General features: G+C 33.7%; 3 protein-coding genes and 1 pseudogene across 6 annotated transcripts; all 4 read left to right on the top strand.

The window, feature by feature from the left end:
* The first annotated feature begins 13,775 nt into the window (after positions 1–13,775).
* On the top strand, positions 13,776–16,170 carry LOC107902986 (zingipain-2-like; annotated as a pseudogene).
* Positions 16,171–40,551: 24,381 nt separating this feature from the next.
* On the top strand, positions 40,552–41,237 carry LOC107902414 (senescence-specific cysteine protease SAG39-like). The gene is made up of 2 exons (XM_041092744.1): positions 40,552–40,864; positions 41,059–41,237. Exons 1-2 carry the CDS (start codon positions 40,552–40,554, stop codon positions 41,235–41,237), a joined length of 492 nt encoding a protein of 163 aa, XP_040948678.1.
* Positions 41,238–41,327: 90 nt separating this feature from the next.
* LOC121217217 (senescence-specific cysteine protease SAG12-like) lies at positions 41,328–41,645 on the top strand. Its single transcript, XM_041092743.1, has one exon. The coding sequence runs from the start codon at positions 41,328–41,330 to the stop codon at positions 41,643–41,645; it is 318 nt and encodes a 105-aa protein (XP_040948677.1).
* Positions 41,646–53,268: 11,623 nt separating this feature from the next.
* On the top strand, positions 53,269–55,958 carry LOC121216794 (uncharacterized). 4 transcript variants are annotated; one of them, XR_005913012.1, is made up of 4 exons: positions 53,269–53,491; positions 53,799–53,854; positions 54,860–55,080; positions 55,607–55,958. XR_005913012.1 is itself a non-coding variant. In XM_041092205.1 (4 exons), the coding sequence occupies exons 2-4, from the start codon at positions 53,822–53,824 to the stop codon at positions 55,658–55,660; spliced, it is 327 nt and encodes a 108-aa protein (XP_040948139.1). In that variant the 5' UTR covers positions 53,275–53,491; positions 53,799–53,821; the 3' UTR covers positions 55,661–55,958. The 4 variants fall into 4 exon arrangements, 2 of the variants coding, with proteins under 2 accessions (XP_040948139.1, XP_040948138.1); XR_005913013.1 differs by having other exon boundaries at positions 53,275–53,491; positions 53,789–53,854; XM_041092205.1 differs by having other exon boundaries at positions 53,275–53,491; positions 53,799–53,873.
* The last annotated feature ends 16,131 nt before the right edge of the window (positions 55,959–72,089 follow it).

Here is a 72,089-nt window from a genome sequence, read left to right as displayed (position 1 = left end):
CAGATCCTCGTTTGGGAAATTAAAATTCAAAGGCTTGTAATCTTCTAAAGCTCTATTGGCTAGAGAATCTTCTATTGCACTCCCTTTTATTACCTTCTGGTTCACATAGATTATATAAAATTCAAAAAGTAGAATCTGTCATTGGTCCATTCTTCCATTCAAAGCAGTGGACTCTATCATGTACTTTAAGGGGTCTATTTTTGAGATTAGCCAATTTGTATAGTACAACATTTATTGTCATAGTCTCTGGGTTGTCTAGATTAAGGCACAACAAAACTTCTCAATTGACAAATATCTTGTCTCACATTCAGTGAATTTCTTACTGAGGTAGTATATCGCTCTTTCTTTCCTTCTTGACTAATCGTGTTGGTCAAGCACGCATCCCATAGAATTCCCAAATAGTGCCAAGTATAGTATCAGTGGCTTATCTGGACTAGGTGGCATTAGCACTGGGGCATTGGACAAGTAATGTTTGACATTGTCTAAAGTCTTCTGGCATTCTTTTGGCATTCTTCATCCTATACACCTGAATTATGTTTCTTAAGGTGATGGAATATGGGGTCGCATTTCTCGGTCAGTTGTGAAATGAACTGGGTGATATAATTTAATCTTCCTAAGAAACCTCGAACCTCTTTTTAAGTGCGCAATAGAGGCAGCTCCTGTATAGCCCTGACTTTATCCGGGCCGATCTCGATCCCCTCTTCACTAATTTTCCCAACCTAGCCCTGTAGGTACATTTTGCTGGATTGAGCTATAGCTGGAATTTTTTCAACCTCAAAAATAATTTCCTCAAGACTTGTACATGCTCTTTTTTTATTAGGGATTTTGCAATCATATCATCGATATAAACCTCGATTTCTTTGTGCATCATATCATAAAAAAAGTTATCATGGCTCTTTGATATGTCGCTCCTGCATTTTTCAATCCGAATGGCATTACTTTGTAGCAAAATGTTCCCCACATGGTTACGAATGTGGTATTTTTCATGTCTTCAGGATGAATCTTTATCTAGCTGTATCTGGAGAAGCCATCCATGAAGGAGAACAGTGAATAACCTACTGTCTGCAAATTTGTTAATGTGAGGCAACGGGAAATTGTCCTTCGGGCTAGCTTTGTTTAAATCCATGTAGTCTACACATATTTATACTTTCCCATCTTTCTTAGGGACGGGGACTATATTGGCTACCCACTCCGAGTATTTCACCACTTGTAAGAAACCAAAGTCAAATTGTTTCCTAACCTCTTCTTTTATTTTCAACAGGACATAGGGCCTCATCCTTCGGAGTTTCTGTTGAACCGACTTGCAGTCTTCCCTTATGAAAAGCTGATGTACCACGATATCAATACTTAGATGTCTTGATACGACCATACGAAGACATCTTTAAATTATTGGAGTAACTCAATGAGGTCTCGTTTCGTCTCTGCAGTGATGCAAACTCTGATCTTTACCTTTTTCTTTTCTTGTTTGTCTCCCAAACTCACAATTTCTACTGATTCTTTGTAAAGTAGGATTTATTTCTCATCTTGTTCTATCATCCTTAATAAATTAGGAGATAGGTTACAATTTTAATCATCTTCAAAGTCCCGAAGTTCCTTTGGACAAATATCCTGCTTAAAAGGAGACTCTGAGTTAGTAGCAGCGTTGCTCATATCATTAATATCTAGATGCCTGTTATAGGAATAAAGGAGGACCTAAGTAACAAATGAATCTAAGAATAATTATTTGTGTGGTATGAGTATGAATGAAATGGAAAAAAAATAAGACAATATTTTCCAAAATAAGACACAAAGATGCATTTTATTGAAATAAAGATATTGGACATATGCCTTTTTCACAAAAGGATTCTTATTGCTCCCAGGCTTAGAGTAATTAGTGTGTTTTAAACATTACTCTGGATTCATTCTAAAATTTACAGAGATCTCTTCCGCAGTCTAATTGTTTAGAACACTTCCGAGGATATAAGGACAAATGCCTGATAAGTTTTCTTCCCCAATTCCTTCTTCGGATATGGCATTGATGCTCAGATTTCCCAACATTTCTTCTATAGTTTCTTTTCTTGACATCTTTTGTTACGGATAAATGATTTATCCTGACACGAACGTTTTAGATATATGGTGAAAGATCATGGGTTTGCACTTGACCTCTTTCCCAATTAGTCGCGCTCTTCTTCTTTCTTACTTCTTTTCGAACTCCTTTTTCTTTTGTCTCGCATCTGGGTTGTACTCTAAGCCAAAGCGATCTTGTTTGTCTGTCAGCATTAGTGCATTGACTATTCCTTAAATGTATTTTTTGAGTCCTTTTCGAGGTAAGGCTCCTTTCCCAACCGTCAACTGCAGGCTCATTCTCGTGGTTTTGGATATTTTTGGCACTGGGATCTTATTTGCTTCAACAATGAAAGTTTCATTAAAAAACTTCAGTGATCAAAAGGAACATTCTATTGCCTCTTCATCCGTTCCTATGTATGGTGCGTCACTAGTTACGGATGCAAAGATATCCTCTTCATTTTTTATGTTACAGTCAACCGTCCGTTATCAACATCAATTTTTAGTACAGAGGTGATGGCACTGCCCCAGCCAAATGCATTTAAGGCCTACCCAACAAGCAGTTATAAGAGGGTTTGATATCCATTACCAAAAAATCTACTTCACATGTACTCGAACCAATTAAGAGAGGTATTTTAATCCTCCCTATCACCTTCATTTTTGTACCATCGAATGCTCTCACTATATTTTGGCACGTCTTCATATGAGAGTTATCCACTGGCAACCTATTCAGTGTGGATAGAGGCAAAACATGCAGTGTGGATCCATTTTCGATTAACACTCCCGGTAATGTATATCCATTGCAGTGAGTAGTGATATGTAGGGCCTTCGTGGATCCTATGCCCCTTGGAGGTATTTCATCATTATTGAAAAAGATAAAATTTTCAGCACTCAGATTGTTAACCAAACGATCTAGCTTGTTTATAGAGATATCATCAGCGACATAAATTTCATTGAACACTTTTATCAACATGCTACGATGTGTCTTTGAGCTCAAGAGCAAAATTGGTACTAATATATGAGCAAGTTGTTTGTGTAGTTGTTCTACAACACTATAGTGACTATGCTTCAAGAACTTTAAGAATTCTTTAGCCTCATTCTCAGTTACAGGCTCATTAATAGGTGATTCACGTCTAGCCCTTTTTTCTTTCATATGCTCAACTACCAGGGTTTTTCCCTTAATAAGCTTGGTTCATGCACTTGCAGGGTCATAGTGCCTCCCACTGCCCGTGAAGAAACCAATATCCTAACCTTCTTCTGAAGTGCTAATTGAGTTCTCCTCTCTCGGGATCATCACGTTGCAATCATAATTCCATAGAACCCTTTTGCTATCCTTGTAGGGAAAAGCCACGGGTTTCTGAATTATGACTCTTGATACAACTTGTGCTTCCGTCTCAATACTTATTGGTCATGAAAGAATAACCACTAGGTGATTGACCTTGTAAACTTTATATGTTGATCCTTCCTCTAAGGCGCAAACATCTCCTCCTTCCAAGCTATTGACATCTTAAAAAAAATTGATTTCTTCTTTATCCATCAGACTTTGCACTAGAGCCCTGAACTCAACGCACTTTTAGACCTCATGACCTTCTATAACGTGAAACTCACAGTACTCCTCACACCTTTCGGCATCTCCTCTGAATCTTGAAGGATTAATCCTACGTCTATCATCTTTTGCCAAACCCATTTTAGTGGGGCTTTTACTTCTACAACATCGATTTTGGTCCCCTTTCCTCTACTCTCAATTATCACATTTATCCCTTGGTCTGAATGACTGGGTAACGGATTTCCTGCCACATTAGGTCCCAAGGGATCATTGAACCTTACTATCCCCATCTTGATGAACCTCTCAATCAACTTTTTGAATGTAGTGTAGTTCTCAATTGAGTGTCTCATTATTCCTGTGTGGTACTCACATTGAGCAATCGCATCATACCATTTTAGGAACGGAGGTTACGTGGGTTTTAAGTAAAATGGGGATACCACATGTACATCGAACAAATTCTGATATAACTCCCTATATGTCATCAAGATAGGTGTGAATTGGAGTTTTTTCATGTTTGGCCTTGAGTTAGATTCTTCCCTCGAAGGGCCTTGGGGGCTAGTTGTCACAATTCTTGGTTGGCCTACGGTGACCAGTTTTGAATAGCTTTTATTATACACACTTGCGGTGTTTACTTCATTTTCTTTCTTTCTCAGGGCAGATCTTTTAGCGTTTTTCCCCGCATTTTTCCCCTCGTCTATTTTCTCACTCCTTACTACATTTTCAATCATCTTTCTGGACATTACTATATCTAAGAAGCTCTTGGTAGCATTTCTCAACATGTGGTTAATGAACGGGGCTTTTAGAGTGTTTATGAAAAACATTGTTGTCTCCTTCTCCAAAAGAGGTGGCTGAACTTGCATTGCCACCTCTCTCCATCTCTAAGCGTATTGCCTAAAGCTTTCACTTGGCTTCTTCTTCATGTTTTGCAGTGTAATTCTATCGGGTGTCATGTCAGTCACATGGCTGTATTGTTTCATGAAAGCCTGTGCCAAGTTTTTCCATGAGTTGATTTTGGCAAGGCTTAACTAATTGTACCACTTGGCAGTCGACCCGATCAAACTATCTTAGAAGCAATGGATTAACAATTGGTCGTTATTAATGTATTCCATCATTCTTCGACTAAACATTGTGATATGGGCTTCAAGACAACTAGTCCCATTGTATTTTTCAAATTCTAGAGTCTTAAATTTTGATGGGAGTACTAGATCTGGAAGTAAGCTCAAATCCTTAGCATCAACCCCGCAAAGGTAATCAGCATTCTCTATAGCTCTGAATTTCTCCTTCAACCACTTGCACCGATCTTCTAGTTGTTTTGGCAATTCTACTTTTACTCTATCCATTTATGCCATGTCGTCCACAGATGGAACGACGGGGTTGGTCAGATTATCTCCGAGATTGGAATCTGAACCCGTTGGATAGTTTATCGATGCTGAGGTGCTGGCCTGGTATTGTTGTTGTCTTATGGTAACAAGTACCCTTCGTGATATGTATCTGGTTGGGCTTGGACATTCACCGGGGTAAAGCTTGGGGGTATGTAGGGTCTTCATTATCATCCCCAAAGTTAGTCACAATACTTTTCCCCTTTTTTGATCCCTCCAACCAGCAACTGGGTCAACTGGCTTATCATGCTTCGTTGGGACTCTTGTATTTGATCTCTCATGTCTCGTTGTACCTTAGGTAATTGTTCCTGCAACTGTGCTTACAACTAATCTTGCATGTCTTTCTAAGTTTGTTCCAATCTTTCTAACCTTTGATCCATGGCTTTGGTTTTACCGCGGGTACCGTAACGATATGGTTGGAAAATTTTTGTTGGTTTCCAGGGTAACTGTCATAATTTCGATTAATTATGGTCTTTTTTATTAAATTTAATGAATATGATGAAATGTAATTCTGAATGAAAAATAAATGTAAAAAGAGGCATTGATTCTAATTCAATTATAATAGAACAACTTTACTAGAAAACAAATCTCTTTACAAAAAGCGGATATATTTTACATATACGACCTCGCCCTATTACTCAAAGCCTTAACTTTTCTAAGGAGCCAAGCTAATTCTCAGCTTCGATCTGATTCTGACTCATATCTCAAGCTCAACATGCCAACCTGAACTTCTAGGGTTTGCAAATGGTCGGCTACTTTCCGTACTTGAATTAAAGCTTTGGCCATGATGTGATCTCTATCCCTGATCTGACCTTGAGAGCGTTAGAGTTGCTCTTTCCAATGTTCATTGTTCGTTTCAAAAAGCTCAACTTGAAGTTCACAATTTTATAGTGTGGCCTCGAGCTCTTCTATATTTATTCATGGAAAATTTTCAAAATTCCTCCATATTGAATGCCTATAAAAGCCTAAAAAAATTTAAGAATTTTTACACACACCGTAACGAAATTATTTTGCTCTCGAAAGTTCTTCTCTTTTCTCTCCATATTTTTATACGTTTCCATGATAGAGGAAGGCAAGATTTGTTCGTTGATCACTGCAGAGGTATTGTTGCTTCGATCATCTTGTTGTTGTATCTTGAGAGACAGCCTACCAACGTTTCCTCAAGTACCATAGGAGCAGCCGAATCTATCTTAAGAAAACAGTAATAACAGGCCTCAACATTTAGTACAACTCGATTCTTCTATTCAGTTTCTGGTTTTCATAATCTTGTTTATTTAATTAGTTTTTCGTATCTGATATTTTAAATATAAATATTTATTTAACTTGTTTTATTTAATTCTGTGTTTTTTTGCATAAATATAAACATCTGTTTATATTACTTGTTCAGATATTTTATTTAATATAATTATTTATATTTATATTTGTTCATTAACGTGTTTTGTCCAACAACTTTTGGGTGACCAAAACGAAAGTGTGAACATGGTATGACTTATACAAGTTAACTATCATTAGAGATTTAATGAGTGGATGACTAAAAAAAAAGCACCTTAAAAATTGAATAATAAAATTGCAAGACTTTATTTTGAATAACCAAAATAAAAGTGCCCTAAAAATTGAATCACCAAATAGATTGTAATGATTCAAAAATTAGTTCAAGTCTACATATGACTTTGACATTTGAGGGTTTTCTTTTTAAGTTGGGGTTTTTAATTGTTTTATGTAAACATATTAAAATAATATTTGATACATTATAGGTATTTTTTTAATTCTGTAAGTAGATTTTAAAAGATGACACATGTTTATTTTAGGGTTTAAAATATAAAAAATTATTTTAAAAAAAATTAAACACGTGGCCGTATTTGAAACTTACTTATAAAATTGAAATTTTCCATTAATAATGTACTAACTATTAACTCAAAAATAATAAATGAGAAAGACACCATTACAATAATATTTTTTATTTTATTAAAAATAATTTTTTAAGTAATTTCTCCGGATAAATTAATTGTGATTCGAGTTGGTATCAAGTAAATATGTGACACCAAATTTAATAAAAAAATTTATTATATTATAGATAACACAATATTAATTAATCAATATTTTTCCTCAATCAAAAGATTTTTATTATGAAAAAAATAATCATGCCTTGGATGATAAGCTACGAAATCTAATTTTAATGAAACCTTCAGAAAAAAAAATCACCCAACAATTAAAGGGTGAAAATTAATAATCAAAAGACATGATATGATGGTTGCTTATGTCATATTTTATTTATGTGATTGGGATTCGATTTTTAATTATAAAAATAAAGTATATTTCATAACCAATGATTTACCTCCACGTTAAACACTTATAGTAAGAGGATTAATTACTACTATTAATGATTTGCTCAATCCGTGCCTTCAATGAAGTATCGTGAGAGTCAAGACACTTGCGCTAAAGACCTTAGAGTTTAAATATAATAATTTTTTTAATTATTTTATGAATTTCCATTGGTTCAACATTTAATATAAATATATTTTTTAGATTCAAATTTAATGGTACTATTTTAATAATATCATACTGATTAAAATTTTAAAAATGAAAATCTGTAGCAGTAATTAGCATATTGCTTCAATTAAGATGGAATGAATTAAACTTACTAAATAATTAAGAGATTCAAATTACATTATTTTGATTCCTTTTTTTCTTTCTCAGCATGTTGTAGTAACCCAAATTTGCCCTGCCCACATACATTTAAAAAAAAACAAAATAATAAACCAAATCAGAAATTAAAAGTCCAAATGTCCAATTACATCAGCCCAAAACCTTCCCTAGACCCGGTCCTAAGCCCAGACGCTACAAACCCAATTTAGCCCGGATACCCCTGGCCCAAATCACCAAAGCCCTAAAGACCCAAAATCAGAAAACCCTAGCCTGCAGCAGCATTGGCTCCCAGCGCTGCAGCGGCCAAGCCTTCCCCCGCACATGTGTGTTTCCTAGCTGGCCTCCGTACACGCCACATCTAGCCCCCGTACAATCGCACCTGCAAACAAAATCAAAACAACATAGCAAAGAGGAACGAATGGGGGTTTTCTACTTTATCTTTTTTATTTTCAATTGTATTCGATTATTTTCGGCTTCTTGGAAGGAGAATATAAGAACTGAAAAGGATTTTGTACTACTTACTTACGCAAAAATACAGAGAAATCAAATTCAAAAAGAGGTGATTTTCTGGGTTTTCATTCCTCATTATTTTTTAAGAGGGAAATATCAGAAAAGAGTAAGGGACGTACCTGCTAGAACGGTCCTGGCCCTCTCTCCGTCGTCACCGAAATACGGGCTAGGATCGGCGATGGTTCGGATACTCAGCAAACAGAGCGGTGCAGAATTTTCTTTCTTTCGTTTTTAGCCTAGGTCTGTTTTAGCAAAGCTGATAGGTTCAATTTAGGGTTTATTTTGGTTTAAAAGGGGGCCATTAAAATGCCGTCGTTTAGAGTCAATCCAATGACTCCTAAACGGCACCGTTCTGAAAACCCAACCCAGCGGTGACCCGGTCCGGGAAGGATCCGCGCTTCACAGGTCATTTGGTTTATTTATTCTACGGGTCCCTCTATGTTTACTGCAATTGTGATTGGATTTCTTTAATTATTTGTAATCGGTACCATGCATTTGTTTCTGTGCTCATTTAGGTCCAGATTTGAACGGCACCGTTTTGTGGATGATTGAGACTATTTCGATGCTTGTGTTTAATTGCCTGATTAGTCCCTTAATTCTAAAATTGATTTCAATTTAATACAAATCAAATTTTCTTTTTCAACTTCAACAAATTTTAAAAAAAATAGAATCATTTTTACTTTCATTTATTATAAAACTTAACATATGTTTTGATATTTAATTCTTAATAATATTTTAAATGCATTGTTGCCATAGTTTTAAAATTTAGTAAATTATTATTTTGATTTATTATTATACTTTCAAATTCATTATACACTATTAGTTGGAACTTGTTATATTTATTTTATTTTATTTCATTTTTTATGTTCAAATTCTATTTAAACTCTACTTTTTGATGTTTTATTATAATTATTGTATCATTCTTAAAATTGTTGTATCATATTTAAATTCACCTTCAAAAAATATTTTTTAAGCAAATTAATTCTCATTTTAATCTTTTTAACATTATTTTGATATTTAGCTTAATATTGTTTTCAAAATTTTTTATTAGCACAATTTTTAGAAAATAATACACAAATCCTTTCAAATTATTATTTTGAAAATATTAAACTCATTAAACATTATTTCAAAATTTTTATTGTATACTTTATTTTCAGATTTAGTACTATAATTGTTTCCATAGTTTTTTTAATATATCTATTAGCTACTTTATCTCTTTAAATGAAGTATTTTAGAATAACTTAAATCTTATTTTCATTATAAAATTATATGATTCTTTTGTATATATATATATAATTTATATGCAAACATTTTTAGTATTCATATATATGTACGAAAACGTGGTATTAACTTTGAACCTTTTTCTGTTACATAGTTTTAAACATAATCATTTAGTTGTTTAAGCATTTTTATTTTATTGGATTTATTAGTCGCATATTTATTAGTATTCAAGTTTATATGATGTTGTTAAATTCAATGTTGGTATTTGCATAACACTTATTTAATTGTTTCTTAGTTTAAACGTAGATTGTATTTTTTTCTTTTACATCATATGTATCGTTATCCAATCATGTTCTTTTGGCGAGAATTGCATTCCATTAAAATATTATAATCGTTTCATTTCAAAATTCAAAAAAGGGCTTAGTGTTAAATAATTCTCGAGAGAATTCTGCCCTAACTTACTGGGCTTCAATTCTTCTCGATGAATTTATATCATCAAGTATCTATAAGGCGTACATTTTTAAAATAAAATTCTTTAGATTTCAAAATGTTGGATCCTAACTTACTGGATATGATATTTTGTTATCTCGTTTTTTAAATAAAGGAAATATTTGGTGTTTAGGAATTTTAAGAAAATTGAACCCTAACTTACTGGGTTTTGGTTTCTCGAATGATCTAAATAACCAAATATCCTTCTCAAAATGTATGATTTTTTTAGAAAAGATGAATCTAACTTCGAAGATTGAATCGTTGTGCTCTAACTCACTGAGTGTGACGATTTATTTCTTTAAAGTGGGTAAGTTTTATTTTCCAATTCAATTATTAAAATTTTCTTTTCAAAGGATCGCTTTCTAATTTTATTAAATTCTCGACACTAAGACATTAAACAACTGATACGGTACCTATTTTGGGCGTCAGGAGGGTGCTAACCCTTCCTCGTGCGTAAACGACTCCCGAACCTGTTTTCTCAACTTAGTAGACCAAAATCATTTTAATGGTGAATCGATCACACCTTAATAAAAGATCAGTGGCGACTCCCGTTTTCATTTTAAAAGTCGATCCCCATTTTTCCAAATTAAAAAGTGGTTTCGACACATGTGATTTTGAAAAATGTCAATTTTGGATTTTGCTAGCTATAAGTAAAACTTTCTTTAAAAAACTGACACTTTTTCTTATAGAAAAGTTTCAAATTTTACTTAAAAATTTGACTTCATTAGCATTTTATGCAGATATTTCATAAGATGGAAAAAAAACAATCATATATATACTCTCATGCATGTGCTAATTCTTCACAGTTTAGCAATTAGCAAAGAAAAATAAAAACCTTAAATTAGTACTGTGTCTCTGCATATACTGCAAAACGGTGATGAGTTTAATCCATGGCGTTTTGTTTTTAATTTTTTGGACATTTACATTATCTCTTGTCATGTCTCGAACAATTAATGAAAGCGCCATTGTTGACAAACATGAGCAATGGATAGTTGATTACAGTCGAAAATATGAGAGCAACTTAGAGAAGGAAAAACGTCTTAATATATTTAAGGACAACTTGAAATATATTGAGAGTTTTAACAATGACAAAAATAAAAGTTTTAAGTTAAGTCTCAATAAATTTGCAGATATGACGCATGATGAATTTATTGTAGCTCACACTGGATACAAGATGGGGGACAATTCCACTATGTCCCAATCAACATCATTTATGTATGAAAGCTTCTCAGACGTTCCAACGAGCATCGATTGGAGGAAGAAAGGTGCCGTCACGCCCATTAAGTCTCAGGGTAACTGTGGTAAGTCCCAGTTTACACACTTGCAAAATATTTATTATATTTTCTTAATTAGATCATCATATTTCAAATTCTGTGATTCAAATTTTGAGTATATTAAAATGTTAAACGCCCGTGTGGGGCATACACCTGTGTGGCCATTCATATGGTCACGAAACAACATCGAAACAGCCTGAAAATCATGCTTTTGATGCCGAAACGATCCCCAACCCTTGGTAACCCAGAATTATGGCAAAACATATAGAATTTCATGCAATTCAGTAAAAATACGATACTTCAAATAACCAATTTCTTAAACACACAAGACATTATCAAATTCCACCTCAATTCGATACCGAAGTTAAACCGTTTCAGAACACACACCTTAGAACGCAATATTAAGCACCAAGGATCAATCGATTCGCTCTCATCAAACTGTTCGGAAACCTCAATTTCACACATAAACTTAAAATATAAGAACTTCAATCAACAAATAATAGAAACAGAAGCAATTCTATCATAAACCCTCATGAACAAAACCTACCCGCTTCACCTCCGATAAAACAAAACACACGAGGACGATCAGTCTTGACAGACAACATGTAACGTGAGTGTAAAATGGAAGAAACAATAAATCAAAAGAACTGAAATTTGGGGAAAGAACCGAAAAATAACAGAGGGAACAAAAAAAAAGGGAAAAGGAAATGGAAAAGAATGTGAAACTAAAAAACCTCTCTTTCAAATTTTAAAAGTAAATCTTTAAAAATTAAAAAGCAAAACCAAAATAAATTAAATCCTCAAAACACACATAAGGATTTGAATCCAAAACCCAAAGGTAAACTAACACACTCACCACCACCAAACCAATAAGCTTATTCTAATATTAAAACGTGAAAACCCACTCAAGTGCTCGACCTATTCAATGACCCTAACCACAACCTCAAAACTTCTAACCCCAAATTCCGGGGTATTCCAAGAGGTATTGATACCTGATATGAAATTTTGAAAACTTTGCAATTTGGTCTTATTTCATACTCGGGTCAACAATTAAGCTGTCGTAAGTTTGATTAAACCTCGAATTTTATTATGTCTCGTATTGTAAATGTGTATCACATGTTTGTATGTTTGAATTATTATTTTACTGTATTATTAATTGTAGTTGCTCCGGTAATGAATGTAATATTCTATTGCTCGAACATGGCAATTGGATCGAGCAAGGAGTGTTAGAAAGGATCGAGCAATGGGTGTTACAAAGTGCATGAATTGCAAATTCTAGCTTCAAAATTTCTAATTCACTTCAAATTTTTACAAATTTATCCAAGAAAGATTGTAATCCACATTACCAACAAACATATAATATAAAGAATTTAAATAACCAATTTTTTATAATTTATGTAATTAAGTTAGGCCCTAACCCACTAGATAGGTGGGCTACCGATTGGGACTTTTATATTTCAAAATTTAGGCACTTAAAGCTTTAGTTTGGTGGTGCAAACTATTTTGTTTGCATCGAAACTAATTTATTGAAATAACATAATCTTCTTAAAATGTTTTCGAATTGAAGAAACATAATTTTATGGTAAATCGTTATGTTATGAAAAAAAACATACCTTATGCCACGAGTTATGTTTGTGCTGAGTCACATATTCTTTGATGAAAAGAAACAAGCAGTGCCTATCTAATACTCAAATGTGCTATTTTCACTGTTCTGTTCTTTTCATTGTTTATGACTTATTGTATTCCAGAGACAAACTTAAAAGCATTAAAGGAAAGTGTTTTTCACGCCTCAAGTCTTAACTATATTCTCTTCTTCTTATTCCTTGCAACACTAGTTCCTAACCATCATCACCATGTCACAATTGGAACACCACACTAACATGTTGATTACCCTACTTTATGATACTTTGCCAACACCCCAAAATTTTCCAGGAGACGAAATATCTTGGTTAAAAAACATCTAATAAGCTTTTTAATTTCATCTAATATTTATTTACTGTCACTTTTAAGCAATGTCTTTCCACTACCAATAAAGTTAACATGTAGGGATTAAAATGCCAATTTTTCAAACAAACAGAAGCTAAAATATTCTTTTTAACAGTGGAGTTTTTAGTTTCTGTAAGCAGAGTTTAGAGGGTGTCACATACTCCTTTAAGGTGTAGTAAAAATTAAAAGAGTAAACTACACAGATAGTCACCAAATTATAATTTTTTTTATATTTTAAGCACCTAAAATAAAAGGTTTGCAATTTAAGCACTCACATTACATTGCTCAATTATTTTGATTACCCCTGTTACTATCGCAAACGACAAGCTGACGCAGCAATTAAAAAAGTCAGTATAATAATAAATATAGCCTTTAATTTTTACAAATTATATCGATTTAGTCATAATTTTAAAAAATTAACTCTCAAAATTTATAAATATTTTCAAAATATATAATAATAAATTAAAATTTTGTATTAATATGTATTAAATAAACATAATATTAATATAATTATTTTTATTTAACATTAATATAACATTTAAATGTATTATCATGTTTATAAAATTATTTATGTATGTTTATATATTTCATTGAATTTTTTAGAATTAATATTTATTTCAATCAATTTTTAAGTATATATACATTCATAGAGTGCTAGTTCTTCACAACTTGGTAATTAGCAAAGAAAAAACCCAGAAATTAGTGTAGTATCCCACCATATACTGCAAAACAACAAGATGAGTTTAATCCATGCCTTTTTGTTTTTAATTTTTGGGACATTGGCATCTCTTGCTATGTCCCGAACAATCTATGAAGCCTCTGTTGTTGATAAACATGAGCAATGGATGGTTGATTATGGTCGAAAATATGAGAGCAAATTAGAGAAGGAGAAGCGTCTTAATATATTCAAAGAGAATTTGGAATACATTGAGAGCTTCAACAATGGTGGATAGAAGTTTTAAGTTAAGCCTGAATGAATTTGCAGACATGACACAAGATGAATTCATTGCAGCTCACACTGGATACAAGATGCAAGACAACCCCATAATGCCTGAGTCAACGTCGTTCAGGTATGAGAACGTATCAGATGTTCCGACAAACTTTGATTGGAGGGACCAAGGTGCAGTCACTCCTATTAAGAATCAAGGTCAATGTGGTAAGTAATAATTTATATATATACATAAAATTGTTGACTGAGTAAGCAATCTTTTTAGAAAGTGAATTACATACAACACGTCGCTTTTAAAGATTACATGCGATATATATAGGCTTGGCTACTAACATTTACATGTTTTAGCAAAATGACCATAATTGTATTTTTGAGTCTTTTTTAGCCATCAACTTTTGGTTTTTTTTTTCAAATCATCTGTTCTAACAAATTTGATGAAAGTATCGTTAAAAAAGTTAACGAGTATGATGTGGAATTTTATATGTAGAATATTTTAGTGAAATGTAATTTATTACTTAGACAACCCAATAAGATAATTACATGTGGAAAATAATAAAATAAATAAATAATACAAGAAATTTCAAAAAATAACTCTTAATTGAAACCTCTCGGTAAATAAACATACGAAAGATTGAAATATTTTGAAAAAAATTGAAACCTTGAACCATTTTCTTTAAATTAAGATTTTTTTTAATTTCATATATTATTTATTTATTTTATTGTTTTTCACATGTAATTATCTTATTGAGTTATCTAAGTAATAAATTACATTTCATTAAAAATATTTCACATATGTTAGAAAAAAGAGCAAAAATTGATGGTCAGAAAAGGCTCAAAAATACAATCAGGGCTATTTTGACAAAACATATATATGTTAGTGACCAAATTTGTCATTAAGTCTAAATAATAAAACTTAAGGTTTGAAATTAATAATGATAGATGTGATATGTATTAAATTAAAATAAAAAAATAGTTTAAATTGCAAGTAAAAAAATTAAACAAGTAAATATATTATATTAAAAATAATAAATACGACCCGCTTGTTAATTTTGATATTGTCACTTCTCTTGAATTATTACCAAGTTGATTTGTGATCAACTCAACCAATAACATCATCAATATATAAACAATGGCGGAAAATATTTTTATAATAAATTTAAAATATATAAAAATATAAAATAAAATCTTGATTAAAGGGTAATTTTTTTATAAATATTTGCCACATGGGTTTAGATCCCATTTTATGCAAAATTTTTATTTATTTTTTTAATAATTTGAAAAGACAGTTATTATTGTAATAGTATAATTTACTTCACCTGTAACATTATTTTTGTATTTTCCTTTATGATTTGTACTCAATCAAAAGTTTATATATTATTATAGATTGGCGTTGAAGCATTCATTTATTTATTTATTTTCATTAATTGCTTTAAACTTAACAACGGGTTATTGTTGGTTTACTTTTGCAGGATGTTGTTGGGCATTTTCAGCAGTGGCAGCCGTTGAAGGGATAATCCAAATCAAAACTGGTAAATTAATCTCATTATCTGAGCAACAACTGTTGGATTGCAGCACAAATGGAGGAAACCAAGGTTGTAGTGGAGGATGGATGATGAATGCTTTTGAATACATCACCCAAAACCAAGGAATAACCACCGAAGAAAGCTACCCATATCAACAAATGCAAGAAACTTGCGACACACAGATAAACAAAGTTTCCACCATCAATGGCTATCAAATGGTGCCTCAAAACGACGAAGAAGCATTACTTAAGGCCGTCACAAATCAACCGGTCTCGGTGGCACTCGATGGATATGGACAATCCTTTCAGTTTTACAAAGGTGGAGTGTTTACAGGAGATTGTAGCAATGATCTCACCCATGCAGTCACCATTGTTGGATATGGAACAAGTGAAGAAGGTTTAAACTATTGGCTGATTAAGAATTCATGGGGAGAAACTTGGGGTGAAAATGGGTATATGAGGATTCAAAGGGATGTGAATACACCAGGTGGGTTATGTGGCATCGCCATGAAAGCTTCGTATCCAATTGCATAAGTTCATATAATGGACATTTCTCTACTGATATAAGTGGTTGTACTAGATCAATGTTTGAGGATATTTTTCTCAAAAACTTATTAAATATTTTCTTTTTTACAACTGAAATTTATTTATAAGACAATATTTTATAGTAATTAATATCTTATATATGTATTTATTGGGGATGGCCCAAAAGTCCCACTGTGCCCTACATTATATATTGTTAAGTATGAAATCAAGTGGAAGCTGGAAATAAGTGTCACTTTTATTGAAGATAGAAAGCTGACCTTTGTAGCCTTACAAATGACAAATATAGAATCACAACACCTATATCACCTATAAATAAGGATCACCACTAGTTTAAACAAATACACAAAGTTGTTCCTAAAGAATAGGACTTATTGAAACAGAAAAACAACTTTGAAAGCACTAAATAATTCAAACAATTCTTCCCCTAAATTGTTCTGCATATTTGCAGTTAGTTTACTTCTCCACAAATTCCAAGCTTTTCCCTAAGCTTTTCAAATGTCTCAAACTTCAATTCCTTAGTCATGATGTCTATTGTCTGCTCCTTTGTTCCACAATGGACAAGCTTAATAAATTTATCATTAGACAATTCACGAAGGAAGTGGTACCTTACATGAATGTGTTTGCTCCTTCCATGCAATACGACATTCTTTGATAGTTTGATGGTGGAGGTGTTGTCACAATATAATGTGATTCTTTCTTTTTGAGGATGATTGAATGAATCCAAGATTCTTCTCATCCAAATTGCTTGACAAGCACATGACACTACTGCTACGAACTCTGGTTCGGTGGTAGATAAGGTCACTATTGGCTATTTTTTCGAAGACCACGCAACGGCACTTTCTCCGAACAGAAAAACATATCCTGAAGCGATCCTTCTGTCATCTTGATCCCCAGCATAATCACTGTCTGTGTAGCCAACTAACTCGCCAGTTCCGCCTTTTTTGTACAAAATGCCCAGCTCTAAGGATAAAGATCTAATTTATAGAGGAAGCGTTGTAAATATCAATTAGCGAGGTTTTGAGCCGATACAATAAATAAGAACTACTTATTTATGTCATGATATGAGATAAAAATTAGGAATCGACTTATGGAATAGAGCCGATCCCCTAAGTTATTGAGCAGCGGTGTAGCTTAAGATCCCAAAGATAGTAAGTCTTTTTTATGAGGAAAAAGTCTTTTTCAAGGATTCTATATAAATTTCTATATGATATGAAACCAAGATAGTTACCTTTCAGAAAAATCTAACGGATGACAACCCCGAAATGCCTATGCTTTATTTTTCTGAAGGTGGGAGAAAAGATAAAACTTATTATTAATTTAATCCAAATTAGAGTTTGAAACTCATGTAATTAACCCCTTCCTTTTATATATCAAAGGAGCCTTTTTGTTGTATTAAGATGAAGTTCAGCAGGTTTTTCCATATATTGACTCACCAGTCCAACCATATACATTAGATCTGGCCTGGTCGTAGTTAAATATCGAAGACTCCCCACAATTTTCTTATAACCAGTGACATCTACTTTGACTCCATCTTCATTTTTCACGAGTTTGTTCCTGGAACAATAGGACTTCTAACAGAGTTGCAGCTTAACATTCCAAATCCCTCAAGAACTTCATTAGCATACTTCTTTCGACTAATAAATATGCCTTTATCATTCTGTAACACTTCAACTCCAAGAAAGTATTTCATCTTTCCAAGATTAGTCATTTCAAATTCTCGCATCATGGAATTTTTAAAAGCTTTAATTATTTCCTCATCATTTCCCGTGAATATGAGATCATCAACATACGAACTAACAATCAAAATTCTTCCTTTTGAATCAGTTTGAATAAAAAGAGTAGGTTCAAATGGGCACCTTTCAAAACTTTCCTTTGTAAAATAGGACTCAATGTGACTATACCATTCTCTTGGAGCTTGCTTAAGACTGTACAAGGCCTTTTTTAATTTGTAGACTTTATGCTCTTCCATCTTTCTCAAAGCCACGCGTTGATCAACAAAGACTTCCTCCACTAGCTCTCCATGAAGGAAAGTGCTTTTAACATCAAGTTGGTAGATATTCCAACCTTTTTGCGCAGCCATTGCAATCACCATTCAGATTGTATCCCATTTTGCAATTGGTTGTAATCAATTACATATTTCTGGGCATATCCCTTTGCCACCAATTGTGCCTTGTGTTTGTCAATCTCACCAAGTTCATTTAGCTTGGTTTTGAACACCTATTTTACTTCGATATTCTTTGCACCAATCAACAATTCCATCAATTCTCATGTTTCATTTTTTTCAATGGCTTGAATCTCTAGTTTCATAGCTTTAAGCCATTTTTCGCTTACAACAACTTCTTTAAAAGTGATTGGATCTACTGTGGTGTATAGAACCAAGTTATTGACTTCTTCGTATTCATCAGAAAGGCCTAGTCCTGCACCACTCACATAATCTTTTTGCCACTCTGGTGCTCTTCTATTCTCCCTTCTAATCCTCTCTTGATCTGCAGCTAGAATGTTTGGACCTGGTGGTTTTTTCCAACTACTTCCTCTATGTTTGGTACAACGACATCATCTTCACTCACATCATCCTCAAGAGTAATATCTTCCCATTCCAACTCTTTGTTTGCATCCTCTGAATTTTTACTCCAATCCTAGCCTTTATCTTCTTCAAAAACAACATCACAACTTATCACAATACGCCTAGAGACTGGATCATACAATCGATAAGCCTTGGATTCATTACTCACACCAAAGAAAACACATTTGTAGCTTTTGTCGTCTAACTTTGTTCTTCTTTATTCAGGTATGTGTACATGGGCAACACACCTGAACACTCAAAAATAGTCCACAGAAGGTGTAACATTACTCCTAACCTCTTCTGGTGTTCATCTATTCACGGGTACTATCAAGCTCCTGTTCATCACATAGGTACACCATTGAACTACTTCTGCCCAAAATTCTTTTGGCAGATTTTTTCAAATAACATGCTTCGAACCGAGTTCATAATGGTTCGATTCCTCTTCTTCTGCTACTCCATTTTGTTGCTAGGTGTAGGCTGTAGTCAATTGCCTGCAAATACCATTCTCCATATAGAAATTATTAAATTTATGGGAGGTGAACTCTCCACCCTTATCTATGTGTAAGCAAGCTATACGCTTTCCACTTTCATTCTCAACATATTTTTTAAAGTTCTGCAATACCTCAAACATCACTAATTTTTCATGCAAGAAATAGACCCAAATTTTGCAACTAAAATCATCAATAAAATTGAGTAAGTACCTCTTCCCACCTATAAAAATCAGTGTAATTGGTCCACAAATGTCAGAATGTATCAACTGCAACTTTCTTGATGCTCTTCCATTTTCTCCCTAATTTGCTTTCTGACCAAACAATGAGTATATAATTTGATTGGAATGCTGATTGTTGGTAAGCCATGAACTAACCTTTTGGACTGCATCATATGTAAGCTTTTGTAGTTCAAATGACCGAACCTATAGTGCCATAGATGAGAGATATATTTTGCGGTAGTTTGGAAGCATGATGAAACCAATGGTTGTGAGCATGGTAAAACAATAACATCCAATTTCTGGTCATTTTGGTTGTTACAATGAGCCCTCTTTGCAAATGATACAACTTGCACTCACCCTCTTAAATCAAATATCTATCCCTTTCTCTTGGAGCTATCCCATGTTCAACAAATAATTTTCTAGATCTGGAACAAAGAAAACTTCAAAGGTTACCTATTTAGTGCCTCCAATCTCTAATCTAACACTTCCTTTTCCCATTACTACCATTTTTGTATCATTTTCAAGCTTGACGAAGTGTCAAAAGATGTGAGCAAGATAAGAAAACCACTTCTTGTTCCCACACATATGATTCAAGCATCCCAAATTAAGAAACCATACGCCATCCTGTTGTGAGTTATGTGTCTCCACACACGTTATTAAGAGCAGCTCTTCCTCTTCATCAAGTTCCACAAAGTTGGCTTTACTCTCTCACCTTGGACATTTATACTGAAAATGCCCCAATTTGTGGCATTTATAGCATTCTACCCAGGCTTTGTCAAATGATCTCCTTCTACCTCTTCCACGCCCTCTATATGAATTTACACCACGTTCTCTACTTTCAAACCTTTCGTTACCAACAGTAACTTTTAAGGCATGATCTTCTTCTCTTTCCATTCTCATAAACTTTTGTTCATGTACAGATAATGAACTCTGCAATTCATCAACAGAGATGGTATGTGCATCTTTTTCCTCTTCGATAGATACTACCACATAGGTGAAACATTTTGTCAAAGTCCGCAAAATCTTCTCCACGATCACTGAGTCAAACATTATCTCCCCATTGCTCAGCATCTAGTTTGTTACAGCCATTACTTTAGTAAAATAATCTTTGATCGTTTCTCCTTTCTTCATTTCTGACACCTCAAATTCTCTTCTTAAGGTATTGAGAAGAGACCTTTTCACTCTCTCATTTCCACCAAACTTGCTGTTCAAAGAATCCCAAACAATTCTAGAGGTTCGTTTATCCAAAATCTACTCAAAAACAACACAATCTATGGCTTGATATAGATAGTGTTTGACCCTGTGATCCTTCATCTTTATCTCGTCCATCTGTGTCTATTGCATGATGGTCTGCACAATCATTGTTTTAGGCTCTTCGAAGCTTTTCTCAACTAGGTTCCACAATCCTTTAGACCTCAATAGATTTTCCATCAGCTCACTCCAATGGTCGTAGTGAAGACCATCAAAATGACGAATCTTTATAAGACTACCTTCACACTTTTCTTCACTCATATCCACTTATTTTCTCAACAACCTAGTTTGGATACCAGAATGTTAAGTATAACATTAAGTGAAAGCAAGAAATAAGTGCCAGTTTTGAAGATAAAAAGTTGGCTTTTTATAGCCTTACAAATGACAAATATAGAATCACAACTAACACCTATATCATCTACAAACAAGGATACCACTAGTTTAAACAAATGCAGAAAATTGTTTCGAAAGAATAGGACTTATTGAAACAGAAAAACAACTTTGAAAACACTAAATAATTCAAACATTTATGGGGGTGTTTCCATTACATATATATGAGAGAGAAAAAAGTGCAACAAAATGAAAAAAAAAGAGAAAAGAAAAGAAAAGTCTGAGTAGTTTTTTATCACAAAGACCATTTTTTTCTGTTTTTCAATTAGAGGTATATTTAGAATAGTTAGTATACTCAAATATCTTCGATATGTATGTTCTAATTTTCATTTGGGATACTGTAATTTCGGGTTTTTCAGCTTTCAAAGTTAACTACCATTAGTGTGATATTCACAACTTTTTCTTTTAGTGTACTTGTGATTACTTGGTTAATAACCTTTGTTAAGTTATATGCTCTTGTTGTGACTTTGTGTTGTAATTTTGTAGCAATGACTTCTTTATATAATGGAGTTTTAGGTGCACTTTCAAATCACGTGGTTTTTACCATTTTCTTTACGAAAAAAAACTCACATGTCCACATGCAATGACATGATATTAGAAAGGCATAATGACTTTTTAACCTTTCAACTTTACAAAAAAAATCATTTTAGTTCTCTGGTTAATTTTTCACATTTTTTAGCTCTTAAACTTGCATCGTTCCTCAAGTAACTCTAAAATGGATGGAAAATTTAATGTTCTTCTCCTCTTTCTCTCTTCATCTCTAATTGTTGTCATCATTGTGTCCAACCATTAATCAATCAGATTCTCAAATCAGCTTATTTATTATAGTGTTTGAGAGAGAAAAATGAAGCCATAAATTTCTAATTTTTTCCTCTCTTTTTTATGTTAGATCTAGCAGTATCTAAGTTTGTTTTCTTTTATTTTTGTTTTGGGTTCTCTTGAGAAGGTAAAACGGCAGAGAAAAGGCTTTGTTGAGCGTTGTTTTCTCTTTGTTAGAGGTTTCGGTTACATTTTGGAAGAGATAAGGGAGGTCAATTAGTGGATTTATGTTGGCTGAGTTTGATTTGGCTATGGTATTTCATGGATTGGATCATAAAAGAGCAAGCTATACTAAAAAATGGGTTACAATAGTGAGTATTCTTTTTTTGCTTTTCCTTTATTTTTTTGGTTGCATAGAATTTTGAGTGTTTAATGAAATTGTCTTTTGTAAGGTGGCATAATTATCGAAAATATCAGACCTTTACACTACAATGATTTACAAGGACAGAAACGAAGAAGATGAAGATGACTCCTTGCTCCCTCCACTCCTCAAATGTCTTCCTAAAGACATCAGAGGAGGTCCTACAGACTTTGATAACGATGACGATGCCGAAGATTTTGGGACTGTGATTGTGAAATCCAATTGCGGACATAACGCTCATGGTCAATTGTTGTATTTATTTAAGTCTTTGGCTACAGTTGTTGTGATCCCGATGAGGGCTAGGAGAGATGAACTGGACATTGATGATGATGATGAGAAGGGGGAGGAGAATGGAGATGGAAGAGATTTTGGGACGTTTCTGGTCAGATCGACGATGAGGAGTGAGAGGAAAGGGAGCGGTGGGTGTTAGGACAGTGAGGAGTGAGAGGGAAGGCGACGATGGTAGGGGTTGGGACATGTGGAGAGAAAGGGAAGCAGAGAGGGCATCTTGGAGTTGGAGATGGGCAAAATGCGAAGTAGAGGGAATGAAAGAAATGAGAGAAAGGGTAGGCATCTTTGAAATTGGTCAAGCATCTTTGACATGTCATCTACCTATAGTTGACTGATGGTCAACTCACGTTTCCTGTTAAAATTAGACCGATTTCTAGAAAAATCGTAACGTTTAGGGTGCCAATCCAAAAAAAAAAGATTAAGAGCTCAAAATTAAAAACTCATAAACTTTGAGGGTATTTTTTTACAATAATACTAAAAAATATAATATTAACCAAGACTTGTTTAAAGTAGTGATTAAAATTATCATATAGCATCCAAATGACACAATTTAAACCATGTTAACATATAACATCTCCTACAATATGATAATGATAAAAAAATCATAATATTAAAATATTTTTAAAAATAAAAATTACCATCACCGCCTCTGTATGATCGTGGATTAGAACACCCATGAAGGCAGATCCGTTAGATTGTCGGAAGCCCACATTGAAATTGACCTTGTAACGACCAATAATGTGAGGATCCCTGATTGGAAAAGAAGTTTGGACAGCAGACAATTCCATAAGGTAAGGTTTTATAAAAAACAACCACTTGTTGAGCTGAGCCATGTTTCTCTTCATTAATAAATTAACTGTGTATAGTAACAACATTGTTGGGACGATAACAACCTCAAACATTAATAATAAACATTCATTGCGTATGTGTCATAATGCCCATATAGTGACTATTATTTCCTGTGGCCCTGAAACACCAAGATAATGTAATATTATACCGAGGATGATGCTATCACAGCAAGCGAGGACTATAGACTTCTCTGATGATTAACAAAGTAAGCAATCTCTACTGAAAGTAAAAAATCTTTGGTCTGTAATGTCTGTTGATGTAAAATGGAAATAATGGTGATGGAAGTATGATTTTTAATATTTGGGAAAGGACTAAGTTGGAATTATGGTGACTTAGGGAGGACTAAGGTGAAATTTTCCATAATGTAAATGGGAGATTAAAGCTGCAATCAAACCATAATGCATAATGGCTATACAATTCAGTTATAGTGTGATGTTCTTAGCTGGAAAAAGATATTTATTAAGGCTTATCACTTTAAGGGAGGAAGGTAAGGAAACTTGTATATATATATATGTCTTTTGAAGGTAATCTAGATAAAGAAAATGTGGGTGCAAGCAAAGGTAAGATAGTAAACTAACTAGTGGAGCTCTATTTTGGGCATGTGCTCGCTCATTGAATTTCATTTACCTTAAATAAGTGTAACTTTGCCATTAAAATAACTAATTAATTGCATGAAAATTTTGGTAATGAAAATTATTAATAAGGGAACAAGGTTTGGTAATCGAGTGTATCTTAATTCAAACGATTAGTCGTGAAGCTCTTAACGTTATTTAGGAACTAGCTGTTGAAGGTTTCAAGTAAGCTCTGATTAGAAGAATTCATTGGCTCTTATCAAAATTCCTTTATTGGAGTATTCAACATATCCCTCGAGATGTGAATAAGTTTGCAGATAATTTGGTTAAGACGGTTCGCGATAAGAGAACATAATTGCACCTTTTGGAAGATCTCGCTTGAGGGACTAGTTTAATTTCTTTTGTTTGCTTTTATTTTGTTTCACCAAAAAAATAAAGAAAAGGTAATTAAGGGTGTGCTTGTTTCATGTAGAATGATTTATGGAATATTAATTTTTTTTGCATTTTTTTTGTATTTGTTTCGTGAAAAACAACTTGATCAATAGAAAATAATTTACCGATCAATAGAAATAAATCTTTTTTTTAAGGAAATTGACTTTCCCTATTGAGATGTGTAAGCCGTTTTCTAGAAAATAACCCTTTACAAGTAAATTTATTTTTATATAAAATTAATTTTAGTTAAGTTTAATATTATTATATTATAAATAAATTTTTAATTTTATTTTAAAAATATTAAAATATTAATATCAATGTAATAATTTTCAATATTTTTAATATTATAATTTTTTAATATTATTATGGGTAAACTACAAAAATAATTACTTATATTTGGGTTAAATAACGTTTTAGCCAGGTTTGATTTTATTTTGTATGACATTCCCTAGTTTTTAGGAGCGAAGGAAATTCTGTTGAAGCTGCTTCGTACCAAGAGTGATCCAAGAAATGCATTTAGAATGATCGGTTTCCATCTTTATTCTCTCTAATAGAATAATTGGATGGTAACTTTTGTTTCTTTGTTGATTTCCCTTCTGACGGTGGGGTGGTAGAGTAGCGGTGGAGTCTTGTACTAGCCATCTGGCTAGTTTTTTTGAAGTTTCATGATTTCACGTCAGATCATAGGCCCTGGATGAAGTGAAAGATTTCTACCTCTGGTTACAGGTTTTATTTGTTTTGTTTTTACTCTCTTTCGTGGTTTTCTTGTTTAATAGTTTTTTTTTATGTTTTCTTGCTTGAATTTTACGTCATGCAAAAACCGAGAAAGATGAATGGCTTAGAATTTATAATTTTTCTTTTGACTTTTCTTGATTATCCTTATTAAACTAATCTCTTGTCTTTTATGGGGGTTTCTCTTGCCTTTTGTGTTATTAAGTATAGGTATTTTAGATCTTCTTTTTAAACTTTAGCTATAAGTTTCGTTTTGTAGTTCTCTTTGGATCTCGGTTTCTTGTTGTTTTTCTTCGTTTGTTGCTTGTTCTCTTGGTGTGCGATTTCCTTGGTATTCTTACTCTGGCTATAGCTGTTTATTGCTGGGCTATTTTCTGGGTGTTTGTTGGAGGAGAGAGGGCTTGTAAGAATCTTTGGACATTACCTGCGATAATCATGGAAGAGGATATCAGTATTTTGCTAACGAAATTAAGTTTTTCAGAGGAAGAAACAAACAGGGTGGTCAGTAAAAAGGCAAACATGGATAACTCAAAAGGATATGAACATTAGGCTATAGGTAAATTGATGACAAAGGAGAAAGTGAACAGAGAGGCAGTGTACAGAGTCTTTAAATCACTATGGTATACAAAAGAGGAGGTGAATTTTGTAGCAATAAAAGAAGGGGGTATATTGGTAAAATTTTGTAATGAAGAAGATAGAAAAAGAATTCTTAATCTCTCTCCTTGGTTGTTTGACCAATGCTTGTTTAACATGGTCCCATAAAATAAAGACAAAACAATGGAAGATTATGATCGATTTTAATCATTCACCTTTTTGGGTCAGAGTATCCAACATACCGATGGAGTACATGGATAGAGATATGGCGTTGGAGGTAGGTAATGCGATAGGGGAAGTCTTAGCTATAGATTGACGAGACAGAGATGGACGATGGACTGAATATATGCGCATTAGAATTAATATTGATAAAAACAAGTCGTTGCGAAGGGTTCTTCATTATATTGATCACGAAAGGGAGGAGTCTGTATGTGCAATCAGATATGAGAAGTTACCAAGATTCTATTACATTTGAGGGTTGATTGGTCATACGACACAAAAATTCAATGAGTAGATGATTAATAATGAGAGCCAAGATAATATATTTCAATACGGTAATTGGTTAAGAGTTCCAGAAAAAGTTATTGTTGGTGCAACAGCAGAATCAAACAGACTCAGCAAGTTTCTTGTCGAGCAAGCCTCGAATCTTGCTGAGCAAACAAACAATTTCGAGTTGAAGAAAGAAGAAAATAAGCTGAGGAAATTTGAGAGAATATTGATGAACAAAGCTGATTTCATTCATATGTTGAACAATGGCATAATGCCAATACATAAACCAAGCAATTTGCTTGTCAAAATCTGCATAATGATACCTAATCATCACCTACTACCACTAATACATTGAAACTTGAAAAACTAAGCTTACACACTTAAACAAAGCTGACTTAACAGCTCAATTGTCATCAAAATTACATCAATCATAAACCTAACATAGTTCTAAATGAACTAAAGTACATTACATTAACTTAAGATTACTAGATGAACAAAATAGGAAAAGTTCAGCTCGTTCCAACAGCTCCTGCACGACTTGGTCTTCATGGCCTGCATGCTGTCGAGTTTGCTGCATGCTGAACCAACTTCATCACTCCTCCTTGGTTTGCATGGAGCAAACACCTAGCTTCTTTCTTAGATATTCAAACCTTGTGACACTAAGAGCTTTGGTTAAAATGTCAGCAAGTTGATCTTCTGAATTACAGTGGATCAGCTTTACTTCCTGAGCTTGCTCCATTTCTCGAACAACATGCAACTTTATGCTGAAATGTTTTGTTCTTCCATGGAACACTGGATTTTTAGCAATTGCTACTGCAGATTGGTTGTCACAGAAGATCTCAGTAGCTTCCTCTTGATGCACATTCAAGTCAGCCAATATTTTTCTTAGCCATATGGCTTGGTTGACGGCACTTGCTGTTGCCACATACTCTGCTTCAGCAGTAGATTGAGCTACTAGACTTTGCTTCTTTGAGCTCCAACAAAACATGGCTGAACCAAGGTTAAAAGCATACCCTGAGGTGCTTTTCATGTCATCTATCGAGCCATCGCAGTCACTATCAGTGTAGCCAACCAGCTTCAGATTTCCTTCTTTGCTGTACTTCAAACCATAGTTTAAAGTGCCTTTGACATATCTCAGCACTCTCTTTGCAGCTTGGAAATGCTTCTCATTGCAGCAATGCAAGAACCTTGAGAGCAATCCTATAGCATACATAATGTCTGGTCTAGTGGCAGTCAAGTATAGCAAGCAACCAACTAGACTCCTGTAGGTTGTTTCACAAACTTTCTTAAAATCACCTTGGCTCGATAGTTTTTCTCCAACAGCAACAGGTGTTTTAGTTGCCTTGCTGTTTTGCATGGAGAACTTGGTCAGAATCTTTGTGGCAAAGCTTCTCTGGCTTAGAAATATCTCATTCTGTACTTGAGACACCTCCATTCCAAGAAAGTATGACATCTCCCCAAGATCAGACATTTCAAACACTTCCTGCATCTTGGTCTTAAAATCAGCCAGCACTACTCGATCTCCTCCTGTCACCAGAAGATCATCAACATACAGGGACACAATGAGTTGTATTTGTGTCCCTTGTTTCTTGACATACAGTGTTGGCTCACTCTTGCTTCGATCGAATCCTAGATCAGTCAAGTAGCCATCAATTCTGCTATACCAGACCCTTGGAGCCTGCTTTAATCCATATAGGGCCTTCTTCAGTTTGTAGACCATATGCTCTCTGCCAGCTATTTCAAACCCTTGTGGTTGTTCAACATAGATGTCTTCATCTAAGAAACCATTCAGAAAAGCTGATTTCACATCAAGTTGATGGATCTTCCATTCAAGCTGTGCTGCTAAGGCAATCAGCAGTCTGATGGTGTCTAGCCTGGCCACTGGTGCAAAGGTCTCCAGGTAGTCCAAGCCATACCTCTAACTGAACCCCTTGACAACTAGCCTTGCTTTCAGCTTGTTCAAGGTACCATCAGCATTCTGCTTGGCTTTGTACACCCATTTCACCCCAATCACTTTCCTTTTGACTGGCCTTTCAACCAATTTCCAGGTGTGGTTCTTCTCAATCATGCTGATCTCCTCAGCCATTGCCTGCTTCCACCCTTGCTGAGCCTCAGCCTCTTCAAAGTTGCTTGGTTCAACTATGGCTACATGAGCCCTTTCATAAATTTCAGCCAATGGCCTTGTTCCTCTGACTGGTTCATCATCAATATCCATTTCAGGGACATCTTGGTCTGGCTCAGCTTGGTCTGCTGCAAGTTCTTCAAAAACTTCTTCAGGTTCATGTCTTTCCCAGTTCCAACATGACCTCTCATCAAATACCACATCCCTGCTTACTGACACTTTGTTTGTTGAAGGATCTAAAATCCTATAGCCCTTCTTAACAGTGCTATAGCCCACCAAAACACCAGGTCGAGCCCTTTCAGACAATTTGTCCCTTTTAACAGCAGGTACATGTGCATAACAGATGCATCCAAAGACCTTCAGATGAGCCAGTGATGGCTTGAAGCTAAACCAGGCCTCGAATGGGGTCTTTTGATCCAAAGCCCTGGTTGGAAGTCTATTTTGAATGTATGTTGCAGTGTTAACTGCTTCTGCCCATAGTGCTTTAGGCAGATTCTTCTGAATCATCAAGCACCTGGCCATATCCATCAAACTCCTATTCTTCCTTTCACTTACCCCATTCTGCTGAGGTGTATATGTGTTGGCAAGTTGATGTTTGATGCCTGCCTTATCACAGAAGGCTTGGAACTGAGCTGAGGTGTACTCAGTCCCATTATCAGACCTTATGGTCTTCACCTTGCAGCCTGTTTCAGTCTCAGCAGCAGTTTTGAACTTCCAAAACACAGTGGCCACCTCTGATTTCTGTTTTAAGAAGTAAATCCAGCAATATCTCGAGAAATCATCAATGAACAGTATGAAATACCTGTTTCCACTTAATGACTCAGTCTTCATAGGTCCACACACATCAGTATGCACCAGTTAGAGTTTTTCAGAGGCTCTCCAGGCTTGATTCGAGGGAAATGGGAGTCTGGCCTGCTTTCCTAGCTGACATACTTCACATACATCATCATGGTCTACTGAGTTGATGAAGTTTTCAGCCAGGTCTTCTCTGATCATTCGGGCCATCGATCTGAAGTTGGCATGTCCCAGTCTTTGATGCCACAGCTTGGATTCATCTGAAGTGGCTGTGTAGGCAATGTCTGACTTTTTTGTCCAGTCAACCACAAAGCTCTTATCAGCCATAGGGACTGCCATCAGTTTGGATCCACTTGGATCACTGATTTGGCATTGGTGGTCTTTAAACACAACTGAGTAACCTTTTTCCAGCAACTGAGCTATGCTGAGCAGGTTTCTGTCAATTTCAGGCACCAACAGCACATTTGAAATCACTTTGGTACCTGTAAGGGTGCATATACGAACATCACCATTGCCTTCAGCTTGAATAAAATGACCATTTCCTATCTTGACTTTAGTTCTGCAGCTTCTGTCCAAAGACTTGAAGATTGCAGCATCAGGTGTCATGTGGTTGGTGCATCCACTGTCTAGGAGCAAACCAGATGAGGACCTTTCCTGAGCAGCTGAGCATGACACAGTAAAGACTTGCTCCTCTTGGTCACTGTCCTCCTTAGCTACTCGAGCCTCAGCTTTCATCTGTTGAGCCTGATTGCGCCTTGTTTTGGCCTTGCTCTTACAAACTCTCTCAACATGACCCTTTTTCTTACAATGCTGACACACAGCATCTGGATTAAACCAGCATTTTTCTTCTGAATGACCAGCCTTTCTGCAGTGCTTGCAAGTTTGACCTTCTCTCCTTGCAGCATCATCCTTTGACTTGTCTCTCTAGGCCTTCTTGCCTTTGTAGGCAGTATTTGTTCTTGCCTGAAAGGCACCTTCTTGGTGCTCCTCCAGTCTGCTTGCTCTCCTCTGCTCTTGAGCATATAGAGCATTGATCAACTCTGTCAGGGAGATGGTGGACAGGTCCCTTGAGTCCTCGAGAGATGAGATTTTTGCCTCATACCTCTCAGGCAGAGTTGCTATAACCTTCTCCACTATCCTAGCTTCATTGAACTGCTCTCCAAGGAGCCTGATGCTGTTAACCACAGCCATAATCCTGTCAGAATATTGCTTGACAGTTTCTTCTTCCTTCATATTCAAATTCTCGAAATCTCTCCTCAAGTTTAACAACTGTTGTTGCCTTGTCCTCTCAGTCCCTTGAAACTCTTCCTGCAACTTGTCCCAGGCCTGTTTTGGTGATTCACAGGCCATAATCCTTGTGAAAATCACATCAGACACTGAGTTTTGGATGCAAGACATAGCCTTGTGCCTCTTGGTCCTTTCATCAGCATGCTGCCTGATCTGAGCCACTGTTGGATTAGCTCTAAGTGGCTCTGGTTCAACACCAGAGTTGACCACCTCCCACAGATCAAATGCCTGCAGGTAGGTCTTCATTTTGACCACCCATATGTGATAGCCTTCTCCATTGAAGACTTGAGGTGCAGCTGGTGAAAAACTTGATGAAGCCATGGATTTGTATAACAGGTCCCTTAAGAAATAAGCTCTGATACCAATTGTTGGTGCAACAGCAGAATCAAACAGACTCAGCAAGTTTCTTGTCGAGCAAGCCTCGAATCTTGCTGAGCAAACAAACAATTTCGAGTTGAAGAAAGAAGAAAATAAGCTGAGGAAATTTGAGAGAATATTGATGAACAAAGCTGATTTCATTCATATGTTGAACAATGGCATAATGCCAATACATAAACCAAGCAATTTGCTTGTCAAAATCTGCATAATGATACCTAATCATCACCTACTACCACTAATACATTGAAACTTGAAAAACTAAGCTTACACACTTAAACAAAGCTGACTTAACAGCTCAATTGTCATCAAAATTACATCAATCATAAACCTAACATAGTTCTAAATGAACTAAAGTACATTACATTAACTTAAGATTACTAGATGAACAAAATAGGAAAAGTTCAGCTCGTTCCAGCAGCTCCTGCACGACTTGGTCTTCATGGCCTGCATGCTGTCAAGTTTGCTGCATGCTGAACCAACTTCATCAGTTATCAACCAAAATAATGGGTTGCTGAGGAATGGCATCGGAATGATTAAAGAGGATAATGTCAATGATAGAAAGTCATATAATAAATTCTGCAAGGTAATAGGGACGAATACGTTGAATGATCTAGTGGAAACAAAGCAAGTCAAAGACACAGATAATGAATCAGAACTAAGTACACCACAAGAAAAAAAGATCTATGAAAATTGGACGCGATAGTACAGGAAAAATAAAGTAAAAAAGGAAAAGAAATAGAGGACATAATGGGGAGTTATATGAAGTAAGCCCTACTAGAATAGTGCGCAGAAAGTTGATGAACGGCTCTACACCTTCAAAGGTAGTGGCTGGTGAATAGCCCCGCCAGGAACAATAAAGTTTCTCAACTGGAATTGTCGTAGGATCGGGTCACCTGCGACAATTCGGGAACTCAAGCAACTTTTTGTTGCCAATAGACCCGATATTATCTTCCTGTGTGAAACTAAAATGAATGCTATTGAATTCCAAAGAGTTCAAACAAGATGCAGGTTGCAAAATGGGCTTGTAGTAAATTCAGAAGGCCAGAGCGGAGGTCTTGTGTTGATGTGGAAAGATGAGTTGGATGTTACTATTCAAAGCTACTCAAAGCATCATATCGACTCTACTGTTAAGTTAGGATGTACCAGTATTATTAGGGTCACGGGATACTATGGTCATGCAAACCCTAGTGAACGTAATAACTCCTGGAATAGGCTTCGAAGAGTGGGTGAAGCTGTCAATGAGGACTGGGTGGTGGGAGGTGATTTTAACGCAATGTTGAATGAAACGGAGAAGTAAGGGGGCGTCGGATTGTTCGAGCGTATATGAATGATTTCAAAGATATTGTCGATGATTTGGACCTTGTGGATATTAAGCCAAACCAAGGGTGGTTCACATGGGTAAATAACAGAGAAAGGCATAGGTTAATAAAGGAAAGGCTTGATTGCTTCCTTACTTCTGTCTCTATGGTCGAAAAGTTTCCTTTCATTGCTTCTACTGTCATTCAGCAATCACAGTCTGATCATGACGCCATTCTTTTTTATCTGTATGGGCGTAAACCTAAGTGTTATCCCTGTGATAATAGAATCAAATTTCGTTATGAAGACTGCTGGGCCTTAGAGAAGGATATTAAGAGGATCATTAACAAGGATTGGATGCAAGGTGGGGGCAACTATGAGAACAAGCTAGAAAATGTTCGGGTGTCCCTGGGAAACTGGAAAAAGCAAAATTATTGGAGGATGAAGAGAGATATTAGCAGGCTGGAGGATAACATCAATAATATAGTTGATTCGACATGTAGAGGTGACAATGTAAAGATGCTGAGGGAGTATCGACGTAGGCTGAATCACTTGTATGATAGGGAGGAAAGGTACTGAGCACAAAGATCGAGGGTGCAATGGCTCAAGGAAGGAGATAGAAATACGAAGTACTTCCATGCTAAAGCTACAGGACGGTTAAAAAAGAATAGTATCGAGAAGATCAAATATGAGAATGGTAATTGAGTTATGGATAATAAGGAGATCTAAAGCTACTAGAAGCTATTTTTGGAACTTATTTCACTCTAATGGAAATGATATCACCCAGCTGGATTTGAGCTACATGAATGAGTGTATTACCAGAGATAATAACGTTTGGCTCATAAGGGAGTATAATGAGGCTGAAGTTAACAAGGCTAAAAAACAGATGGATCCCAGGAAAGCTCCTTGAATAGACGACTTATCTGGTAATTTTTTTAAGCAGCATTGGGACATTGTGGGTGCTGACACTACACGATTTTGTTTTGACATTCTTAATGGACAAGGAAATATCTTCTCACTTAATGAAATTGTTATCATTTTAATCCCTAAAAGTAGAGACCCTTGTGATTTCAGTAACTTTCAGCCGATAAGTTTGTGCAGGTATATCTATAAAATTATTGCTGAGGTGTTGGCAAACAGGCTGAAGGTTATACTTTCTGATTTTATTAGCTATAATCAAAGTGATTTTGTTCTGGGTAGGATGATTCATGATAATATTCTTATCGCACATGAACTTCTTCATTATCATAAAAACACCCGATACAGTTCCAATAAAGGTTGCAAGATCAAGCTAGACGTGAGTAAAACTTATAATCGTGTGGAGTAGAATTTTATTGAAGCGGTGATGCAACGAATGGGTTTTGCAAATCAGTGGATCGACAAAGCCATGGGGTGTGAACGTTCTGTTAAGTATTTAATCAAGTATAATAATTTGTTATCGGAAACCATTTACCTTGAAAGAGGCCTTCGTCAAGGTGATCCTCTATCCCCGTACTTGTTCTTATTCTGTATGGAAGCTTTCTCAAGAATGCTTATTCAGGCATAGAATAATGATTTGTTAAGAGGTATTCGTGCTATTGTGCATGGGCCTAGAATTAATCACTTATTCTTTGCAGACGATGCTCTTTTATTCGTTAGGAACAAAAAAAAGAGAGATAGAGTGCTTCATGAATACCCTTAGAAAGTTGACAAATGTTTCTGGTCTAGAAATAAATTTTGAAAAATCTATGGTTATGTTTAGCCCTAATACCCCTAGTGAACAAAAAAAAAGTTGTAATAATCTTTCAAGTATGAAGGTTGTGGATAAGTTAGATAAATACCTGCGTCTGCCCCTCCCCATTGGTAAAAGAAGAAGAGAGGCTTTTACTGATATTATTAATAGACTATCGTGCAGGATAAATAGCTGGACAAAAAGACTAGCAGAATTTGGTGGTCTGCTAAGGATAGTGGTAAATTCTGGTCTATGCTCCCCTGGAGAACTCTGTGTCAACCTAAGGGAATGGGTGGTATTGGTTTACGCAATATGAGACATTTTAATATAGCTCTCCTGCGCGCTAATTATGTAATGGGGCGTACGAGATGATAATGAAGGCCTAGATGATTTCACTAAAGACTTAAGATTTTGGTTAAATAGTCCAACCTTCTGTATAATAACTTTATTCAAGAATTTGTTTAGTATAAAAAGACAATTGTTATACACTTACATAAAATTTATACTACGTACTTCCATCAAATAAAAAAATAAAAATTATGTTCAGAAATAAAAATTAAAGATCCAAACAACTAAATTAAAAAAAAAAACATATTGTCGAAACCATTTTTTTGAAAACAAAAATACGTTATCAACATTAAAAACAAAAAAATTGGAGTCACCACCGATCCTTATTGAGGTGTGGTCGGCTCACCTTAAAAACTATTTTGGTCTATGAATTTTGAGAAAACAGGTTCGGGAGTCAGTTACGCACGAGGAAGGGTTAGCACCCTCGTAACGCCCAAAATCGGTACTGAATTGATTGTTTAATGTCTTGGTGTCGAAAATTTGAAAAGATTTTAAAAGAAAACTTTTTAACTTGAATGAATTAAAAATAATAAAACATTCGTATTTCAAAGAATTAAATGTCACACCCAATGTGTTAGGGCGCAACATTTTTTAATCTTCAAAATTAAGTTGTCTCTTGATTTTTTTAAAACTCATGCATTTAAATTTGAAAAGGATATTCAGTTATTTAGGTCGAATGAAAAAATCAAAACTCAGTAAGTTAGGGTTCAATTTTCCAAAATTCCTAAATACAGAATATTGCCTTTATTTTTAGAAATTCTTATTTCGAGGTGACAAAATGTCATGTCCAGTGAGTTAGGACCCAACATTTTTGGATTCCCGAGAATAAGCTTTTATTTGAAATTTGTACAATTTTATTGCAAAATAAATACTTGGCTATCGAGATTCATCGAATAGAATTGAAGCCTAGTAAGGTAGGACACAATCCTTCTCGAGAATCGTGAATACCAAATATTTTGAAAATTTACGAAATAAGATGATTTTCATGCTTCAATAAAAAACAAACATTTTAAAATATATATATATATACAAAGATATTTTAAAATGCTAATGAGAATAGCTTGAGCAACAATCCAATAAAAGATAAAATAAAATAAAATAAAATAACATAAAATAAAAACGAGTCAACTAATGTAAAAAAAACAGTAATAAACGAGTTGAATTAAAATGCTTTTGTAATTAAATGGGCAAAAAAAGATAGACATTTTGCGAAACAACAAAAACATAAATATATGAAAAATTTAACATATATACATATGTGTATGTACATAAAATATGAGGAATATATGTAGGTATACATATTTTAAAATTATGAAACAAAAATATATGTAAGTAAGTATGTTTATAAATACGTTTATAAAAATTATGATATATAGAAGTGTATAAAAGTATGCGTATTTTAAGATATGTGCATATATATTTACAAAATATATAAAAATGTATAAGTATAATATACAAATAAACTATGAAAATATGTATATATATGTGAAAAAATATGTATGTAAATAAATATATATAAAAATGAAATATATATATATTTAAAATATATGTATATATTTATAATAATTTTTTTAAAAATAAACGTATACATATATTATAGAAAATGTATGTATATATATAAAATATAGATGATGTATATGTATTATAAAGTATATATACATATATATATGATATATAGTGTATATGCGTATATTATAAGAAGTATGCATAAATACATGCCTATAATAATAATAATAATAATAATAATAATAATAATACCATACTAATAATAATAATAAGAGCGATAGTAAAAATAATTAATTTAATAATGAATAACTAAAAACAAATAGAGGACTAAATTGAAACAAGAATAAAGCATGTGGTTAAATTCAAAAGAAATAAAAAATGTTTAAACACATTTTGAAAAACAAGGGGGATCAAACGTGCAAATAGACCATTTAAAAACAAAAGCGCAGATCCTCCCAGGGTCGGATAGGGTCGCGGGTAATTGCCAAAACGGCGCCATTTTAAGGTCACTAATTTAGACCCCAAACGACGTCATTTAAACGCCCCAAATAAAACAACAACAAAACCCTAAAATCATTATCCCTTCTGCCATTTCGAAATCGCGCCACAGCTTTCCTCCCTCTCTGCCATCTCAGACCCATTTCGCTCCAATAGCGACGAGACGAAAGGGTCTTCTGACGACACTCACAATGGTAAGTCTCCCCTCTACTTCTTTTCTAAATTTTTGTTTTAAAAACTAAGAGGAAAATGAAATAAAAGATAGTAAAAAGAAAAGGGAAAAAAACGGAACCAATTGGTCACCTTCAAAAATTGTTTCTTTTTATTCCTTGTTTATGTGTTTTTAGATCTCCGATTGTGAAACCCTTTTGACAAAAAACATTTGGCTATTTATAGCCAAATACTTACAGAGAAAACAAAATAATTTTTTTACAATTTTGCTATATTTTCGGTCCCTCTCACTGTTCATGGTTCGTGTTTCTGTTGCAGGTGGGTACTTGCGGGATGTGCACAACGTGCGGGGCTGTTGAACGTGGGCAATTACTGCGGCGCCAGTTTGCTGCCACTGCTTAGGGTTTCTGCTATATTGTTTTTGCTGTGGGCCACACTGTAGTTGGGCTAGGGTTTAGGTTAGTGGGCTAGGTATTGGTTCATTTGTGTTTATGTTATTTGTAAAATGGACCTTTTTTTATATTTTTATTTATTTGGGCTCGGGCTTAAAATTGGGTATTACAGCTGCCCCTCTGTGCTCATTGTCATGTAACAGGAACAGAGAAAAGACTTTGAAATGGCCAATTTTGCCCGGTCGTATTGGACCTTAGAGCTCTTCCTTTTCTAGTAGCCTAATTCCAACCTACTGCGTCATCAGAGGTATAGGAACTAGAGCTTCAATCCACTCCACTACAACATCAGAGACATAGGATTTGTAACTTTTCGGGGGAACATTTGCTATCTTCAGTCAGCTCCACTGCAACTTCAAGGAGATAAGACTTGTAGCTTCAACTTGCTCCACTGAGATTTGACGCGACCTGCTCTTCTGTAATTCGTAGAGATGAGATCTATTTATTAATCCACTCCACTGCAACTTCAGGGAAATAAGACTAAATGCGATCTGCTCTCTGCAACTTCAGAGAGATAAGACTTACTATCTTTAATCCATTCCACTGCAACCTCAGGGGGATAGGATTTACTATCTTCAGTCTTTTCCGCTGCAATCAGAGAGATAAGACTTGATGCGATCTGCTCTACTGCAACTTCAGAGAGATAAGATCCATCACTTTAATTCACTCCACTGCAACTTCAGGGAGGTAGGATTATAGGCTTTAATCTACTCAACTGCAACTTCAGGGACATAAGATTCTCCGTCCTCAATCTGCTCCACTACAACTTCAGGGGGATAAGACTTGTTTGCGATCTACTCTCTGCAACTTCAGAAGAGATAAAATCTATGGTTTTAATCCACTCCACTGCAACATTAGGGAGATAGGATTATTGGCCTCGATCCGCTCTGCTACATCTTTAGGGAGATAAGATTCGCCATCTTCAATCTATTTAACTGCAATGTCTGGGAAACAAGATTCGCCATCGTAGCTTCAATCTGTTCCACCGCACAGCCAGAGAAGTAAGATTCGCCGTTGTGGCTTCAATATATTTAACTGTAATGTCAGGGAAACAAGATTCGCCATCATAGCTTCAATCTATTCCACTACACCGCCAGGGAAGTAAGATTCGCCGTTGTGGCTTCAATCTATTTAACTGCAATGTCGGGGAAACAAGATTCACCATCGTCGCTTCAATCTATTCCACTACACCGCTAGGGAAGTAAGATTCGCCATTGTGGCTTCAATCTATTTAACTGTAATGTGGGGGAAACAAGATTTGCGTCGTGACTTCAATCTATTCCCTTACACCGCCAGGGAAGTAAGATTCGCCGTTGCAGTTTGAATCTATTCCACTGTAATGCCAAAGAGATAGGATTCGCTGCCCACAGCTTTAATCTGCTCCACTTCAGCTAAACCAAGTCTTAACGTCAGGGAGATAAGATTCGCTGCCCTCAGCTTTGATCTACTCCGCTGCAACGCCAAGGAAGTAAGATTCATCGTTGTGGCTTCAATCTATTCTATTGCAACATCAAGGCGATAAGACTGGTGTCTTCAATCTGCTTCGCTGCCAGTACAGGAAGGCAAGATCTGCCATTTTCAACCTACTCCACTGCTGCTTAGGGAGACAAGGCTAGTATCTTCGATCTACTTCGTTCCCAATACAGGAAGATAAGATCTGCTATTTTCAACCTACTCCACTACTGCTCAAGGAGACAAAGCTGAGGTTTCACCGGTTTTTTCTCTGGGGAACATGACATGTATAATTCAATTTATGAACCTAATTATGCCAAGTAATTAGGATGTCATGATTAGAATGAATCAAATACTCCTCACTAGACGTGTATGAATGACAATTGAATGAATGTAGAATATTGTTATTATTTTTTCAAAAATGATCCCGCTTAGGTTGTCATTACTCAAAGTTCATTAAAGTTGTATCACTGACGCACTACAACGTCCTCTTGCTCGGTTAACATCTCTAAAAATCATTTAATCCAATTACCTCCCACTGTGAACTTCAAAGTTTAATCCACTGGGACACAAAATTTGTACCATCTTTTCACTGTAACCCCAAGGGTAAAAAATATGAATTTTCTCAATCTTCTCTTATCGCAATGAGAAGCACTTTTGGTCTTTTATACCATTCTCACGGTGTCATACCAAATGCCTATGCACAAATGAAGGATTTTTTTCTCCGAGGAAACCTCTTCTTATTACTTAGTGATCATTGCTTGCTTGTTCATTGAAGCCTTATCACCGACACGACATCTTGTCATTTTTTTCAATCAATGCTTTGACAACCAAATTTGAAGGGATAGTCTCAATTTAGACTTTTCCTTCCTAGATTTCCAACTTTTAAACTTGGTGCGTTCTAAACAATAGTCCTGTTTCAGGTTCCTGTATTATTTAGAAACCTCTAGAGTAATATGCAAAACTTCCCTTGTGAAAGTTTTATTAGTCCATTAATCATTATTCTAATGCAACATGTTTACAAAAAGAATATAACAAAGGATAAAATAGTATTAATTTGAGAGCATAGCTCGAAATGAATAAATTATCAAAAATAGTAAAGAAGAATAACAAAGAAATTGATTAGGAAAGCGTATCATGGAAAAGAATGAAGTGTTCAAAGAATAACAAATTTAGTATAAATAGTTTGAAGATTAGGTGCTCCAAATATCACAGCTTGAGCTTCTCTGTACAAACTTTTTGAAGACCATTCTGAATTTGACATGTGTTTAGGAGATCTGCAGTGCTCTGTCGATGCCCCAAGATGTCGCATACCCTTTCCTGCTGATTCAGGTATATCAAGACCACCACATGCCCCATCCTGATCAAAATCTGAGCTACCCTGATCACTTCCTGCCCTATTCTGATCAAAAATTGAGCCACCTTTTCGGGTTTCAACTCAAATCTCCTTTAGTCTAAGATGCTTCTGGCGGGTTTTCACCTTAGCCTCTCCATTTTTACTTTTCCATTTTTCATTTTTCATTTTCATGTTTTCATTTTTTTACATCTTTTTTTTGCGACTCAAAGTGCCCTTTGCGGCTTTTTTACCTTGGCCCTGTCCTTCTTTAAGCGAAGTATTTCTTGACTGAATCTGAGTTTACAGGATTAGACAAGTTTTTTACTATCTATTTCACTCAAGATCGTGCTCCTCCGGAAAAAGGTCTTCTTTACAACATAAGGACCTTCCCAATTTGGCACTCATTTTTCTCTAAAATCCTTTTGTAGAGGAAGAATCTTTTTCAATACCAGGTCTCCCTCGTGGAATTCTCTAGGACGAACCTTTTTGTTGTAAGCTCGCATCATCCGTTTTTGGTACATCTGACCGTGACGAATAGCTTTTAGCCTTCTTCTTTCAATTAGGTTCAACTGATCGTATCGAGATTGGATCTTCATCCTACTTCAGCTTAGCCAATACCCGGAGAGAAAGAATTTCAACTTTAATGGAAAAACCGTGATAAGCTAAAGAGAAAGGCATTGCCCCAGTAGAGGTTTTTGTTTCTTTTTCTTTTTTGTTTTTTGTTCTTCTTTTTCTTTTTCTCTTTCTTTTCTTTTCTTTTCTTTTCTTTCCCCCCCTTTTTTTTGGATTGAATATGCACTCATAGGATTAGGCAAGTCTTGTTCATCCCTTTCGATCAGAATCAATGTTATTCCAGATAAGGTCTTCCACATAAAATCTTCCACTTTCATTTTGTATGCGAAAGATCTTCTTTGGTATCTGGCTTCTCTCATAGAGCCTTTTGGGGTGAATTTTAACTATGACGAAAAAACTTAAGATCTTCCCCTTCAATACGGAAAAATGACAACTTGACTTTAATGGGCACAAACATGAGCAATGGATGGTTGATTTCAGTCGAAAATATGAGAGCAAATTAGAGAAGGAGAAGCGTCTTAATATATTCAAAGGCAACTTGGAATATATTGAGAGCTTCAAAAATGGCGGAAATGGGAGTTTTAAGTTAGGCCTCAATGAATTTGCAGACATGACACACGATGAATTCATTGCAACTCACACTGGATACAAGATGCAGAACAATCCCACATGGTTGGAATCAACATCGTTTATGTATGAAAACTACTCAAACGCTCCGAAAAGCTTCGATTGGAGGGACCAAAATGCCGTTACTCCTATTAAGAATCAGGGTAAATGTGGTAAGTCTCGATAATACATATAATTAAATTGGTGTTACGAGAATATTTTAATAATTTCACAACTGCGTTAGTTTTCATTTGATAGGTAACACTAAAATTAATTAAAAATTTAAAATAATTATATATACTGCTCCCCCGAGCATTTATTTATTCACTAATACTTGAGAAGGGTTATTTGTTGGTTTACTTTGCAGGATGTTGTTGGGCATTTTCAGCAGTGGCAGCCGTTGAAGGGTTAATCAAAATCACAACTGGTAAATTAATCCCATTATCTAAGCAACAACTGTTGGATTGCAGCAGAAATGGAGGAAAGCAAGGTTGCAAAGGAGGATGGATAATGAATGCTTTCGATTACATTAGCCAAAACCAATGAATAACCACTGAAAAAAGCTACCCATATCAACAAATGCAAAAAACTTGCGACACATAGATAAACAAAGTTGCCACCATTAGTGGCTATCGAATGGTACCGAAAAAAGACGAAGAAGCATTGCTTAAGGCCGTCGCGAATCAACCAGTCTCAGTTGCACTTGAAGGCCATGGACGAGACTTTCAGTTTTACAATGGTGGAGTGTTTACAGGAGATTGTGGAAATCCTCTCACCCATGCAGTCACCATTGTTGGATATCGGACAAGTAAAAAAGGTTTAAACTATTGGCTGATTAAGAATTCATGGGGACAAAGATGGGGTGAAAATGGGTATATGAAGATTCAAAGGAATGTGGAAAGGCAAGGTGGCTTATGTGGTATCGCCATGAAAGCTTCGTATCCAACTGCATAAGCTCATATTACTACAATTAGTTAGCCGTGTCAAATGGTCTAAGATATATGTTGTACTCGTGTTTTTCTTCCTTTCATTCGGTGTTGATGTTTGTGGTTTGTTTGGAACTATGAGTCCTGCACTCTTGCTAACCTTTTATCTATATAATGAATAAATCGTATCACCTTCGATCTTTTCTGCTATGTATATATCCACAATTCTTCCAAATCTCTCACATCTTATTTTAATCCAATATCTGCCAACATTTGGAGCTAAAATCTCTAACATACAGAGATTACAATTAAATTTTATATCAAAATTACGCATCTCACATTCATTAAAATTATTTGAATAAAATAACATCATAAATGCGAAGTAAGCCAATTTTTAAAAATTGACTTTACAAAATTATGAAATATCTACATAAAATGCCAATCAAAGTTAATATTTTAATTGCCTAACTTAAGAAATATCTAAATTAAATGCAAACCAACCATTTTTTAATGAATATTTTAGTTTTCTATTAGCAAAATCCAAAATTGACCGATAAAAAGCCTACTAAAATTTTTTTTCTTCATTCGAACTGATCTGTTGTAAATACAACAAGAGCAACATTCAAAAGTTCAAATTTACAGCGTCCCATAATGTAACATTTTCAACAATAGAAAACCGACGTTTGACATCAAATCTAACGCTCACCACCTAGCTTTAAAATGTCTCCATGATTTATACCTGCTATCGCCAAATTTGAGGCCATTTCATTTCCTTTCTTTTCTGCCATAGAAAATACAACATTACCTACATTTTCAATTTCCCTCTCAATATCTGCAAATGTTGATTGGAGTGATAATGGTCTCATTGACTTGTTTGCACACCAGTTGAACACCACTTTAGAACCAATTTCTACAAACAGTGAGTCATTTATCTTCCATTCCAGAGATATAAATACTTCCAATGCTAAAAGCACCGCTCCTGCCTCTGTCGAATCTGTTAAATAAACTTAAATGAAAGTTAAGACTTATGTAAATGCAAGGTCAAGAGTTATGTTGTTTTTTAATGGGTTTAAATTAGTAGTTTTTTGTTTAGGAAAATGAAAGGTCAAGAGTCATTGGTTTATGGTTATTATTAGATTTTAATATTTTTAGTTTTTTGTTGTTTTAAAGGGTAGACTATAGCCTATAAATAGTTTGTAAGCTTTTGATTTTATAAGAGAGAACAATTTTATGTTGAGAACATTTTCTACAATTTGGTATCTGAGCTATGGAGAGTGTGACTAGTAATGTGCCATTGCCTCGACTAACAAAGGTGAACTATGAGAATTGTAGCATCCAAACGAAAGCTCTTCTCGGGTCTCAAGATGGTTGGGAGGTGGTCCAAGAAGGTTTCGTAGAACCGACAACTACTGCGGGATATACGGCGGCTCAAAATAAGGCGTTGAAAGAAATGCAGTCGAAAGATAAGGTGGCATTGTACATGTTATTTCGAGCCGTTGATGAGTCGGGCTTTGAGAAGATTGCAAGTTCGACAACTTCAAAAGAAGCGTGGGACATTTTAGCAAAGGTGTACAAATGAGCCGACCGAGTTAAACAAGTCCGCCTTCAAACTCTTCGTGGCGAGCTGGAAGGCATGAAGATGAAGGAATCGGAAGGTGTCTCCGACTACATTACGCGTGTTCAAACCGTGGTGAACCAACTCAACCAAAACGGAGAAGCGTTAACCGATGCACGAGTTATGGAGAAGATGTTGAGATCATTAACTGACAGTTTCGAGAATGTCGTATGTGCCATTGAAGAGTTAAAAGATCTAGCAACGCTCACAGTCGATGAACTCGCCGGTTCTCTCGAGGCACATGAACAACGTAAGAAGAAGAAGAAGAAAGAGGAGACACTCGAGCAAGCACTTCAAACCAAGGCATCAATCAAAGACGAAAAGGTTCTCTATTCTCAAAGCCTTCGAGGTAGAGGTCGTGGTCGTGGAGATCGAAGAAATGGTCGTGGTGGAAAAGGCCGTGGTCAAGAAGGAAATTATAAAGAGAAGGAGCATTCAAACCAACAAAATTGGCATGGAAGAAGACGTGGTCGTGGAAGAGGCGGATGGTCGAATTATTCCAATGTCGAGTGCTACAAGTGTGGCAAATATGGTCACTATGGGAAGGATTGTAACTCTGATAAGTGTTACAATTGTGGTAAGGTGGGACATTTCGCGAAAGAATGTCGCGTCTCAAAAAAGGTGGAAGAGACAACCAACCTACCCACGGAAAATGAGGAGGCAAAAGAAGGTTTTCTCTTGATGGCACACAACAAAGTCGACACCAACAACAACATGGTGTGGTACCTTGACACAGGTGCAAGCAACCATATGTGTGGGCTCAAGCACCTATTCAAAGAGATGCAAAAGGTTGAAACGGGACATGTGTCATTTGGAGATGCGTCGAAGGTTGAGGTAAAAGGCCAAGGTACCATTTGTTATTTACAAAATGATGGGTTAGTTGGGTCAATCCATGATGTGTATTACGTACCAGACCTCAAGAGCAACATTTTGAGTATGAGGCAACTCATGGAAAAAGGTTATTCGGTACTTATGAAAGATCGAGTGTTACACTTGAAAGATAAGGAAGGGTGTTTGGTCACTCGAGTTGAAATGGAGAGAAATCGCATGTTCAGGTTGGATCTGAAAAGTGTTCGAGGAAAATGTTTGCGAGTTGATGTTGAAGACAAGGTGTCGTTGTGGCATCTCCATTTTGGCCATCTACATTATGGTGGTCTAAACGAGTTGGAGAAGAAGAATTTGGTGCATGGGCTACCAGACATGGACTATGAGGGAAAATTTTGTGAAGAATGTGTGCTCGGTAAGCATGCGAGAACTTCGTTTCAAAAGAAGGCAGAATATCAGGCTAAGCAACTTCTCGAATTGATTCATACCGACATATGTGGACCAATCACCCCCGAATCTTTTAGCGGTAAAAGGTATTTCATTTATTTTATCGATGATTTCTCACGAAAAACTTGGGTTTATTTTCTTAAATAAAAATTCGAGGCATTTGAGGTGTTCAAGAAGTTCAAAGTGATGGTTGAAAAAGTAACTGGTAGACACATCAAATCTGTACGATCTGATAGAGGTGGCGAGTATACTTCGACGGCTTTCATGGAGTATTGTGAGGAGTAAGGCATAAGACGATTCCTAACCACACCGTACTCTCCCCAACAAAATGGTGTGGCCGAGAGGAAGAATCGGACTATTCTCGACATGGTTCGATCAATGCTCAAGAGCAAGAAGATGCCGAAGGAATTTTGGGCGGAAGCCGTGCAATGTGCCATCTATGTGCAAAATCGATGTCCACATGCGAAGTTGGATGATCAAACACCACAAGAGGCTTGGAGCGGACAAAAACCATCAGTTTCTCATCTTAAAGTATTCAGTAGTGAGGCCTATGCACATGTGTCGGATCAGCGAAGAACGAAGCTCGAAGACAAAAGCAAAATGTTTATTTTTATTGGGTATGATGAGAAAACAAAAGGATACAAGTTACTCGACCCGATAAGTAAGAAGGTTGTGGTAGGTCGTGATGTACGATTCAATGAAGCAAGCGGGTGGGATTGGAATAACTCAACGGAGGTTATCATCAAAGATGGAGGATCATCAATCGCTACACCAACAATCATACCGACAAATCCTGAAACTACTGATGATGAAGATGAACCGCAACAACCAAAAATATGAAGTTTGCAAGATTTGTATGATTCAACAAATGAGGTACATATTGTATGTCTTTTGCCAGATTCCGAGATTATAAGTTTTGAAAAGGTGGTGCGAGACAAGAAGTGGCAAACTGCTATGGATGAGGAGATTAAAGCAATTGACCGCAACAACACATGGGAGTTAACGAAATTACCGAAAGGAAGTCAGCCCATTGGTGTGACGTGGGTGTTCAAAAGAAAGATGAATGCTCAAGGCGAGTTAGAACGGTACAAGTCGCGACTTGTTGCAAAGGGATATAAGCAAAAGGAGGGGATCGATTATGATAAGATATTTGCTCCCGTTGTAAGAATGGAGACAATCCGGTTGCTCATTGCACAAGCGGCATAATTTAAATGGCCAATATTTCAAATGGATGTCAAGTCGACATTCTTGAATGGTGTGCTCGAAGAAGAAGTCTACATCGAACAACCACTCGGGTACATGAAAAATGGAGAGGAGAAGAAGGTACTGAAATTGAAGAAGGCACTTTACGGGTTGAAGCAAGTACCGCGGGCATGGAATACTCGTATCGATACATACTTCAAGGAGAATGGGTTCAAACAATGTCCTTATGAACATGCCCTCTACGTGAAGAAGAATGGAGGTAATATGTTATTTGTTGCTCTTTATGTTGATGACCTCATTTTTATGGGGAACAATGGTGAGATGATACTGGATTTTAAGAGCAAAATGACACAAGAATTCGAGATGACAGATTTGGGTTTAATGAAATTTTTCCTTGGTTTGGAGGTTCGACAAGAAAGGACAGGTATTTTTGTGTCCCAAGAGGCATATGCAAAGGAAATTTTGAAGAAGTACAAGATGGCACATTGCAACCCGGTATCAACACCAATGGAACCAGGTGTAAAACTCTCGAAATTCGATGGAGGAGAACGAGTTGACACAAGTAAATACCGAAGTTTGGTGGGAAGCCTTCGCTATCTCACTTGCACAAGGCCTGACATTTCGCTAAGTGTTGGCATTGTAAGTCGGTTCATGGAAGAGCCAGTTTACTCACATTGGAAGGCGTTGAAGCGAATCCTACGGTACATTCAAGGAATGGTGTCACTCGGGTTATTTTATTCAAATATGGAAGATTACAAGTTGATTGGGTATTCCGACCGTGATTGGTGTGGAGACTTAGATGATCGGAAAAGTACATCGGGATATGTGTTCTTTATGGGTGATACAGCATTTGCTTGGCTTTCAAAGAAGCAACCAATTGTGACACTGTCGACATGTGAAGCTGAATATGTGGCAGCATCTTGGTGTGTGTGTCATGCTATATAGCTCAGAAATTTGTTGGGCGAGTTGGAGCAACAACAACTTGGTGCAACTGAGATACGAGTTGACAATAAATCAGCGATTAAGTTGGCAAAGAACCCAGTGAATCATGAGAGAAACAAACACATTGACATTCGTTTTCATTTCATCCGAGATCATGTAAAGGAAGGAAGTGTGAAATTAGTACACGTGGCAAGTCGGGACCAAGTCGCGGATATCTTTACAAAACCGCTACCGATGGTACTCTTCGACAACTACAAGAAATTAATCGGCATGAAGGATGGCAGAAGCATTTAAGTTTACAGGGGAGTTTTGTTAAATAAACTTAAATGAAAGTTAAGACTTATGTATGTGAAAGGTCAAGAGTTGAAAGGTCAAGAGTTATGTTGTTTTTTAATGGGTTTAAATTAGTAGTTTTTTGTTTAGGAAAATGAAAGGTCAAGAGTCATTGGTTTATGGTTATTATTAGATTTTAATATTTTTAGTTTTTTTGTTGTTTTAAAGGGTAGACTATAGCCTATAAATAGTTTGTAAGCTTTTGATTTTATAAGAGAGAACAATTTTATGTTCAGAACATTTTCTACAGAATTAGCATCATTTGTTAAAATAAGACCTGAAAATAGGGCTCTTGCAACACCCTCCATATCTCTCAAAGCACCTCCACAACTTGCACTATCCTTATTTTCTATCCCACATACATTGAACTTTAAACATCCTTACAGAGAAGGGTGCCATATCGATAAGGATGATCTGGATTTAATTGTGTCTTCTTGCACCTGTTCGGACAAATCCATCGAGAGCTCTCTTACATCAATAAATCATCATAGACAGACCTTATCCATAGCAATGCCATCATCTTTGATTGAAAAATCAAAGTTTTCATGGTCATCATCTTTCTTTTAAAGACAAGTCCATTTCTTGCCAACCATACTGTCCAACAGGCTACCGAAATTGATATCAACCATAAGTTTTTTCGAATTCTAGCCAATTTCATATTATAACACAATGAGTATAATTCATCAAATCCTTCTACCGGTTCCCATTCAGCCTCCCACCAATTGAAAATTTTATATCAAAATCCTTTAATAAATTTGCATTTCAAGAAGAAATGGTCTGCTCTCTCCGGAACCCTTTCACACCATGGGCAACCGACCGAGATGTTTTGAAGATTCACCCCTCTTTTGAAAAGAATTTCCTTTGTAGGAATTCTATCAATAGCGAGCATCCAAAGAAAGCTTCGCACTCTCAATGGTACCTTTAATTTACATATTTTTTCAAAAGCAAAATTTATATTATCCCCTCCATCTATTATCAATAATTTAGCAAGAAACAATTGTCGATCGCATGGCCCAATTGGACCCCCATCCATTCTGGGCTGAGCAAAAGGACTGCTTGGTCGCTAATCAAATATTAAAGAATAACAGATTCGACTATTCTATTGTCCTTACCATAAATTCCCAATTACTATCGTGTACCCAACAAAGCCAATCGTCCTCCAGGAACTAACTCCGTGCTACTCACTTTATCCTCCAATCTACGAAGCATCTCTTCCTCTCTTTCCAATAAGGATATTGTAAAGAGTTTGCTCCACTTTACTCTGCTCAATCCATTATTTCTCGAGTAATCTGCTACTATACCTCTTTTTTGTCTTGCTAAGCGAAACAGCCTTAGAAATTCCAATTTTACTGGACAATGACCGCACCATATGTCCACCCAAAACATCGTCGTCCTTCCATTCCCATCCCACCAACAAAAAGCTTCATTCCCCACCCTTTTAGACATATTGGCATCTTTAGAATTCTCTACAATACCTCTCCAAACAATTGACATATCTTTTGTACAAGTCGTCCTAAATCGCCAATGTTGCAAGCTCAAAACATACTTCATTAGGATAACTTTTTGCCATAACACATTTTTCTCGATCGCAAATCTCGAGCTCCATTTAGCCAATAATGCTCTATTTTTTATTCTAATATTCACCACTCCTGCTCCTCCATTCTCCTTTGGATGTTGACAATGCATTGGAAAAAAGAATTATAGAAAGTGAAGATAGGATTAAGGAGATCGATGAATCTAGTGAACACAGAGAATTGACTAAGTTAGAGATGGAGGAATTAAAAAAGTTGAATACTGAACTTTAGGAAGCAATTAAATTTAAAGAATCAGTTTGGCGTCAAAAATCAAGGATTACATGGTTAAAAGAAGGGGATGCGAATTCAACTTTTTTCTATAGAGCAGTGAAAATAAAAGCTAAAAGGAATATGGTATATAGATTGAAAATAGGGAGTCATTGGTGCAGTGAACCTAAGGAGATGAAAGAGAGATAGTATGATTTTTCAAAAATTATTTTAATTGCCCAGTGAGGAAGTGGAGAATGGACTTGGAACTGAATTTTAGAAAGCTAAATGAGGAGAAGGCTTTGAAACTGGAGGCACCATTTTTGATGGATGAGATTAAAAAGGCAGTATGAAGCTGTGCTGAATCGAAAGCACCTAGACCGGACTGTTTTAACCTGTGTTTTTTAGAAAAAGTTGGGAGATTGTAAAAGAGGATCATTTCAGATTGATGATAGACTTTTTTATATCCAAAAAGCTTGAGAGGACTATTAATTCATCATTTATCACACTCATAACCAAGATTAAAAATCCAATCGAAATATCTTATTTTAGCCCAATTTATTTGGTGAGCTCTTTGTACAAGATAGTGGCAAAGGTATTGTCTCAAAAAATAAGAGAGGTAATTGGAAATGTGGTGAGCGATACTCAATGTGCATTCATTAGAGGAAGACAAATATTTGATGGAATTTTAATAGCAAAGGAAACAATCCACTCGATTAAGGAGAAAGATGGAAGGGGGGCAATCTGATCTTCAAATTCTTCAAATTGGATTTTTCTAAAGCATATGACTATTTTCGGTGGGATTTTTTGGAGTTGGTTTTATTCAAGATGGGATTTGGCGAAAAATGGATATGATGGATAATGGAGTGTGTATCTACAGTGAGAGCAACAGTTGTAGACACCTATCTTGTCCAAGTCCAATTAGAGGCCCATTTAAATTTTTGTTCTCTCTTGAGTCATTTGAAGCCCACTTAATTTTGGTCAATTTGAGACTTTTTTTTCTTTCTTTTTTGGGCTTGTCAAGGGTCAAATTATTATTATCATCACTACTACTATTATTATTAATAAATATTATTATCATCATTTTTTATAAATATGCAAGATTAAAAAACAATATATAAATAAATGAAAAAGAGGGAAGCCTTTTCATATTTTTGTTCTAAAAAAAGGCACAACAACAACAACAACAACAACAACAACAATAAGCATGCTATTTCTCTTTTTTTCTTCTATCTTATTATTATTTTTTGGCCATAGATATGTCATGATGGATCGGGTTTTGGGTTCCGATGAAGAGGATGTCACCGAACCGTCAGTCCTCCGCCCCTAGGAGCCCCAAAAATCTCATTTTTCGCTCCCATTTCCAAAATAAATGTTTCTTTTTTAAAAAAAAAAAGTTTGACCTTGGGAAATGTTTTGATTTTTTTTAAAAAAAGAAAGTTTATATTTTAAAAAATAAAAATATGTTTTTTTTCATCATTTTAAAAGGAAAGTTTAAATTTTTGAAACAATTTTTTTTATTTTTTTAACTATTTCAAAATAAAACCTTTGAACTTTAAGAAAAATAGCTCCTTTTTTAAAAAAAAACAGAGAGAGTTTAGATTTTTAAAATAAAAATCTTTTTTTAGTCATTTTAAAGGAAAAGTTTACATTTTTTAGAACAAAGTTTTGATTTTTTTCAACTATTTTGAAATAAAGTTTCGGTGTTTAAGAAAAGTAGTGAATTTTTAAAAGAAAACTTTAATTTTGCAAAAAAAAAATCCCCACCATCGTATGCAGCAACTCCACCACCGGAGGCCGGAGAGTCATTGGGCTCTTTGGTGGTAGAGCCATGGCCAACATAGAATGAGGAAGAGAAAGAGGAAGATTTTTTTTTTGAAAAAAAAATTAGGTTAAAATCAAAGAATTAATAGTTTTTTTTTCATTTATAGGTGCCAAAAATGGGTAATTTATTCCCACCCCTTACATTTTAAATTTACAAAAATACCCCTTTTTTTGCAGCACCGCCCTCACTCTCTGGCATATTTACACCCGTAACCCTTTGATTTTTTTCAAACATTCGATTTAATTCGAAATTTATTACTTTGATTCTTTTATTGTATTATGAATAAGGTGTATTATTGTTATTATTATCATCATGGTAAGGTCTTATTTATTTCATTTCTTTAATCTTTCTTTTTATTTTTGCCATTTTGGAAGAGTTTTAACTTTTCATTAACTTTAGCCAATTTAATTGATTTTCCTATTTTATTACTATTCATTTTAAAAGAGGGAACTTTAGGTCATTTTTCCATCCTATAATTGTTGACATGAAGTTAGTTAAATAGGTGTTATATTTTAATGAAACCATAAGGTTTTTACATTTGGATTTAGGTTAGTCCATAAGATCTTATCCACCATTTACCCTAGAAAAATTATAAATAATATGTAGGATATTTTTAGGGTTTTAAAGTAGTTTTAAGTATCGTACAGGATTCCTCTTTAGAATCTTAAATTAATATGTAAATATTCTTTAGGACTTTATTCAAGATTAAAATTAAAGATTTTTGTAGGTGAATTGTATGTCGAAACCACTTTTTGAAAACAAAAAATAGTGTCGACTTATAAAATTTTGAAAATTAGAGTCGCCACCGATCTTTTATTGAGGTGTGATCGGATCACCTTGAAAATGATTTTGGTTTACGAGTTTAAAAAAAAAATGAGTTCGGGAGTCAGTTACGTAGGAGGAAGGATTAGCACCCTCCTAACGCCCAAAATTGGTACCGAATTGATTAGTTAATGCCTTAAAGTCGAATGTCAAAAATTCGAAAAGATTAAAACGATCCCCCTTTTATTGAAACTTTGTGTATTTAAAAAAAATGTTTGACCATATTGGTTCAATGAGGAAATCAAAACCCCGTAAGTTAGGGAACAATTCCTCGAAGTTCCCAAGACGATATATAAGTTTGCCTTTATTGCAAAAATGTTGTCTTGAGATATAGAAAGGTCATATCCAATGAGTTAGGACACAACGTTTCTAATTCCCAAGACAAGCTTTGATTCAAAATTTTTATGTTTGAATTGAAAAAGGGATACTTGGTTACTTAAATTCAACGAAGAAAATTGAAATCCAGTAAGTTAGGATACAATCTTCTGAAAGGTTCCAAATACCGAGTTTTGCGTTATTTTGAAAAACTTTTGAATAAAAATAATTTCGATATTTAAACGATATTAAACGTAACCCTTTAAACGAATGTAATGCAACGGAATGATAATGTACAATGCGAAAGGACGATTTGTAAACAAAATATATTCTAATGAATGACAAATAATCAATAAATACAAAAAAAAACAATACCATACATATAAGAGCAGTACTCACATGTAAATATTAACATCAACATTTGAAAACTAATGACCTAGAAGCCTATCACAAATAAAATATAACTAATTTAAAATAACTAAAAAGTAGCATGAGAGAAAAGAAATTTGAAATTATCAATATATCTAAGTGATTAACGTGAAGACTTGAAATAATTTAAAAATAGAATTAAAAATGAATAATAATATCTAAGTGAATTTTAAAGTAAGTATTATAAGAAGAAAATCAAAATAAAATAAAACCCAAAATAATACACATATATTAATCTAAATAGGTAATACATGTGAAATGAAATACTCAATATAAATAATAATAATAATAATATATATAACAATATGTGTAAAAGTTGAAATAAGTAAAATATATTAAAATAGGATTTTTAAAAGAAATAAATTAGATATTTATGAAGATAGATTTAAACAAATATATACAAATATGTTAGGAAAGAACTTAAAATTAATGGTTTTAATAATATGAAATCCATAACATACAACATGAAAATAATTTGATATAAATTACATATTATAAAAGAAAACCATTTAAAAATAAATAAATAAATTCTATTGGATTAACATAAAAATGTAAAATAATTCATTATGAAATTAAATAATAATATACGATAATAATATAAAAAAATTAAAATAATAGTACATAATAGAATAAAATAATGTATATAAAAAGGTTAGGTAAATTGATAAAAATAATAATACTAATAATAATAGTAGTAGTAGTAGTACTAATAATAATAATAATAATAATAATAATAATAATAATAATAATAATAATAAGAGTATTAAACTAATTAATTTAATAGCAAAAATAACAAAAGGACTAATTTGAAATTAAAACAAAAATTTAGGGGCAAATTTGAAATAAATAAAAGGATATGGATCATATTGAACGCGCGAATAACAAGGAGGGACCAAAAGGGAAATTAAGCCCTACCCTTCAAAATGCCGCGTTCCATCATGGACCGAAATGAAACCAGCAGAAAATTATATGGCCAAAATTAAAGTAACAAAAAGGGCCAGATTGAACCACGACACAAAAGTAGAGGGACTTGGTGTGCAAATATCCCTCACAATACCAAAACGCATGGATCTAGTCGCATTTAGGTCGGGTCATCGGGTACAGGCCATTAAACGGCGTCATTTTGAAACCACTGCAGTAGGCCCTAAACGACGTCGTTTAAAGAGAGTTATAAAACTTAAAAAAAAACCTAAAACATAAGTGTTTTATAAGACTAAAACCATCAGACAAAAACCTAAATCTCTGCCCCTTTTTCTCACCGTTTCGAAACCCAGAATCCCCCTTTCTACCCCAATTCAGACGAAGTGAAGCAGGACTCCAACGGCACGCTCACACAGGTAAATCCCTTGCCCTTTTTTCTCTTTTTTTTTCACACACAATTAATCAAATATAGAAATGAAAAGCAACAAAAATAAAAAAACTCCACTCACCTTAAAAATCTGATTTGCTTTTGAAGTTTTTTGATCTTTTTTTTTAGTATTGATTTTTCATATCAGCTTTTACAGTATTACAAATGGCTTTATATAGCCGAAACAGAAAAAAAAAGAAAAATAAATAAATAAATCTATTATGTTATCCAGCTCTTTGCTTTGCTGGCATATTGTTGCTTTTGCTATTGTTCATTTCTGTTTTAGGTGTACGCAGGTGCGATGACGTAGAGGCGTGGCATGCGTGGAGGCCTGGTTCCCAGCTGCGGCGTGGTCTGTTTCCAGAAACTAGGTTTTTCTTTATTTTTTTATGTTAGGCATTTGGGCCTGTAATTGGGTAGTGGATTTGGGCCTGGTATTGGGCTTTTTAATTTGGACACTAATTGGACTTTATTTATTTTTAATTTTAACTGTTTATTGCTGAAGGGCCCTGGCCAAAATTTGGGTTCTACATTGTAAATCATGAGTAGGTCTTTTTAAGTATTTTATTTTTGAAACTTTTTAAGAAAGCTAATAAATATTATTTAAGGTATATTATTTTAAGATTTTGATGAATTTAAATATTAGATCAAGAATTTTAAAGTAAGATAGATCATAAACCCGACATAGGATACTTTCGTAAGATCTTGATAGGTTCAATGTTATTAATTTAATCTTTTAAATAATAATAATAAAAGATCAAATAAGTTGTAGATGGATTTTAATATTTCTCTTATTTTATTGGTAATTTCTAGGTTTTTTTAGAATTCTAAAATAGAATTAATTTTATGAATTAAAGATATTTTACTATACTTATTTAGGTATCCTTTAGGGTTCCCGTTAAAATTAAAAATCTCTCATTAAAGTTTCAAATTAGATAAGTTTTGGTGAACACATCTTAATGGAGTTACAAGTAAGGCATTTTCTTTAGAGTTTTTATTTAAAATTTCCATAAGATTTTAGCGTAGATTAAGACATTAATATGCTTAACTAAAAAAAATTCTATGTTTTATGACCCCGTAGGACTACCCCCTGGATAGGTGTTGTGGGGGTGCTATAGCCTTCCCCATACGTAATTGTACTCCCGAACCCAAAATTTGGTGATGAGATCGAGTCTAGACTTTTAGGATTTTTCCAAAGTATTAATTCTAGATTTTTAAATGATAGGTGGCTTACCAACCTAACCCTAATTGGTTAGTGGTGACTCTACTTTAATTTAGGCCCTTCATGTTTAGCTTTCTTTACTAGGCTCCCGTACTCTTATGTAGGAAACGTTATGACAATAGTAATTATCAACAGGTCAACCACAAACGAATTCAAATTCTGCAGAGGTCTTCGTCAAAGAGATCTGCTATCCCCATTCTTATTTATTTGTGACGGAAATGCTTCATTTGGCAATGGATAAAGCTGTGGAGTTGGGGCTAATTGAAGGCTTTCAAGATGTTATTCTTGGACAGAATTTTACTAATTTACAATTTGCGGACGGCACTGTACTATTCTTAAGAGCATATGAAAAAGAGGTGAGCAACGTGAAGTATATTCTACTGTGTTTTGAGATCTTTTTGGGTCTTAGAAGGTTGTGGGCTGGTGATTATTGAGCAGGTACTATGTACCTATGATATAGACCGTAGCGATGGCTTGAGATCCTACATGTGTTGCGGATTCTATACAGCTTGTGTAAGCAGCATCGTGAGTCAGTTAAAGTTATAAATGTTAACTCGAATGAGTGATACATTTTTGATTACTTGAAATGAGATATTGTTAGAACTATGACTTGGTTTATGATCATTTATCATATGGCATCTTGATGATGTGAATTATCCAAGTATAAGTGTTTTCAGAAAGTTGAAATAATAGTAATATGGAATATGATTTGAATTATTGTACTGTGCAATACTCACCTGTTGTGAGCTATGATTGACAGGAACTTAATTTCTTAAATCTCATACATTGTTTATTTATGTTCAATCTGATAATATTATCATTTAATCATCGAAGTTACTAAGCTTTTGTAAGCTTACTCGTGTCTTTTTCTTTTTCTTGTAGGTTACATTTTATGAAGGGGAGATCAGATCAACTTACAAAATCACACTACCCTGAAGACTCTTTTGGTAGATTTTGTAAACAATTTGGTTATATAGCATGTAATAGGACAAATTATTTATGTTTGTAATGTTTCATAGCTATGTGTGGTGTTTGATATGTTTTATGTTGTGAAATGGCAACTTTATATGGTATGCTTGTTAAATTCAAAGTTGAGCTTGAGTGTTTTGTCCAGGGAATAGTAAATATCATGTTTAAGTATGGTATGATGAGATTGACATAGATTAGTTGGTGTATATGTATGACTTGTAGGTGATATGAAATGATTATGTTGGGTATAAGCATTATTTTGTAACTTCATGTATGACGCCTTGGTTTGGTTTTAGGTGGTTGAAATTGACATGTTTTGGTTGCTTTTAGGTGTGGTTATAGTCTTATGATCATGTGTTATGAATTTGTTTAGGTACTTATGTAATTGGATGAAAAATGAGCATGATTTTAGTCACTTTTGGGTACACACGGCCTGGGACAAGGGTTGTCATACAGTCGTGTGTCACGCACGGGGGTGTGCCATTAGTGTGTTAGGTGCAAGGTTTTCACGGGCCGTGACACGGCTTTGTGACCCAAGTCAAAGAGTTACACTGCCCATGCACACGAGCATGTGGAATGGCCACACGGCCATGTCTAGAGCCACACGATCTAGGCCTAGACACACGGCCGTGTGACCCTTATTTTGAATTTTTTCCATTTTTGTCCCAAATCTCCTGTTTTGTTTTGAATTAGTCTCTGATTATTCCTAAGATATTTTTAGGGCGACGTATACTCCATTTAAGTTCTGTGAATGTGTGTCTTGCTTGATTTCAAATTTTTATTATATGTGAGAATTTTTTTTAAAGTTATGATGAATTAATTATTCGAATATATGATATTTTTTAATTGGTATAATATAACATTTTTACCTTTTGAAATAATGATAGAATTATTCTAATATGAAGTGGTTAATAAATTTTTAATACATATAAATTATTTTATGTTATTAAATATTATTAATATTAATTTTTAAAAAATATATTGTGATATCATTCAGAGATAACACATGAATTAAAACTAAATTTAATAAAAATTGAGAAAGGTAAAATAAAAAGAATTATTTCAATTTATTACCATTTTGAATTATCACCATCTTTAGATTTTTGTAGGCTTGCAATTGCATGGTGGGATGGCACTAATTATGCTCGTTCTCATCCATCTACCAATCACACAACAGAAATTAAGAAAAAAAAAATTGGCGCAAACCCAGCTTTGTCAATATTTGCTGCGTCAATTAAGTAATAAAGTATCGTATGGGTTAGAAGTTTCGTCTACTTTGTTCCAAGTAGATTTGATAATACCATACAAAATATTAGGGGTGAGTGTTCAATTGAATCGAAAGAAAAAAGTTTCGAGTTAATCGAGTTCACGATTCTTATTTTAAGATCTTAAGTCGATTTGATTTTTTTCGAATCGAGTCCAGTGAAATAAAATTTGAGTCGAGTCGCATCGAGTGAAATTGTTCGAGTTAAATTAAAAGAACTACTCATAGTGTCTCTCCACTCCCTGGATAGGAGGATAAATGTGTTTCAACGCACTCGAACCCACGTCCTCCTGCATAGGCAACAATGTCAACACCAACCAAGTTAAGACTCAATCGGCTCATACACTTTTAGAATGTAGTAAAAAATAATTTTTTTTTCTTAAAATGGAATATGTGATAGCATTTAAATTATAGAATTGAAATTTCCACTAATATTATATTAAATATTAACTCAAATATAATAGAAAACAAAATTAATATTGTATAAATATTTATTATATTATTAAAAATAGTTCTTATATAATTTATTTGACTGAATTAATATGGAATTGGCTCGTAATATTAAATTCAATAAAAAAGTTTATTATAGTATAAATAACACATTATTAATTAATAAAAAATTATGTAAAAAATGCACAAATATAATGTAAATATGCAAATTAGCAAATCAAATTCTAATAAAAACTTCCAAAATGAAATAAATAAATCATCCCAATCACCCAACAATCAAAGGATACAAATTAAGAAGGGGGGGGAGAATTAGGACATTCTTACTTATCAACATCAGCCAATTAAGTGACGTGCGGGATGTACTATAACAGAATGAAGACCCAGAGACTTGCACTAAGAATTTGGAATTTAAATATAATCATCATTTCATATATTTTATTACTAAAATATCATGAAATCATTTTCTTTTCCATTTATGTTAAGGTATTTCATTATTTAAATATTTAATACGATATTAATTTTTTGAATTCCAATTTTATTAATCTTTTGTTAGAATGGTAAAAAATCAGATACAAAACTTAATAATTCAAGATTTGTCTTATCAAACCATCAAGAACAAAATTAAATGCGAAAGCGTAATTGAATCCATCGATTTCATGAGATCTTTGAATTTTGTGGTTTTGATCATTCTAATTAGCACGCAAGCAATTTAAAAAGTTAAATCTATCTCTTTTCTAAAGATGAGCACCTAAAAAAGTTACATATATGTAATTTGAATATCATAACCCTAATATATAACTTTTTCCGCATTAACTTTAATTTCTAATCAACTCATTATCAATTAGAAATTAATTACTAGAGTATTTATACATATCTGATCCATATTTTATTTAATAACTGAAACTTAATAAACCTTAATTAAATTAGAGTACTTTTAATTTAGATTAACATTTTATGATAATAAATAATAACATATAATTATTTTTCTCATATATGTGATGTCCATATTTTTACTAACACTTAAACTATCTCTTCACTTGTGTGATATTTTAATTGGATATAGTGGGGAACTTGAAAGGTTGATAATGAATTCCAAGTCAAGTGTTTGCATGCAACATTAAGAAATTGAATCTCTTTTCCAATGATAAACACAAAATTAGTTGCACAAGATACTCAAAAAGATGCAAGCAAATCATCGAAATATGTTGGTCAAACATGCCAACAAACAAAACGAGTAATGTACCTGAAGTAATCGCTTCCAATGGCACGTAGACAACCACAACAAAAACGGGTCAACAAAAAATATTAAAATCAGTCATGAACATGGGTCTAATAAAATAAATGGGCCTTATATCCTTACTTTGAAAGTGAACTAGTTATTGGTATATAAAACTTATTTTCGAGGCACATTATAAATGAATATTTGATGTAATTAATGTTAAGATTTTAGATTTAAGAATTGATAAATTATACATAAATCTGAGACAAAGAGGGAGAATTGTTAAGAAGTAAAGGAATTAAGAATATAAGAAAAATTGATTTCAATGTATGTTTAGATATTTGAGGCATGGAGGGATGGAAGTTGTCATCCAATCACACAATGGAAAATAAGATAATTTTGGGCACAAATCCAGCTTTCTCATGATTTGCTGCGCCAATTAAAGTAATGAATTATCGTATGGGTTAGAATTTTGGTGCAAGTAGATTTGATAGTGCTACACATGAAAAATAAATACAAACATCAACTATGTCACATCCATTATGTATTTATGTAAGTATATTTATAAAAAACAAATTTCGTATTTATTAATAATCTCATCAACCTTTGTACATTTGAGTTTTTTATTCTCTTTTTACCTATTTTATTTAAACATTTCCTATAAAAAATACTGAAATATTATTTGATACTCAAGTATGGTTTAAAAGGCTAATTTATGTATATATGCTGAAAAAGAAAAAAAAATGTGTTGTTTTTGGAGAAAGAAAGAAAAACGTGACCTACAAGGTATGCTTTCAATCATATCAGCTGAAAATGCATCCTAAAAATTGATAACGCAACTCTTTTGATCATATGGTTAAATGTTAATACTTTTGTCCTTGAGTAGAAGACAAATCGAACATGAAATTTAAGAACAAAAATATTAATATTTAACCATCTAACCAACAAAGCTGAATTGTTAATTTACACCGAAACATGTCCTATAGCTGACATAACTGAAAGCATGTCCTATAGGACAAAGGCTTCAAAAATAAATAATTCATCCCAATCACCCAACTATCAAAGGATAGAAATTAAGTTAAATCTTTTAATCTTTTAAATTAGTACATAAGTAATTTAAAAAAGTTAAATCTACGTAAACTTTAATTCCTAATCAGCCCATTTTTCAGTTAGAAATTAATATTTAAAGAAATATTTATTTAAAGAAATAGACTTGATTGGCATTTTAGTTGAATTTTCATAAGATGACTTAATTAAAAAAATATTTATTTCAATAATTTTTTTGTAGTATATATATACGTCCATTGAGTGCTAGTTCTTCACAACTTAGCAATTAGCAAAGAAAAAAAACCCTTAAATTAGTGTAGTACCTCAGCTTGTATTGCAAAAAAAAAATGATGAGTTTAATCCATGTGTTTTTGTTTTTAGTTCTTGGGACATTGGTATCTCTTGATATTATACAAGATTAAAATAAAACATAAAAAACCGATTCCACTAGAAACTTAACTATTATAATAAAATATTATTATAATGGGTGACTGTTATAGAGAATTGGGGTAAATACGGAAATAACTTAAAGAGAAAATTTTAATCTCTAAAAATAACAATGGACCAAAAAAACTCAATTTAATTTTTCTAAAACTGTATGTCTAGTTGGCTCAATCTTACATTATTGCATGTAATGTTACATTCTAGAAGAAGATTATCTTCTTTGGATTCTAGACTAATATTTCCAATAGGCTAGGAATCCCCAAATCCTCAAATGTTTTATGCTTGATTCTTGCTCTATCAATTGGTATGGGGTTTTATATGGTGCCTTAGTTGGTACATCATTCAAAATATATCAAGTTGATTGTAATACAAATCCTCAAAAGAATATCTACAGTTGTAAATCACTTAACATTGAATAAACCATGCCTAGTGAAGTTCTATTCCTTCTCTCTGCTATTGTATTCTCTTGTTAAGTACCCGACATAATTAATTAGGATAATATTTCATTTTCTATGAGGTATCCTAAGAAGACTTTTAATAAGTATTCCTCACCTCGGTTAGATCGAAGTGCCTTAATGGGAAAATCTAATAGTTTCTTCACTTCTACACGAAACTCTTGGAATTTATTGTAGATTTTCAAGATTTTATTGAATAATTTTTTAAAAATAAAATTTGAATTGTGATAGCTTGTTTCTATTCTATTTTGTATGGTAGCATTTCGTAACCCTAATCAAGTGACAGAGACGGGTAAGGGTTGTTACAAAGTGTGCTAAGAAAGGCAATGCTATGGTCTCGAGGCCACCATATGTAAGTCTAGATGCTTCTTCTACAACAAGAAAGGACACTTCAAGCCAAAATGTAAATAGTGGAAGGAATATTTGACCACCAAAGTTAAAGGCATAGAACTCTTGATGATAGAAGCTTGTTTAGTGAAGGATTCAATAGAGCACTAGGTCATTGATTCGGGAGCCTCTAATCATGTTTGTGTTTATCTATAGTGGTTCGAGGAAAGAAAGGATCTTAGATATAAGAGCTTATCGTTGTGGTCTGGGAACGGGACAAGTGTGGTAGATGAAGTAGTGGGAGATGTAAATCTTTATTTTGAAAATTTTAGGATGATTATTTTAAGAGACGTTTTCTATGTATCAAATTTCAAAAGAAACGTAATTTATGTTGTCTGTTTCTGTAATGGAATTGCACTATTTTGGAATCGCAATCTTAATTTATGTTGATCGTGACTTTTAACAATGGGATTGCAATATTTTGGAATCGCAATCTTAATGGTAATGGATGGATGTCAATAATCTTTATTAACTGAGAAAAACTCACTAGACTTGTCAAAGATGACATCTTAAGTTCGCTTAAATAAGTTGACCTTCCACATTGTGAATCTTTCTTGGAAGGTAAGATAACTAAGCGATCTTTTATGTACACTTTATTATGTACACTTTGATGTAAGTAAAAGCTCGAGTTTAAATAGATACGGAACTGAAAGCTAGTTCATTGGGTGTACGTCTTCTTCAGTATATAGCGCCATTCACAATAGCGAAATTTATAGGTCGAGACATTGATAAATGATATCATCTCATATGCATTACATGGTTGATGAAAAGTAAACGTGGCAACGGGTCGTTCCTCTATGTGATGGATGACTTGATCATTATTTGATAGTTGTAATAGCCCAATTTCACCCACGCCCAGTGCCAAAACCAAAAAATAAAACCAAAAAATAATAAATAAAAAACAAGCCCAAAATCCAACCCAAACAACAGCCCAAGCCCAATTAATAATCCTAAGCCCAAATCAACATCAGCCCACAACAAACATTCAGCAGAGAAAAAAACCCTAAGGCACCGCACGCCTCTGCCTAATGCCCCAGCGCAGCACGCCTCCCTCGCGCACGCCGACGTCGCTCAAGACTCACCTATCACTGGCCATCCACGCGTCTGACATCTGCAAAATGAACCACACGCAATAGCAGATAATTTAAATAGCAAGACGAAAAAAAGATAGAAATTAAAGGGCTGTAACTTGGCTATAAAAGCCAAAATATTCTCGTTGTATATTTTTACTCACATTAGAAATAAAAAAGCAAAAACTAAGGTGATTTTGTACTTTCGTTTTTCTATTTTCAATATTTATGCGATTTTATTTTTAATATATTTATTATTCTTTTATATACATTCAAAAATATAAAAAAAGTAAAGAAACGTACTTGGGCTTCGTTTTAAGAAGGGGACGATGAAGAACCCCCTTTTTTGTTCTTTTTTTCTTATGGGCACGGGTTAAAAAGCCCTTTTCTCGTATATCTCTGGCCACCATCCTCAGTGGTGCTACAGTGAAGATGCGACAGGCGACGGCAGGGTTCCAAGGCTAGGCTTGGAACCCTAGAAGAGAAAGGGAGAGGCCCTTTTAATTTTTTTCTGTTTTTTGTAAGAAATGAAACAGCAGAAAAAAAACTTTTAGCTTTTATAGGGATTGCAAAACGGCGTCGTTTGGGGCCTGTGTTAGTGGCCTCAAAACGACGCCGTATAGAATATGCGCACAAGCAGACCCTTGAAACGGCACCGTGTCGGGTCAAACCCGACCCGCTGAAGGTCCATGTGTCTGAGAGAAAGGGGCATTTTGCGCAAATGATCCCCCTCCCTCTATCCAATTCTCGATGCTTCCCTTTTATGTTTTTAATTTGCCTATGAAATTTTATTTCTTTTCCATATGAAATTTTATTTCTTTTCCATTTTAACCCGCGTGAAACGATGCACTTTAAGGGTCAGGGATTAATATCCCACTTGGCCCCTGTGTCCTTGCACATGTTTCAATTGGCTCCAAATCGCTTTCTTTTATTTCAAATCTAACCCATTGATTTTATTTAGACTCCATTTCGGTCCTTAATCAATTTAAATTCAAATTTCATTCTTAAAAAAAAAACAATTATTAATTTTTTTATTTGATATTCGTTTAATTTTTTGTTTTAAATTGCCAATTGAACTTATAAATCTTTCATTTTATTTATTATTCATTTGCTTTATGTTTATTGGTTGATGCATATTATTCGTGCATTTATTTTCACTATCTATTTATTTATTAATTTCAAATGCTTCCAAAATTTAGATCTATTAGTATTATGTGCATTGTCGTTGTTAAGTTCGTAATATTATATTTGTCATTATATTACTATTATTCATGCACATGGGGTTTTTTACATAAATAGGTTGAAAAAAAAAATTTACTGAAATAGGGTGTCAGAAAAAGTATTTACCAAAATGGGTTACTTTTTTCATTGGAGCCTATTAGATAGGCGCCAATGAATAAAAAAATAATAATTTTTTTTTTGAATAAAATATTTTTTTATATTTTTTAATAATTTTTTTTAAAAAAATACGGGTCAAAATACGGTCAACGGGTCGGGTCGGGTCGGGTGGCGCCTATCAGGTAGGCGCCAATGAAGGTGCCTTATAGAGAGGCGCCATTACTAGACCTGTCCATGGGCCGGGCCGAGCCCAAAAAAATTTCGGCCCGACTCCTAGGCCCAGCTCGAAATATGGGCCTAAAATTTTGTCCAGGCCCGGCTCGGGAAAAAATCATATGCCCAAGCCCGGCCCATTTTTTAAATAAACACCAAAAAATTTTTAAAAATAAAAAAAAAGTATTTTAAAAATAAAAAATAAAAATATATTTATTGTATTCGGGCCTATATTTTTACCCGAACCCTCCTATATTTCGGGCGGGCCATCGGGCCGGGCCGCCCGGCCCATGGACAGGTCTAGGCGCCAATGAAGGCCTCATAAATTTAGGATTATGTTATAAATTTTTGTGTTTGTAATTATTTAAAATTTAATTTATTAGTAATAAATTACTAAATTACTAATGAGTTACTAATAAATTTATAACATAATCTTAAATTACTAACAAATTAATTATAAAATAATTACAAAATTCATACAAAAAATTACAATATTACAATATATACCGACATTCAATATTCATACAAAATTATAATATTACAATATTCATACAAAATTACAAAATTACAATATTCATATAAAATTGCAATATTTTTTGTTATTAATTATTAATTATAAATTATCTATATTTAGTATGAATATTGTAATTTTTTTGTATGAATATTGTAATATTATAATTTTGTATGAATATTGCAATTTTTTGTATGAATATTGTAATATTATAATTTTGTATGAATATTGTAATGTCGGTATATATTGTAATATTGTAATTTTTTGTATGAATATTGTAATTATTTTATAATTAATTTGTTAGTAAATTAGGATTATGTTATAAATTTATTAGTAACTTATTAGTAATTTAGTAATTTATTACTAATAAATTAAATTTTAAATAATTACAAACACAAAAATTTATAACATAATCCTAAATTTATGAGGCCTTCATTGGCGCCTAGACTTGTCCATGGGCCGAGCCGGGCCCAAAAAAATTTTCGGCCCTACTCCTAGGCCCGGGCCCGGCCCAAAATATGGGCCTGAAATTTTGTCCAGGCCCGGTCCGGGCAAAAATCATAGGCCCAAGCCCGGCCCGGCCCGGCCCATTGGCGCCTCTCAGAATGGCACCACCATTGGCGCCTCCCAGGTAGGCACCACCATTGGCGCCTCCCAGATAGGCGCCAATACTATGTATTATACGGGTTCTATACTAACCCGAAAAAGTATAAAATTATATTTTATTCAAAAAAAATTATTATTATTTTATTCATTGGCGCCTATCTAATAGGCTCCAATGAAAAAAGTAACTCATTTTGGTAAATACTTTTTCTGACACCCTATTTCAGTAAATTTTTTTTTCAACCTATTTATGTAAAAAACCCCACATTGATACTAGAACTTTTAAATATTAAAACATTTGTATTTTATGATGCATATTAGGCCTTTGTTTCAATGTATGTTGTATTATTATTAATAGCCATGTATAGTTCCTTTTACGTGTTAACGATTTCTTTGAAAGCATAATGAATTAAACATGTGTCCCTTAATTATTTTATTCATCTTTAATCAAAAAGAAAAATTTCCCAAAATAAAGAAATATTTTGCATGTTAGAAATACGAAAAAACCGTGCCCTAACTTACGAGGTTTCGACCTTTCTCGTTAAAACTAATAACAAAATATCCTTTTAAAAAATTCAAAAAAATTGAAAGGAATCTCGATAAGGCAATATCTTTGCGTTTTGGTTATTCGAGAGATCGTACCCTAACTTACAGGGTTTCGATTTTATCGCTAAACCTAAATAACAAAGTATCTTTCTTAAAATTTCAAAAATGACAAATTTCGTTATAAGGAAAGGTTTCGCGTTTAGGTGACCCAAGAAATCGTGCTCTAACTCACGGGGTTTCGATTTTTCTCAACAAACCTAAACAGCGAAATGTCTTCCTAAATTTCAAAATATGAAATATCAATAAAATTCAAGACAAGCTATGCAATATTTCGTTACTTTGGTATAAATGGGTCTGTGATCTTTTTTTAATTTGCTCAAATGATTTTTCTAAATTTACATTAATAAAAAAAATGATCGTATTTTTAAAATTGTTTTGAAATTTCAACTTCCGGCAATTAGGCATCTATTAATTGATTAGGTACCAATTTTTGGGCACATCGAGGGTGCTAACCCTTCCTCGTGCGTAACCGACTCCCGGACCCAATTTCTTAAAACATTATAGATCAAAATCATTATTTTGATAAAATCAAAATATTTTGTTAAAACAACTATTACGAGGTGATCCGGTCACACCTAAACAAAAAGGATTGGTGGCGACTCCATTTTCATTTTCACAATTTAAGTTGAACTCGTTTTATCAAAAAAATGGTTTCGAAAATAGTGAATGATTTTTCATGAAGGAAGATGTAATGGTTACCATGAGAAAAAAAAAGGATCATATTGGGGGAGCAGATATTATCCCAAAGAGATCAAGGATATCCTATGAGGGTGACACACTTATGAAAATGTCATTGGACGAGCATTGAAATAGTTGTGTTCGTAATGGTATGCCTTTAGGTAGAGCTCAGTAACGATACTATAATAGAATGAATTTGTGACGAAATGTGTTTATAAGTAACAGGCGGTAAACTAAAACTTAATTACAAATCATTTCAGCCCTCATTACATATATACAATCAGTCCCTCTGCTAGCTTGTTGAAATTAGAAATGAATTGCGAGTTTGAATAGAAATGAATAGAATGAAAAGCAAAAGAGAAATGAAAAACATTCATGAATGATTATGATTTTTTTGAAATGAAAAAATGGAATCATTTTGAAATGAATGTAGGTTTCAAAAAATGGAAATAGAATTGGAAATGGAAATGATCCATTTGCAATTCTATATGGATTACTTAAAAATGATCGGAAGAATAAGTTTATATTTTTGAGCTATTTTGAAGCCCAATTATGAAATATTGAATATATTTTCTCGAACTTTTACCAGGAGAAAATTGCCAAAAATTTTAGTAGGGGTATAATCGTCAAATTTTTATTGGGGGTAAAATAGGGTTGAGAAATTTTTTAATATAGAATATTAAAGTTTATTTTGGGAAATAGAAAATCCAAATTTGGTTGGATCACATTATAGAGTACTGAGTCAAAAGGTCCAAGAAGTACTCGTAATTGGACCCGATGTGAGAGAAGTCCAAAACCCCTCATATAACATGAAGGGGGTGACAACCCTAGTAGGAATACTAGGGTGTGTCGTCCACCCCACTACTACTCTAATTAAGAAATTATTTTTCTATTTGAAATAAGCCACTACAACAAAACAATGGTTCTACCTTTTCTTCTTATAAATAGATGACACTAGTATGGTATTATACACAACTTTGAGAGATTGTTACTCTACCAAAAAATAAAGAGAATTTATTATCAATTATTAAACATATTTTTCCTGAATAAGAATTCTACCAGTTTCTATTAAAGAAGAGAGAAATTTTATTTTAACCCTAAATAAAAGAGAAAACTTTTTATACTTTTGTGTATTCAATTGGTTCAAGCCCACACTCGAAGAAGTTCGTGGTACAAGAATAGAAGATCATTTAGTTGAAAGCCGAGAATAGCGAACATTTGCTAAGCTGAAAACACAGGTATGAATTTGGTTAGGGCTTATTGCTATAAATATCACAAACTGAGTCGATTTTCAAGATTTTAATTTTTCGTTGTGTAAAAAAATCGTTTTCAAACCGAAAATTTTTTCAATAGTACACACACTATTGAGCGTCTTTATTTTTTAAGAAAATAGTGAAATTTTATATTATAGGATTTTTTTTGGGAAAACGCATAGTTTCCTGTTATAAAATTTTCCCATTGAAAGTTAATAAAAGATTTTTTTTCTATGAACTTGGTTCAATTAATTTGAGCCCCCACTCAAACCAATTTGGGTTCGAGAATAGCTAAGAAGATCATTCGGCAGAAAGGTGGGGATTAACTTTAAACACCTCATTTAAAACACAAATATAATTTCAGTTATGGATTTATTACTATAAATATTAAAAGGGCTTAATTTAAAATAAAATCAATCTTTTGCTATGCTTAAAAATACTATTTTCTAGACTAATATTTCCAATAGGCTAGGAATCCCCAAATCCTCAAATGCTTTACGCTTGATTCTTGCTCTATCAATTGGTAGGGAGTTTTATATGGTCTTAGTTGGTACATCATTCAAAATATATCAAGTTGTTTGTAATGCAAATCCTCAAAAGAATATTGACAGTTGTGAATCACTTAACATTGAATAAACCATGCCTAGTAAAGTTCTATTCCTTCTCTCTGCTATGTTATTCACTTGTGGAGTACCCGACATAATTAATTAGGATAATATTTCATTTTCTATGAGGTATCCTAAGAAGACTTCTAATAAGTATTCCTCACCTCGGTTAGACCGAAGTGCCTTAATGGGAAAATCTAATAGTTTCTTCACTTCTGCATGAAACTCTTGGAATTTATTGTAGATTTCGCTCTTGTGGTGCATTAGATACACCAAATCATATTTGGAATAATCATCTATAAAAGTTACATGATAATCGTAACAATATCAAGTACTAACGTTCATGAGACTGCATATATCAGTGTGCACAAGTTCTAAGGGTTGAATGGTTTGTGTATCTTTTGCATTAAAAGGTCACTTGATCATTTTGCCTTTAAACTCAAAATACTATAATAACTGAATCCACAATAAAATTTTGTTTTGTCCGTTCACGCATTATTTTAATAAAAATATTCAAAATAAATTAGTAAAAAAATCACCCTGGCTCTCTTGCAAATAAGGGCAGTTGACCGTGACTTGCATCTGGTCTATCTTTCTATTCCACGCAGCAACTATCAAACATAAGAAATTAAGAGAAAAAATAGCGCAAATCCTGCTTGTCAACATTCTCATTTGCTTCATCGGCGCGCCAATTATGTAGTGGGGCGTAAGAGACGATAATGAAGGCCTAGATGATTTCACTAAAGACTTCATGTAATGTTTAATTGGCTCAATCTTACATTATTGCATGTAATGTTACATTCTAGAAGAAGATTATCTTATTTGGATTCTCAATATTCTTATCATGTAATCTCCGGTTTGCAATGGTAGATTCTTATCATGAAGATCTTTCGTTTCCTTAAACCCCTACAAAGAAATACAAACATGACTAGTGACTCTATAATCAATGACTTAGTGGTCTATTAAGTCTTTTGCTAAACAAGTTTCAATAATCAAGAGTTTCATACCTTTACCCTTAGAGGCTAGGTAATCCTTACACTCTTTGCATTTTTCCTTGCAGTGCTCTTTTTGTTATTACAAAAGAAACACTTGGACTTTTTTTTGGGTATTATTCATGTATGTTTTATGGTCTATGTTTTCATGACTGTCCCTTCCAACAATGTCGTCTGCAATGCAATATACCTTACCATTGTAACCAACACTTGTTGATAAAAATACTTAGATTTTAATAAGTTTTTAATAAAAATATTCAAAATAAATTAATAAAAAATCACCCTGGCTCTGTTGCAAATAAGGGCAGTTGACCGTGACCGTGACTTGCATCTGGTCTATCTTTCTATTCCACGCAGCAACTATCAAACATAAGAAATTAAGAGAAAAAATAGCGCAAATCCTGCTTGTCAACATTCTCATTTGCTTCATCGGCGCGCCAATTATCTAGTGGGGCGTAAGAGACGATAATGAAGGCCTAGATGATTTCGCTAAAGACTTCATGTAATGTTTAATTGGCACAAAAGAATTTGGAATTTAAATATAATCATCATTTCATATATTTTATTACTAAAATATCATGAAATTCATTTTCTTTTTCATTCATCTTAAGGTATTTCATTATTTAAATATGTAATAAAATATTAATTATTTCAAATTCCAATTTTATTAATATTTTGTTAAGATACAAAATTTAATAAAGTAAAATTTGTTTAGTCAAGAACAAAATTAAATACAAAAGCGTACTTAAATCTATCGATTTTATGAGATCTTTGAATTTTCTGGTTTTAATCTTTTAAATTAGTAGATAAGTAATTTTAAAAAGTTAAATTTACGTTAACTTTAATTCCTAATCAGCCCATTATCAGTTAGAAATTAATATTTGAATCATATTTTATTTAATAATTAAAGCTCAATAAATTTTAATTAAATTAGATCACTTCTAATTTAGATTAACTTTATTATGTGGATATTTTTCTCCTTTAAAATATCTCTTCACTTGTGTGATATTTTAATCGTACATAGTGGGGAAGTTGGAAGGTTGATAGTGAAATCCAAGTGAAGTGTTTGCATGCAGCAATACAACTGGAAAACAGCAATGAAGGGATGAATATTTAACTCTGGTTTAATAAGTTTTTCTCTCAGTTCCTCCTCAAATTACGTGTTAACCTATGTTTAAAATAATTGTAGGCGAAGGTAATGAGATTTCCCCTTATCAATTGCAACACTTTAATCAAATTGGTTTTATTTTTAAAAAAAAAATCATTTTAAGAACAAGTTTTTACAATTTATTTTTGAGTTTAAAAAAAATATAAAAATCACAACTGTCTACAAGAAATTGAGTAAGCTCGTCCCTCTAAAAAATCTGAGCAATTTAATCCATGTCAATTTTGAATGTCAGCAACTATGAATAATGGGTAAACTAAAAGTATAGTCATCCAACTATGCACTTAGTTCTATTTTGGTCACCCACCTATTAAATTTTTTTTATTTAGTCACTTGATTTTGTTAAATTAAATATTTTAATCACTCACTTGTTAGTTATCGTCAACTCAGTAATGAAAGTCAAATGTGGACTTTTTATTGGTCTAATAACAATGTCTAAATGTTGAGGGTTAAAGTTATTATTATGTCAATTAGCCGGCTGGTGATAGAAAAAGACCAAAATTGAATAGTCGAGTGATTATTTTATAAATTTTCATAGTTGGACAACCAAAAACGAAATTTATTAATAATTGGGTGACTACCCTTAACATAATGGGAGTGTTGAATTTTTTCGACTCAAGGAAGAAAAACAAATACAAACAAACTTGTAGTAGGGTTAATCAATTAAAAATATTTATTTAAATCAAATATTTTATTGGCCTTTTATTTGGATTTTTCATAAGATGACTTAATTAAAAATATTTATTTTAATCAAATTTTGTAGTATATATAGATTCATTGAGTGCTAGACCTTTCAATTAGTGTAGTATCTCTGCCAAACAATGATGAGTTTAATCCACGTCTTTTTGTTTTTAATATTTGGGACATTGGCATTGTTGACACCATTTTTTGGATGAAAACGGGGTTGACTTGGGTTTTGGAAAATGAAAACGAAAATGGGAGTCGCCACCGATCCTTTTTGATGAGGTGTGACCGGATCACCTTGAAAAGTGGTTGTTTTTAATAAACGATTTGATTTTATTAAAACAACAAGTTTGGTCCACGAAATTCAGAAAAACGGGTTCGGGAGTTGGTTACGCACGAGGAAGGATTAGCACCCTCGATACGCCCAAAATTGGTACCTAGTTGATTACTTAATGTCTTAGTGTCGAAAAATTAAAAACTTTAAAGAGATTTAAAATACGATCCTTAAAAAAACTCGAATAGCATATATTAAAATTCAAAAGGATATTTGGCAATTTGGTTAATCGAGAAATCGAAACCCAGCACCTTATGGCACGTTCCTCGAATTTCCAAACGCAAAACATTGCCTTATTTTGTAATTTTTGAAAAGATTATTAAGCAATTTGGTTGAAAGAGAAAAATCGACACCCAGCACCTTAGGGCATGTTTTCTCGAATTTCCAAAAGCTAAATATTGCCTCATTTAGAAAAATTTTCTTTTTTTGAAACATGGTATTTATGTGCATAATGGAATAATAAATAAAGTAATGTGACTAAAAATAATATGAGCAAAAAACGAACAATAAATAAAAAAGAACAAATCCATCATGTATATACAACAACAAATAAATAAATAAATAAACTAAAACATAAAAAAATGGATATATAAATAAATAAATAAATAAATGAACATAAAGTAAAATAAAATAAAATAAAATAAAATAAATAATAATAACAATAAAGGAAAATAGATAAAAATCATAAAATATGAAAATATGTTTGTACATATAAGGGAAATATATATGTATGTATATACATAAGATTATAAAAATATGAAAAAATATATATGTTGTAAAATTATTAGATATAAAAGTTTATGTAAGTATATATATGTATATTTATGAAAATGAAATATATATATATAAACATATATGCAGGTATGTGAAAATACTATATAATAAAAATATATATGTACGGGCATAATACCTATATGTATATATATATATATATGAAATAAAATTAAAACTAAAAATAGTATAAAACTAATTAATATTATCACAATAATAACGAATAAATAAAAGAAAAATAAAACTAATAATAATAATAGTAATAATATGAAATTTATTAAGAAAACAAACAAAATAACAAAAGGAC

This window comes from Gossypium hirsutum, chromosome D05, assembly GCF_007990345.1.
Source record: "Gossypium hirsutum isolate 1008001.06 chromosome D05, Gossypium_hirsutum_v2.1, whole genome shotgun sequence".
NCBI lineage: Eukaryota > Viridiplantae > Streptophyta > Magnoliopsida > Malvales > Malvaceae > Gossypium > Gossypium hirsutum.
This window is presented reverse-complemented; position numbering and strand designations above follow the sequence as displayed.

Excerpts from the sequence above, each read along its gene's own strand:
- LOC121217217 (XM_041092743.1), top strand. The coding sequence starts at position 41,328 with ATGGTACCGAAAAAAGACGAAGAAGCATTGCTTAAGGCCGTCGCGAAT.
- LOC107902414 (XM_041092744.1), top strand. The coding sequence starts at position 40,552 with ATGGTTGATTTCAGTCGAAAATATGAGAGCAAATTAGAGAAGGAGAAG. Across the intron at positions 40,865-41,058 it reads TAAGAATCAGGGTAAATGTG|GATGTTGTTGGGCATTTTCA; the intron begins GTAAGTCTCGAT and ends TTTACTTTGCAG.
- LOC121216794 (XM_041092205.1), top strand. The coding sequence starts at position 53,822 with ATGCGTGGAGGCCTGGTTCCCAGCTGCGGCGTGGTCTGTTTCCAGAAA. Across the intron at positions 53,874-54,859 it reads GGTCTGTTTCCAGAAACTAG|GTCAACCACAAACGAATTCA; the intron begins GTTTTTCTTTAT and ends AATTATCAACAG. Across the intron at positions 55,081-55,606 it reads TAAGAGCATATGAAAAAGAG|GTTACATTTTATGAAGGGGA; the intron begins GTGAGCAACGTG and ends TTTTTCTTGTAG.